Source organism: Medicago sativa, chromosome 1 (assembly GCF_051527215.1).
Source record: "Medicago sativa cultivar Bolivia chromosome 1, Bolivia_mono, whole genome shotgun sequence".
In the NCBI taxonomy this organism is placed as follows: Eukaryota; Viridiplantae; Streptophyta; class Magnoliopsida; order Fabales; family Fabaceae; genus Medicago; species Medicago sativa.
The window spans coordinates 88,805,550-88,866,497 of record NC_140749.1 but is presented as its reverse complement, the minus strand read 5'-3'; the positions used below and the strand labels follow the sequence as shown (position 1 = coordinate 88,866,497).

The 60,948-nt window shown below is 34.0% G+C and overlaps 4 protein-coding genes across 6 annotated transcripts; 3 read left to right on the top strand and 1 right to left on the bottom strand.

The window, feature by feature from the left end:
- Window positions 1–878: 878 nt before the first annotated feature.
- Window positions 879–6,740, bottom strand: LOC146958834 (uncharacterized). Its single transcript, XM_085740345.1, has 3 exons — window positions 6,250–6,740; window positions 5,943–6,159; window positions 879–2,120 (listed from the first exon to the last, which is right to left on the bottom strand). The coding sequence occupies exons 1-3, from the start codon at window positions 6,250–6,252 to the stop codon at window positions 1,060–1,062; spliced, it is 1,281 nt and encodes a 426-aa protein (XP_085596471.1). The 5' UTR covers window positions 6,253–6,740; the 3' UTR covers window positions 879–1,059.
- A 2,725-nt stretch (window positions 6,741–9,465) lies between these two features.
- On the top strand, window positions 9,466–16,194 carry LOC146958833 (uncharacterized). Its single transcript, XM_085752687.1, has 4 exons — window positions 9,466–10,039; window positions 10,124–10,725; window positions 11,268–11,329; window positions 12,576–16,194. The coding sequence occupies exons 1-4, from the start codon at window positions 9,466–9,468 to the stop codon at window positions 16,192–16,194; spliced, it is 4,857 nt and encodes a 1,618-aa protein (XP_085608813.1).
- Window positions 16,195–32,567: 16,373 nt separating this feature from the next.
- CLPR1 (CLP protease proteolytic subunit 1) lies at window positions 32,568–36,985 on the top strand. The gene is made up of 9 exons (XM_085740344.1): window positions 32,568–32,793; window positions 33,922–34,037; window positions 34,629–34,829; window positions 34,955–35,059; window positions 35,157–35,219; window positions 35,374–35,485; window positions 36,056–36,117; window positions 36,220–36,408; window positions 36,492–36,985. Exons 1-9 carry the CDS (start codon window positions 32,598–32,600, stop codon window positions 36,567–36,569), a joined length of 1,122 nt encoding a protein of 373 aa, XP_085596470.1. The 5' UTR covers window positions 32,568–32,597; the 3' UTR covers window positions 36,570–36,985.
- Window positions 36,986–39,779: 2,794 nt separating this feature from the next.
- LOC146958831 (RING/U-box superfamily protein) lies at window positions 39,780–45,206 on the top strand. Of its 3 annotated transcripts, none has more exons than XM_085740343.1 (10): window positions 39,780–40,027; window positions 40,266–40,346; window positions 40,676–40,796; window positions 40,914–41,008; window positions 42,633–42,704; window positions 43,448–43,678; window positions 43,844–43,952; window positions 44,109–44,295; window positions 44,720–44,829; window positions 44,915–45,206. In XM_085740343.1, exons 1-9 carry the CDS (start codon window positions 40,004–40,006, stop codon window positions 44,817–44,819), a joined length of 1,020 nt encoding a protein of 339 aa, XP_085596469.1. In that variant the 5' UTR covers window positions 39,780–40,003; the 3' UTR covers window positions 44,820–44,829; window positions 44,915–45,206. The 3 variants fall into 3 exon arrangements, with proteins under 3 accessions (XP_085596469.1, XP_085596468.1, XP_085596467.1); XM_085740342.1 differs by having other exon boundaries at window positions 44,910–45,206; XM_085740341.1 differs by having other exon boundaries at window positions 44,720–45,206.
- The last annotated feature ends 15,742 nt before the right edge of the window (window positions 45,207–60,948 follow it).

Genomic DNA, 60,948 nt, shown 5'->3' with positions numbered 1-60,948 from the left:
TCTTTTGTACAAAAAAATAAAAATAGGGTTAATTAAGTAAATTGTCCATATAAATATTCAAAATTTTATTTTAATCCCTACAAAATAAAATAACACTTTTTAGTTCCTGTGACATTTTCCTTAAGTTTTAGGGACCAAAAATGTTGACGGAAATTTTTTATAGGAACTAAAAATACTGATGAAATATTTTTTATAGGAACTAAAAATACTGATGAAATTTTTTTATAGGGACTAAAAATGCTACATGTGTATGCCTTGTACCGTACTCCAAATGGATTAATTCATGTGTTTACTTTAAAAATTCATGAATTTGATCATAACATTCAATTTAAAAATAAAAGAAAAAAGCCCGTTTGTTTTGGATTTTTTTCCTTAAAAAATCACTTTTTTCATTTTTAATTGTTTGTTTAGGATTTTTAGATAAAATCATTTTGATCCTATAAAAAAGGAGGTAAGGTATGTACACATTAAAAAAAAAATGTAAATGGATTTTAATGGATAGCATACAAACAAAAATAACTTCAGATTTTTTTTAAAATCTCTAAAAATTTATCTCTAGATTCTTTTAACATAAAATCTTATTTTTTTTAAAGACAAACGCACCCATAAAATAGTTTTTTTAAGGTGAAATGTGCTCGGTGTCCAAGATAGGAAAACATTATGGCTCACATAACACTTCCAAACTCAAATAGATTATTTAGGCTTCTCCAAATGGACAAAAGAAATGCAAACAGATTATGGCTCACATGAAACTTACAGATTCAAGACCTCTTTATTCTTTTACTACTAGATCAATCCCTTGAAACTCAAATAGACATCTATATGGAAAATGTGAATATCTATCAAAGCAATAAAAAGAAAACAATAATAATTAACCATAATTAACCATAAATATCCTATAAAATATGCCCGTGCATCGCACAAGTAGATGTCTAATACATATATGATATTGAAACTACGAACCACTACAAGTATTTCAAACTTTGGCATATTATTCGCAAACGAAAAGAAAATAGATTGAAACACAGCCCATAAATAGCATAGTGTGCAATATGCAAGTTACTCAACTAGAGAATAATCTACTTCATAATGCAAATTTCTAAAACACCAATCGACCATCAAGCCCCTTGTTTCTTTAGGAGCTGGAAGCGTAATGCAATTTTGCAGTTTTTTATCATCCCATGAATACACATTGCATATAGTCGATAAAAGACTGATGGCATACACACAGTTGCTCTCATATCCCAACATGTTCGGGTTGCTCAATGCATAACAGTTTCTCTTAAAACCATTTGAAATAGAAAATAATGCAATGTCGCCCAAAGTTTCCAGTTTAACATAATTCATGGTTGAGAAATCTATCTTGTACACATTCCTTATTTCCTTGGTCACTAAATCAACCACTAAAAGTTGCTCATCGCAATTAACCAACCTAAGGTACAGGGAAGATGTTACATTGGGAGTACTATTCAGTTTTAGAAATTTAATATTTGCAGAATTCAAGCTGAGGACCCCTATGTTGGCCTTGTTAGTAACAACATATATTATATTATGCAAAACCACAAAGTCAACAACCCACTCTTCTGGATTTTCCATTGTCGAATAAGTAACCCAACCACAATTTCTAGATTGATAGACATGCAAACGAAGCTTGCACAAAACCACCAAGACAAATTCCTCAAAGCATTTGAAAAATGCAAGCAAGGCACGGTTAGTTAAAGAGCAGCTAACTTCAAAGGTAGGAGTATTGATTACCTTCTTTATTCTTCCAAAAGGATTGATTAGCATAAATGAATTATTGTACTTCGTCATGATAAAATATCTGCTAGAAGATGTAACGTAGGTAGAACGGGGGAAGTGCTTCATCATCTCCAAGTGACAAACTTCTTGGTCGGATATGTTAATAAAGGAATATGATTCCTTAACATGGTACGATATTTGAAGAAGTAATGGTTTTCGGGATGCCAAGAAATCTGTACAATAAATTTTATGAAAAGCCCTCCAATTCTTGGACACTCCCGCAAATTGAAACAGGTCGTCAAAATCTAGTGTTTTGGAAATGATGTTAAGCACATCCCAAGGAATTTCACATTTCTCTTCACCCTTCTTCAGCTTTTTCCCTTTGTATCATCACAACAATGACAGTGTTAGGTGATTTCTAAACACATGCTTTTTTATTTATTTCTAAAACATAAGATATTTTATTGTTTATCCGAGTTTATCTGATAATATCATGGAAAATGAGGATATAAAGAAATATTTATCACCACAGTTTCCCCAAACAAAAATTCGAACCAGCATAAAATACAAAGAAAGAAATATTTATCACCACAGTTTCCCCAAACAAAAATCCAAACCAGCATAAAATACAAAGAAAGAAATATTTATCACCACAGTTTCCCCAAACAAAAATCCGAACCAGCATAAAATACAAATACATGTGATGATCATTTTTTTTCTTTTCATGTGACTAGTTTATTTTCCTATTTTTGTGATCATGGACCATGCCAATGCATAGCAAACAATAGATATCCATGAATTTTTATTGACCCCTACACCCAAACAAAAAAGAAAAATGGAAAGAAATATAAGACATAGGAAAAGGTCAAGCAGTAAGGAAAAAACATTGCCATGCATTTCCCCTACAGTCATGTGAGAAAAACAATTATACCAAGAATCAATAAAAGATACCAGAATTAAAATTTTAGAATAATTTTTAAACATGAATGATACTCGAATAAAAAAAGGGCAACCCGGTGCACTAGAGCTCCCACATATGCAGGGTCCGGGAAAGGGTCCCACCATTTGGTGTATTGTACGCAGCCTTACTTTGTTTTACACAAGAGGCTGTTTCCAGGACTTGAACCCGTGACCTTTCAGTCACATGACAACAACTTTACCAATTGCGCCAAGGTTACCCCTCTGAATGATACTCGAATAATAAACCTAAAAAAATTGGAATAGTAAAAATAAATGCTACAAATAAAAACAATAGAGTGGAATTACTGAAGGGTTGAAAACAAACAAATAAAACCGTTAATCCAATCAAAGACAAAAATGACCTATAAGGTGATAAAGGTTTTAATTGCATGAACAGAAAAAAATACAGCATAGATATTTATGAGATTACCCTTCATTGTATTGAGATACTGTCAAATAGCTTCCAAAGCTCTAGATCTATACCACTATCAATCCAAGAGATGTTTATCTGAGTACATTTAGTATGATTCGATTTCTAAAAAATACATTTAGTATGATTCGATTTCTAAAAAATCTATTGAAATAAGTTTTTGAACCTTGTGTTTTTTTCCAATCCCAAACAATCGTGACATTAACAAATATAGTTTTCATACAACAGTAAAATATACAACAACCAAGCCTTATCCCACTAAGTGGGGTTGGCTGCATCGATCTAAATGCCACAGTGCTTTATCATATACAATATTTCTATATCTTTTTTAATAGTTTCTCTTGTATTTTTTTCTAGGTCTTCCTCTGCCTCTAGTGATTTGACTACCCTCCATTTGATCCACTCTCCTTACTACCGGATCCACAAGTCTTCTCTCTACATGCCCAAACCACCTAAGCCTAGTTTCTACCGTAAGTGCTACACCAACTCTCTCTATAGTCTTATCTCACATCCATACTATCGTAAAATATAGTCTTGCAAAATTGAACTGCTACAATTACAATCAACAACAAATTTTCTGAATGCAAGGGTGAATAAAGGCCCAGATAGTGTGTACAGTTAACACCAAAATAAGTTAAGATGATGACAAGGGTTTAGGACAGACATCAACCCCAATTACATCACCATAGATGTTCAGGAAGAATTAGCATCCACCCTTTCTAATGCTCAGGTAAAACAACAGACAGACAGACACCATAGTTTCAAAATAAGTCCACCAAGGACAAAAGATATGGAACCATGTCACCTCTCTAAACCTTAATACATTCCTTTTAGATTTTTTGTTTATTTCCTTCGAAAAAATATTCATGCAAATTATTAAGTAAACATGTATACTATGAAGAAGGAAAACACGTGTGAGGTGAGAACAAGTGGACAAAGTTAAATATTGGTGTGGATGCTAGGACCACAAGTTATGTTTATTCTAGAAAGAGATTGCAAGTGGCACGGGAGATAGATAAACGGCATAAGAGGGAAGTATGCTAAGTTGGAAAAAAAAAAGGGAAAATAAAGAATCCAAACAGAATGGGTATGGAGTGATTAAGGTTAAGGAAACGAGAGTAGTGAGGTAGGGAGTGACAAATTTTTTGGTATGTGGTGCTATAAATGTGGTTGGTCATTCCATGGTACTTTTTCATGGTAATTTCTTATTTTACAACAACAACAATCAAGCCTCATCCCACTAAGTGGGTAGGCTACATGGATCAAATTATGTCATAATGTTATATCATAAACCATATTTGGAACCAACTCAATAACCTCTAAATCTTTCCTAAATAGTTTCTCTTATAGTTTTTCTAGGTCTTCCTCTACCTCCTCTCTGAGCTGACTCTCCTTTGTCTGATCTACTTTTCATACTATTGCATCATCAACAAGTCTTCTCTTTACATGCAAAACCACCTAAGCCTATTTGCTACCATCTTTCTTACTATAGGTGCTACCCCAACGGCCCAACTCTCTCTCTAATGCATGAACCCCTAACCATGATAATTTCATCTTTTAGTTGATGTTTTTTTAATTGTAAAGCTCTGGAATATTGTATGGCTGCACAACAATTGTTACCCGTGAACATCAATTTCCCGCAAACATAAGGACCCCTAACTTCTATTTGAATACTCTAAAGACAAAGATATAGACTCCATCAGGTCATTACATAAAAAAAAAAAAAAAATCTATTATCAATAAAGTTCGTATACAACAATGCAGAGTGTGACAACTTAATCCATCAATAAATTGTGTAAAACATCATCAAATTAGTCACTAAATTAGGACTCCATTTGTCTGAATCCAACAAAGATTATATAACTATGATGGACGACAACAAACCAAAAGTCATGGCATTACAAAGTATAGCAGAAACAAGGCAGATATATTGATTCAGTATGGTCACTATATATAACTATGATGGACGACGACAAACCAAAAGTCATGGCATTACAACGTATAGCAGAAACCATAGTAGTTAATAGTGGATAGCGGCGCGTAGCGGCCGACCCCAAAAATGCTATAGCGGGATAGCGCATAGCGCTATGACCGCTATTTCATAAAAACAAAAACAACAAAAATAAGGAAACAGAGAGAGCAAAATAGAGTTTTATATGAACAAAACAGAGGATTGTTTGTACAAACTACAAACAGAAACAGAGAGAGCAGAATGGAGTTTGGAATCCATAATAACAAAGAAAACTAGAACAAAAAAGTAACAGGACAACAGAGTTTTGAGATTGTTAAACAAAAAAATAACATAATAACAGAGCAAACGCGACAAAGTAAAGGAAGATTTACAGCAGAAGTGAAGAAGCGTTACAGAACAGCAGAAAAGCAGAGGAAAATTTACAGAAATACCCTTGTTTTTTTTTAAACCAAGGACAATTTTGTATTTTCTCTTAAAATGAAATTGCAGTTCTAAACCGCTACGAAGCGTTGCTCCCCTATCTCACACCGCAACGCTATGGCTTGTTGCGTAGCACTCCGGCACCGCACCGCGCGGGCGCTATAGCGGTGCTATTGGCCGTTATTGACTACTATGGCAAAAACAAGGCAGATATATTGATTCAGTATGATATATGAAGAATACAAGTTAAAGAAAAGATGCAAAGATGAATGTTCCCACTTTCGAGCAATGGGAGCTCCTTGAATATAGTTTGATTAAATTTCTTCTTAATTATTCATTTATTTTATATAAGTATCATATATCATATATAGCAAATAAATAAATAAAAAAATATTGAATTGCAATGGAAAAACAACGAACCGGTTGGCATGGAGGTGTTGAATCCCAAAATTAAATCCGCATGCCCTTTAAGCAGCTCTTTCACTGTTGCTACGGTACCTCTTATATCAATTCTTCCAGCCCTCAAATATTTTAGGAGTTTTAAAAACTGATCATACTTTATCCTGTTATATTCAAATGCAACTTTTAATACCTTAAGATGCGCCGGTGCATCATCGCTGTATTGGGGGATCTCCATCTTCATTGAGAAAAAATGATTATTCAGTATAGCTACTAATTGCAAAATCAAAACAATAAAACCAAAAAATAAATGATTCGAGGTGCATACCATTGGATTGGTTTTGAAGGCTGATTTGGGTAATTGAGCGGCGGCGGCAGGGATTAAGAGTGTCTCTGAACCCTAATTCTGAAGCGGCAGGGATTGTCGTGTTTTTTTTGTTGTTATAATTATTTTTTAAAGATTGTTGTTGTAGATAGATAGATCTTCTGGACCCCAGACGCTGCCACTAATGAGTTGGCCCAATAATAATCTGCCGCACGTCCGGTCCAATCGACACAAAAAAACCGCCCTACGTTAGAACCGGTAAACCGGAAAACCGGCGGTTTAGCCGGTGCACAGGTCTGACCGTGTTTCCTTGATTTCTTTAAAATAAAAAAAACAGAACCGCGTGCTTATGCTACGTTGGTGACAGAGAACTGCTCGTTTAGGCTGCAAACACTATGGTTGGGTGGCAAAAGTAGCAAGGAGAACTATATCTTAGAAAAAGAAGAAGAGAAGAGAATAAGGGATGGGATACGGCGGCGAGCATTTGAGGGAATAGGAAGCTGTAAAGATTAGGGTTTTATTTCTAGAAGATTGCTTTTCTGACCTTAAAAATGTCATTTTAACACAAGTAAATTACCTTACAGCTCCCAACGGTAGTTAACTACAATTATGCAAACCGCAGGCAGTTAACTGCCGCTGGCACTTGCCGTTGAGTTCTGCGTTTTAACAGGTGCAGAAGCATCACTTTTCCATTTTCCAGAAACATAAACACTATAAACACAACTTCCAAATTTCTCCAAACTTCTACTTCACAAATTTGCGGCCAATTTCTTCAATTAATTCACAAGTAAGTTCTTTCCTTCCTATTTATATGCAATGTAGTTTTTTTTATGTACTTTTTGACTATAATGATGGTGATGTATAATTATGACATGTTCCGTACATTTTCTTATTTCTATGACATTTAAATATTGTGTTTTCTCCGACATACCTTTTATATTATTTCTTGCGTTTTAATTTTATCTTGTTTCTGTTAAGTATTGGATGAATTTGTTTAGGTATCAATTGGTTATGATGAAAATTTTAGATGAATTTGTTTAGGTATCAAAAGGTTTTGGTTAGGAGAGACGCTGGAAAATGAGTTCCTGGAAAATGATTCAGACACGTAGTGTCAGTTAACAACCGCTGGATGTAGCGGCAGTTAACAGTCGCCGGTTAGACCAACGGTTGTTAACTGCCGCTGGGGGCATTTAGGCATTTTACTTGTGTCAATGTGAACTTATCAATGTCAGAAAAACAATTTTCTTATTTCTAAATGAATGTTGGGCCTAGACTACAGTTGTTGTAATGTTGGACCTAGACAAAATGACTTTAACAATTATCAGTTGAACATTATACCATACCATGTACCCCAGCAATCAATCCTTCACCCCTACAAAATATAAAAAATGTCAACTTTACCCTTTTTCTTTTCTCACTTCACCCCCACAATCAGATGAGTTTTCCGTTAGCTGATATAAACGGAAAAGGTTGAGGAAAGCTTTTTAGAAACTACAGATACCATTAATTTAAGACAAGCATCTTCACAAAGTTTATTGATTCCAAGATTTCCCGTTAAAATTCCATGAATTCCCATCAATCGTAATTGTACGGGTGTACAAACATCTTTAAGTAAAGAAATTGATTTTTGACGGAATATTCCCGAAAAACAAAATACTCGTCAAAATTGCATAATTTCATGATTCGTGTGCGGGTTAGAGATTATTCCCGTCAAAATTACATATGATTCCACGATTTCAATTTCTTGAAGTAAATAGTAAATAAACATCATCACATAAATGATAATAAATGATAGCAATTTTTAGAGATGAGATGGTAGGAATTTCCATAGTACTCATTAATTTCTCATGAATGCCCAAACATCTTTCGATCTGTTCATCCAATGAAAATTGATTTCTTTAAAAGTGAAACTTGGACAATGTTAATGGGTGTAATATCAATGGAGGTTTAGGTAAACCGAAATGGTTCATGTTTCTTCCTCTGTGGATCTCCAGTTAAGCCACACAACTGTGGGTTAAATTCCCAAAACTTGTCTCAAATTTTCCGTTTGTCAAATTTAGCAACCCAAACAACATAATGAGTTTTGTGTTAAAGGAGAAGTTGAAGGTTTTAAAAAGTAAAATTAAAGATTAGAATAAGGAGGAGTATGGGGTATGGAGGAGAGGGTGGAGAGGTTAGTAGAGGAGATTAAAGGGCTTGATGAAAGAGGTGAGGAGGGTAGTTTGGTAGAGGAGGATGTAGTGCTTCGGAAATCCAAATTTGAAGAGCTTTGGAGGCTTTTAAAGGCAAAGGATGCGATGATTGTTCAAAGATCGAGATCGAAATGGGTAAAAGAGGGAGATGCTAACTCTAGGTATTTCCACAATTGCCTTAAAGTTAGAACTTGTAAAAATTCGATTAAAGCCTTGAAAGAGAATGATGGATGGGTGGTGTCTCCTATGGACATTCGTAGAAAAATAGTCAATTATTTTACGAATCATGTGGCGAATGAGAGATGGGAAAGACCAAGGTTGGATGGGATTAATTTCGACCAAATATCCGGAAGGGAAAAGGAGTTTCTTGTGGCACCTTTTTCTATGGAGGAGATTGAGGCGGTGGTTAGAGAGAGTGATGGTAGTAAAAGTTTCGAGCCGGATGGGTTCAATTTTGCTTTTGTTAAAGAGTTTTGGTATTTGATTAAGAATGAGGTGAGGATAATGTTTGACCAATTCCATGCAAATGAGGTGTTACCTAAAGGAATGTTGGCTTACTTTGTGACTTTAATTCCGAAGGTGTCCTCGCCGTTGGAGTTGAAGGACTTTAGACCAATTTCCTTGTTAGGGAGTCTTTATAAGCTTCTAGCTAAGGTGTTAGCAAGGAGATTGGCGGGTGTTATGAATTCGATTATATCTCCTTCTCAATCGGCGTTTCTTAAAGGGAGGAGTTTGGTGGATGAGGTGTTGGTTGTGAACGAGTTGGTAGATTATGCTAAGAGAGCGAAAAAGGAATGTTTAATTTTTAAGGTGGACTTTGAAAAAGCATATGGTACGGTGGATTGGGGATTTTTGGAGTACATGTTAAATAGGGTGGGTATGTGTGGTAAGTGGGTTGCTTGGATGAAAGCTTGTGTTTGTGAATGGGAGCCCAATGGAAGAGATTAGTATTCAACGAGGGCTCAAGCAAGGTGATCCATTAGCTCCTTTTTTGTTCCTTTTGGTGGCGGAGGGGTTTAGTGGATTGATGAAGACGGCGAGGGAGGCAAATTTATTTGAGGGATTCAAAATTGGTGATAATGGATTGGAAATTTCTCATTTACAATATGCCGATGATACTCTTTGTATTGGGAAGGCAACGGTGGATAATCTTTGGACAATGAAGTCAATTCTTCGTGGCTTTGAAATGGCATCGGGGCTTAAGATTAATTTCTTACAGAGTTCCTTGATTGGGGTAAATGTCCCGGATGTTTTTATGGAGATGACATGTAATTTTTTGAATTGCACCAAAGGGTGTATCCCATTTAATTATTTGGGTTTGCCGATTGGAGCCAATGGGAGGAGTGTGTCTACTTGGGAACCTTTGGTGGATACTTTGAATAGAAAGTTGAACTCGTGGGCTCATAAGTATATTAGCTTTGGAGGTCTAATTATCCTTTTGAATTCGGTTCTTAATTCTATTCCTATTTTCTTCTTGTCTTTTCTTAAGTTGCCGGTAATTGTGTGGAGGAAGTTGGTTAGAATTCAAAGAGAATTTCTTTGGGGAGGGGTGGGAGGTGGGAAGAAGATTAGTTGGGTTAAGTGGGATACGGTTTGTAAAAGTAAAAGGAAGGGTGGTTTGGGGGTGAAGGATATTCGGATAATGAATGTGAGCCTACTAGCTAAATGACGTTGGAGGTTGTTAGATGTGGAGAGCACCTTGTGGAATGAGGTGATTGGGGAGAAGTATGGGCCTTGTGTTGGAAGGATGTTGGGAGGGGATATTTTCTCGTGGCTGAGGTATTCATCGTTGTGGTGGAAAGACTTGGTGAAGCTAGATGTCATTGGGGAACAACGGTGGTTGGATGAGGTGGTGATGCGCAAGGTGGGAAATGGTTTGAATACAAGCTTTTGGGAAGATAAGTGGCGGGGGGATAGGTGTTTTAAGCTTAAATATCCTAGACTCTATTCGATTTCAAATCAAAAAGAGGCGATGGTGGGGGAGGTGGGAGTAGTTGTGGAAGAGAGTAGAGAGTGGAGGTTTAGTTTGAGGAGACATCTTTTTGTGTGGGAAGAGGAATTACTTGTGAGTCTCATGGAGGATTTGGAAGGCATGAGGTGGTCAAATCAAGAGGATGTTTGGAGGTGGAGTTTAGAAGAGTCAGGAGTCTTTACGGTTAAATCGGTGTATGACTTCTTGTTGGGGTCGTTTGGTCCGGTTGCCTTGTGGAATGCGGCGGAGGAAAGGGTGTTTGATAACTTGTGGAAAAGTCCGGCTCCATCGAAAGTTGTGGCGTTTGCTTGGAAGGTGTTGCTCAACCGAGTGCCAACTAAATCTAATCTTTGCATTGAGAAATGTTCTTGGCCAAGACGCTTCTACTTTATGTATTTTATGTAATGACGGTGAGGAAACAACGAACCACCTTTTTTTACATTGTCATGTGGTAAGTAGGGTGTGGTGTAGGTTGATGCTTTGGTTGGATTGGCATTTTTTGATTCCTCCTAACTTATTTGTTCATTGGGAGTGTTGGAGTGGGAGGGGTGGTAATAAGAATCATTTGAGGGGCTTGTGGTTAATTTGGCAAGTAGTTATATGGGTTGTGTGGAAAGCAAGGAATGACAAGATTTTTAAGGGGGTTAATAAAGAGGTGGAAGAGATTGTGGAGGATATTAAGGTGTTATCTTGGCGGTGGGTGTTGGATAGAATGAAGATTCCGGTGTGTCTCTTTTACCAGTGGAGTTGGAATCCCATCTTTTGCCTTGACATGGTACACGTGTAGTTTGAGCAGCTAGAGCTGGTCGGTTTTGCTGGCAGTTTTTTGGTGGCTTTTTGGCATGTTTTTTTGGCAGGTGCAGAGGTGTGGATTTGCGGCTGTTTTAGGTTCCTTTTCGATGGGTAGCAGTTCTGGCTGGTGCTGATCAATGTTGTCTTGGCTGGAAATTGGTGTGGCCATGTGTTTTTCGTTTCTGTTAATTTGTTTTGCTAGCTGCTCCTGCAGCTTCTTTTTCTGGTGGCCTATGCGTGTTGGGGTTGGATGGCGGGGTGTGGGTTTGTAGCAGGTGCTATAGGCAGCCTCTTTGGTAGGTTGGTTGCTTTAGGTGTTGACGCTGGGGTATGCAAATGGTTTGTCACTTGTATATGCACGCGTCATCACTCTTTTGGTGTGTTCTGTTTTAAGGGGTGGTTTTTAAGAGGTTTTTGTTCGAGTCGGTGTTTATGTGGCAACCGATTTTCCCTTGTATGTTTTTTTCCACCCGAGCTTATTAGTGCTTCTTGCACGAGCTTGTTGGTTAATAATATTTGGCCGTTTTCAAAAAAAAAAAACTCAAGCTTTCTGGAGAATTATTCAATTATAGGGGTGAATTCAAATGATCGAAAGGGTAAAATTGACATTTTTTATGGTTTGTCGGGGTGAAAGACTTTGACATTTTTTATGGTTTGTCGGGGTGAAAGACTAATGGTAAGGGTACAAGGTATAATTTCCTTATCAGTTTTAACAATTATTTTATGAAATAAGCTTTTAACATTTTAAATAATCATCACGTCAAAACAAATATATTTGAAATTATCATATATTAGGGTCAAAGATAAAGAAATAATCATATATTAGAATTAAAAAATATAAGATGACTATAATAAACTCGATAAGAAAGTTAAAAAAAAAAAAAAAATTAAGTGTGTGGGATAGGATTGGGGAATTCTTTTAATGAATATTATATTATATTTTGTGTATTATAGCATATATAAAATTAAAAAAAATCATATTTAACTATCATCGGTTGGACCTCTAAACCCTGAACCCATGAGTATGCTGGTTCTATGTCCAATCCAGTTATGATTACCTTGATTTTTTTAGATAATATTATTTAAATCTTTTATTTTAAAATTAGTTAAATTCTTTAAAAATAGAAACAATTCCATTTTTTTTGACAAACGAAAATGAGATATATTACCACAAAGTAAAGATTCTACTTTTCAGCATAACATGTGCAAAGAAAAGCAGAACAAAGTACATCAAAATGTCCTGAATATATACAAAAAAAAACAGTCAACCAAAGAAACAATTCCATTATAATAAGTACATTATAAATAAAAGGAGGAACTCAACCTGATCTCAGAAAATGTTTAAATTTTTCCAATTGGATTAATGAGTGTAGGTTGATGGAGGTCACTACTACTGGTACTAAATTTACTTGGAGGGGACCTAAGTGGAACGGGCGTGACAGAGTTTTCAAAAAATTAGACCGTGTACTCTGTAATATTGAATGGAGAATAAAATATCATGAGGGATTTACAAAGGTTCTTCCAAGAGTTCAATCTGATCATCATCCTTTGTTGATTGTTTTGGATGGTCTTCCTAACAATGGTGGCAATCGTCCTTTTAGATTTGAAGCTGCCTGGTTATCCCACAATAATTTTCATAATTTCTTAATCGAAAAATGGGAAAGAGGTAATGATTTTCTCCACCTTCTGCATGATTTTACACCTCAGCTAAAGGTATGGAATCAAGAGGTCTTTGGGAATATTTTCAAACGTAAAAGGGAATTGCTTGCTCGTTTGAATGGTATTCAAAACAGCCCCAATTATGGTTATAGCAACTTTCTTGAATCTCTGGAGAAGGATCTACAAAATCAACTTGCTACCACTCTATATCAGGAAGAGTGTCTTTGGTTTCAGAAATCTCGTAGTCAATGGATTGAGGATGGGGATCGGAACACAAAGTACTACCATTCCAAAACCATTATTAGACGTAGGAGGAATAAAATTATGACATTACGTGATAATGATGGAGTTTGGATAGAGGACTGTGATAATCTAAAATCCTTGGTTCGTAATTTCTATGTGGATCTTTTCAAAGAGGATAAATTTGACCGCGAAAATGTCATCTCTAGGAACACTTATCCTTCTATCGCGGAAGATCACCACAATATTTTGAGCGCTAGTATTAAAATAAATGAATGTAAGAAAGCTCTTTTTGATATGGGTCCTCATAAGGCGCCAGGAGAGGATGGTTATCCTGCCATCTTTTTCCAACAATGTTGGGACACAATTGCGGAGTCTATGTTTCGTTTTATCAATCAGGTGTGGTCTAACCCTTCTCTTATTTCTTATATTAACAATACTCTGCTTGTTATGATACCTAAAATTGACAAACCTGAATTTGTTTCTCAATTTAGACCCATAGCTTTATGTAATGTTATCTATAAAGTTATTTCCAAAGTTGTTGTTAATAGAATTAAACCTTTACTTGATGGGATAATTTCTCCGTATCAATCGAGTTTTATTCCTGGAAGAAGTATCCATCATAATATCATTGTAGCACAAGAGATGGTCCACTCTATGTCTAGAATGAAAGGTAATAAGATGTTTATGTCAATTAAAATTGATTTGGAAAAAGCGTATGACCGTCTAAACTGGAATTTTGTGGAAAAATGTTTAGAAGAGTGCAATTTCCCTCATAAGATCATTCAATTAATTCATCATTGTATTTCTTCACCTTCATACAAAATTTTGTGGAACGGAGAGAAAACCGACACCATCATTCCAACTAGAGGGATTAGGCAAGGTGACCCCCTATCCCCTTACCTTTTTGTCATATGCATGGAAAAACTTTCTCATATCATTGCAGATCAGGTGGATGCAAAATATTGGAAACCTATGAGAGCAGGCAGGTATGGTCCTCAAATATCTCATCTTCTTTTTGCTGATGATCTTCTTCTTTTTGCAGAGGCTTCTGTTGAGCAAGCTCATTGTGTTTTGCATTGTTTGGATATGTTTTGCCAAGCATCAGGACAACGGATAAATAACCAGAAGACTCAAGTGTTTTTTTCAAAAAATGTTGACAATCAGCTTAGAGAGGATATCTTACATCATACAGGGTTTTCTCAAGTTAACAATCTAGGCAGGTATCTTGGAGCTAACATAGCTCCAGGACGCACTTCAAGAGAACACTTTAGTCATATTGTCAACAAGATCCAAAATAAACTTAGTGGTTGGAAACAACATTGTTTAAGCTTAGCTGGTAGAATTACCCTCAGTAACTCTGTCCTTAGTTCCATACCTTACTATCATATGCAGTATGCCAAGCTTCCTAAAACCCTTTGTGTGGAGATGGAAAAAATTCAACGGGGTTTTATTTGGGGAGACACTGAGCAGGGTCGTAAACCTCATTTAGTTGGATGGGATGTTATTTGTTTGTCTAAAATCAATGGAGGTCTAGGCCTCAAACGTCCCCACCTTATGAATGAAGCCTTTTTAATGAAGATGCTTTGGAATCTCAATACAAAGCCTGATGATCTTTGGTGCAAAGTGCTCCTTAGTAAGTATGGCAGGAATAATGAGTTAAGTTCGTCCATTAAATCCCAACCTTATGACTCTCCTTTATGGAAAGCTCTTGCTGGCACTTGGGGGGAGTTTCAAAGAAATATAGTGTGGAAAATTGGGAATGGTCTTCATACCAATTTCTGGCTGGATAAATGGGGATCCAACAACATTTCTCTCATCACAGTAGCAACTCAATCTTATATTGATACCACTCTTAATGTTAAGGATGTGACTAATGAATCTGGAAATTGGGATAACGAGTTCTTGTTTCAAAATCTTCCTGAAAACATTGCGACTAAAGTGATTGCGCTACCCGCGCCTATTGAGGCTGATGGTCCTGACACCATTGGGTGGAGAGGAACTAGTACGCATCAATTCACAGTTAAGAGTGCTTACAATTTGCTTGTTCAGGACCAATCTACTGTTGATGGTGATTGGAAAATGCTTTGGGGATGGAGGGGACCGCATCGTATTCAAACTTTCATGTGGTTAGTTGCTCATGGCCGTATTCTTACAAACTACCGTCGTAGTAGGTGGGGTACGGGTGTTTCGGCTACATGTCCATGTTGTGGAAATGCTGACGAAACTGTTCTTCATGTGCTTCGTGATTGCAGGCCGGCGTATCAGGTATGGATTAGACTTGTGCCTTCTGATTGGATAACTAATTTCTTTTCCTTTGTTGATTGCAGGGATTGGGTTTTCAAAAACCTTAGCAAAAGATCGATTGGAGTTTCTGAGTTTAGGTGGCAGACAACTTTCATGACTACATGCTGGCATCTGTGGACTTGGAGAAACAAAGCTATTTTTGAAGAAGGATTTCAAAGACCAGATAACCCAACTTATGTCATCCAAAATTTCATTAAGGCCATTGAAGAAGTTGCTCAAGATCGTGTGCAGAAAAATCCTCATCATAAGGAAATTGTGTATATTGGCTGGAAAAGACCATTGGATGGTTGGGTGAAACTTAATTGTGATGGAGCATGCAAAGGTAATGGTGAGCTTGCAGGTTGTGGCGGGCTCCTCCGACAATCTGATGGCACGTGGATCAAGGGTTTTAGCCGCAAAATTGGAGCTTGTGATGCTTTGCATGCTGAGATGTGGGGTCTTTATCTGGGGCTGGATATGGCTTGGAGAGAGGGTATATCTCACTTGATTGTTGAGAGTGACTCAAAGGTGCTTATTGATATGGTTACTAACAATTGTAAGATCAATGGAACAATTCCTTCTTTGGTTCAGCGTATTCAAAAGATCCTTCAGAGAGAATGGCATACTCAAGTTATTCACACTTGGCGTGAAGGCAACAGATGTGCTGATTGGCTAGCCAATTTTAGCTTATCTTTGAATTCTTGGAATCTGGTAGCTTTGGAGTCTCCTCCTAATGAGCTTCAAAACCTCATGTTTGATGATATTTCTGGAGCGTGCATGCCTAGAAATATGCGATTAGCTCCTTAGTTTTTTGTTTTCTTCTTTTGGGCCTTTGGCCCTCTTTTGTACCAAAAAAAAAAAAAAAAAGAAAAAAAAAGTACATTATAAATTAAATTTTAGTTTGATTATCGTAAATTTCAAAAACAAATTATAAACATTTGCAATAAATTGGGAGGGGGACAAATTATAAACATTTGCAATAAATTGGGAGGGGGATTGTTGTGGGTTCACGTCTAACGCTCTTTATATATACATATGTGTATGTGTGAGTTTTTTGCCAAATTTACAGATTGCAGTAAAATAAACCTACAATTTTTATCTTTATCTTTATACTTTTTTTTTTAATAAATCTTTATCTTTATACTTATCTTCATATAATACAAAAACTTGCATCTAAAGTTTTTTTTTTGGTCATGTAACCTAGTGGCTAGAATTCACCTTATAAGGTGAATAAATGGGGTGTCCTGGATTCGAACGCCGACCCCTACATATAATAATGCATTGTCCTACCAAGTGAGTTAATTCTCACGGACCTTGCATCTAAAGTTATGGTATAAGTGGCATCACAATTTCACTTTAGTATTTATTACTTCTCCAACACTTTTCATTTGTAATATGCATTAAAGCCTAATTCAACTCGTAAAAAATGTTTACACATATAATCCATTTGGCTAGACAATATCCATGTAATCTAGCATTAATCATAGGGAATAAAAAGAAAAAAATATCCATTGAAATAATACATATAATACTCTTTTTCTATTGACATATAATACTAATTAACTACCTCCATTGCCTTAAATTATATATTTGCCTTAAACAACAAACAAATCAAAAGGAAAAGGCTCAACATAACGTGACACTCACCCTCCAAATTCCGTAAACACCTAAACCACCCAAAAAGCACAAACAAGAGCTAGTGACGACGAACAACAAGCATCCACCTCCTCACTTAAAACACCAACCACCACCACACATCATCACCCCCACCACACATCACCACCCCCACCACAATTGAATAACCTCCACCACCACTGCATCACCATCGCGCATCACCACCACGGTCACTGCATCACTACGCCGCCAAAACATCCTCACTAAGAAACAAGCAACAACACAAACATAAATCTAGAGGAAGACGAAATCCAACAACAAAACACGGGCAGCGACGCCGATTTGAAGCGGAACCACAACCCAGATCATAAAAAGGTAGTCGCCTGTGACGAGGAGAATGTGTTCGTCGCCGTAGTAAAAGAGACCCAATGGTGGAGCAAAAACGGCGGATCTGAACATCACTTCCCGGATCCCGAAACCCTTGACCTCCTCACACCACATCACCACCACCACACAACCTAAAATGCCACCCAAAAGCTCACCCCAAAGCACCACCACCCATATTAAAAACAACAACTCTTCCAAGTGGACAAAGGCCACCGGAAACACCAACACAACACCCACAAACACTATTTCTTCTCCTGCCATAGCCTATATTGTTCTAACATTCCAGCAAAACACCACCGTAGTCCCCTCCTTCACCACGGACGCAAGTGCCAGGACAGTCCAGACAAACGCGAGAGAACTCGATCTAAAACAAGATCCAGCACAACAAACCATCCAGAACCACCCAAAACCACCCAACCAGATCGAATCTGATGCCAAACGCAACCCACTAAGTCCCTGCAAACGGCGGCGAACCAGAAAAGGAACGGCGGTGGTCGGAGGACGAGGGTTGAAACAAAGTGGATCTACAACCAATGGAGGGAAAGAACACAAACAAGGTCCGCCGGAATGGAACGGTGGTGCGGAGGAAGGAGAACCTCGTCGCACCACCAACCTCGCCATCTACATCTTGGATGAAAGGGTTTGGATTTGGTAGGATAGAGGTGGCGCGTGCGTGTGATGCTAGAGAGAAGACAGAGAGAAAGGGTTGTTTATTTTAGAGAGAGAAAAACAACAAAAACAACAACGACATGATTCTAATTCTAGAAATACTTCCAAAAGATTTTTTGACAAGAGAAATACTTTCAAATCTGTTATTTTATTCTTGGTTTATTTGTATTTAATGTATTTAATGCATTCTTTTATACATAGCAATGAAATGTTAAAATATAGGCACACATAGGACAGTGGCCGCAACAAGTTTTTCCTATCTCTTCTTGCTTTATAATTTTCATTATTGGTTTTCCCTACCAATTTTATCATTCCATTCTTATCATTGGCAAGTGAATGAGTGATCATCTTGGTTTTGAATAGACGGAGAAAAGGTGAAGAAATGGGAAAGGAGTGGGGGTATCAAATGCGTATTTTTTCATCGGCTAGTTTAATTTTGTGATAGGGAATTGGGGACATTATGATGGCGCTCAAGAAGTTAGGGGGTCTAAGTTTTCACCGGGAAGTGGTGGTGGTCGTGCTTTGTCAACGTAGAGACGATAAATCTTTCTAATTCTTTCTTCTCTCTTTCAGGAAAGGTATAAACTGCTATTCTCACAATATGTAAATCTTTTTGTTTAGGTTACGTTTTTTACATGTGTATATTTGTTTTATTATGTCGGTGGTAGCAGACACACCATTCTTGATGAGGTCATGGGTATTGGGATCATATGGGGCAGTGAAGATTTTATTGTGTCAGCCTTCATAATGTAGCCAATGTAATTTTCATTTGGTGAATTGCAATGCTAATTCATGTAAATAAAAGACATGAATATTAAAGTTCTCAAAAGCTTTTACTATTTGCTAAACTAATTTCACATAAAAAAATATCAAAAAAATTGACCTTTTTCTTTAAATTTTTTGGTGCTTTTGTTTAGATTGCACTAAAGTTGGTTCCAAATAACAAGCATAAGGTGGATTAGAAAAATGTAAAAATTGAGAGAGAGAGAGAGAGAGAGAGAGAGAGAGAGAGAGAGATATAGAGAGAGAGAGTGTGTGTGTGTGTGAAAATGGATAAGATAAAGGGGTCAAAGAAAGCGGGTAGGTCGTCGGTAGCCTATGATTGTGTAAAAATGGATAAGATAAAGGGGACAAAGAAAGTAATCTTGAACAGAGAGAATGAAAAAAGAGAGTTCCCGTAATTGGAACTCGAGAGGGAGAGGGGTGTTTTCCCCGCACGATTATGGAACACATTGTTGGTGCGGCAAAATGTGACTCATCCATGTTTTGATCAGTTTTACTTTTTTAATTGAGAATTTTTCTTTTAATAGTTCCTTTATTCTTTATGGGTGTTGATTCTGTTATGATGTTTGCTTTCTTCATGCATGGGTTGTTTAATCTAAATGTTTCTTCAATTTGCATTGTTCTCAATTCATCGAAAAATATAACATCCAATTAATGGTTTCTTTATTTAAACCTCATATTGTTTTTTTCAAACTTCGCTTTCTCTTTTATTGTTTTAGTAGCAGTGAGTGTATGACACAAATAGTCATTTTCTCTATGCTTTTTGTGAAGAACCTTAAGAAGATGAAGGAGTTGAATGGCAATGCTAAAGAATGCGAATAACATTTTGCCTACCAAATATCTTATGACACAAAAAGTTGTACAAAACATTAAAAGTTTGTTATGTCTTGAGGACAAGTAACGATGTAAAGAAAAGGTTATCAACAAAGAAGAAGGGAGAAGCCCGTGTCGCATGAAGAAGGGAGAGAAGCTCCAGTCGCGTTATATATAAGGCTACATTATCACTAGATCAAAGTGTATTACGAAACATATAAATTAAAACCTTTTTGACTTTCTCCTTTTCCTGTAGAGCAGTGCATTATTTTGTTTTCCCTAAAGTACAATTATTACATGCATCTCAATTTGTTTGGCGACCTAACCTTTTATTTACTACATGTTTACAAACATTGAAGTAATATCTCTTCTATCTTGTGTGCTTCCAAGTCCAGATCAAATTTCTTGAGATGTTACCTGCCAAGTCATAAATGACTTGCATACACTCACATTGTGAGTATGGTCATTTTGTTTACAATTTGCTTTAGTATGTTGAACGGTTTGGACCCATGATACACAAACCTCCATTGCATGGCCACTTAACGCTTCTAATATATGTAAACGCCAACACAATGAAAAAAATCGAATAAACCGGTACGATAGTAATAAAAATTATATTTGTGTTTACGTACTTTTTATTAATTTATACAAAGAATCATTGTAAAATATATAGATACTTTAGCGCAGTAGAAAAAGCGGACAGACGGGCCCGTCTGGACGCTAGTATTGTTAAAGTTTTCTATTTTATCAACCTATTATATTCTTTATTCTTCCATTGTTTGTTTCTATTTTATGCTTATCTTTTCTTATATGTTCCAAACAAAACAAAATGTTTACGAGTTACACATTTTAATGCAGTGGAAAAAGCGGAAAGACGGGTTTATGAGTTAGCGCAATATAAACAAAAATGGTCTTACAAAAAAATTTATTGATGAGATTAACGGAAAAACATAATGTTTATGAGTTACACAGTTTAGTTACACCCACTTTCATGTTCATTGAGATTTTTCAAATAAAATAAAATACATGAATGTGAAAATAATATCTAATACCAGAAATTGCTGAAAGAAAATCAAGAAAATTGGTGACAAATTGCTTAAATTAAAAGAGCAAATTAGCAAGTAGTTATGTGCTTAAATTAAAAGAGCAAATTAGCAAGTAGTTATCTAAGTATTTCTCACAAATTGAAACATGTGATACCGGTACTTAGAAAACTTTTTAGTCCAATGAGATAAATGTTTTTGAGTAGGGCTGGAAATGAGTCGAGCTGAGTCGAACCCATCTGAGCTCGACTCGACTCGATAAGAATTGACTCGGCTCGAAACTCGACTCGAGTTCGATACGAACCATTTTTTTGACTCGAGTTCGGCTCGTTTAAAGTTCACGAACAACTCGGTTCGGCTCGTTAGGTTCAACTCGTTTGCTCGAGTAACATAATTCAAAAGTTTTTTTTTTGTCAAAATAAAGTATATCTTGACCTTTAAATTTATATTTTAAATAAGGGAAATGTTAACGAGTGCCCCCGGGGCACTCTTTAAGGACCATAAGTAGGAAGTATTTATGAAAATATATGTAATTATTGCATTGGAAATCGAAATATTTGACATTTTTAAAAGATAATTGCTTACTTTAGTATGCTTAAAGAGTGTCCCGGGGACACTAGTTAACAAAGACCCTTTAAATAAACAAAATAATAATATTAAACTGTTTGGCCTCTCCACCCAGGAAAAGAGCATGCGCACCTTATGCTGTTGTGCTGACCATAGTAATGTGCTTCTATTTATAACTACCCGTCCTCACTAGTGTGTGTAAACTTACCGATGTGGGACAAAATATAGTATATATGTGTCGTTAAAAGCCTAATCTTGCACTAGTTTATCATTAGTTTTTTTTCTCTCTCTCTTTTCTTATTTATTTTAAGGATCTCTTTTCTTACAATTAGTATACATATGATTTTAGTATAAGAGGAAGCTTGTAATAAATTAAATATATATGTGTATATATTATCGAGTCAGCTCATGAACCAATCGAGTCGAACTATATACAGATCAAGTTCGACTCATTTATTTAACGAACTTAATTTTCAGCTCAAGTTCAGCTCATTTGGTTCATGAACCAAGTTCAACGAGTTAATTGTCGAATTGAGTTCCGAACGATTATCGATTTGGTTCGGTTCATTGCCAGCCCTATTCTTGAGAGAGGGGTATTGAGTCTTTCTAAAGTGTATTGGTGGATGTAATTCTTTTCTTACCTTTTTTTCTTAAATCAAAGTTTTTTTTTTCTTTCCATTTTGTTTAGATGGTATTATGTTTGTTGCATCTAGCATTCTTTTATATGAGTTTAGATGGTATTATTCTTTCAACTTCGGTAGACATCGATAAAAAAGATGAAGATCATAAAGACTATATGTGTTGATTTTTTGTTCTCTTATATTAATCAACATGAGGAAAGATTCTTCTACGAGAGATAGATAGATAGAGAGAGAGAGAGAGACGGAGAGAGACCAATTTACAGTTAATTTTAATCTCCTTTTTCTTCTGTAGACTCATAATTGATTCTCTCCATTCTTATGTTAATTATATCTAAGATTTTGATGTCAAAAGAATGTGATTTGAAAAGTAAATTTTTTACAATGGCATTGAGATAATGCATTCATTATGCCATTTTTAACTGATGAAGTGCATATTATCAAAACAAAAATCAAATGAAGTGAATCATTTATGTAACTTTTAACTAATTAAGTGCATCGATTATTTGAGTTACAAGATCATCATAACCTTCTTTTTTGATTGTCTTGCTTGGATAAATTAACCAATCTTGATTTATGTATTGATGAATTGTAGGTTTCTTGAGTCAAAGAGGAAAGTAAGAGTATTAATCAAGCTTTGTAAAGGAGGCGCATTATAGTTGAAATTACCAAGAGAATGTATAAAGAACATGAAAACGAAGCACATGGTGGTATGAAAATGCCAAGTTGTGATGGGATGAATCTCTATTATATATATTTGCACTATTTTTTTTAAAAAGTACACTTGGCATCCTATTAGTGAAAAAGTTCATTTAATGATTTTTCTCATGTACACACAAAGGTATGATGGAGTTTATAATAGGAAAAAAAACAAACAAAATTGAAATCCAAGTATGGTAACCGAAAATGTTGTGCAAAGAGTCAGAATTTGAAATTGTTGTTTAATGCACCAATGTTTTCTTTTATGTACACAATAAATATGAAAAAGTTTATAATAGAAACAAAAATCATAATTTGATGAATTATCCTAAAATGTTATCTCTATTTTATAAGAGTATTTAATTTACCAACGATGATTAAGGCTTATTTTTTTTACAATACATGACATTGATGATGCTTATTATTTTTCAATATACGCAATATCAATAATGTCCGGGATGGATCATTCAAAGCATATAACAATCAGCCGATTTGTTAAAAAAAAAACGATTAGCTTTATCGACCGGTCAAGCATTTCAATTGCAACATTTAACCATAAGTTTTGGTACTTATTTTTAAACCAAATACTAATAATCTATATTATAAACATTTGCTTTTTTTTTTTTTTTGAAAAGTACACTTGGAACTCCTTCTTGCTTCATCTCATTAATTGCTTGATCAAAGAATTCAAATTACCATATATTTACTCACATGCTATTTATGTCATTTGCATCACTCACACAAATTTAATTTATTTCAATTAATTTATTAAAAAGCAAAATGGAAATTATAAACATTTTAATTTTAATAGCCTATCATCAATATGTTTTGTATTATCAACCAATAAAAATTGACCATGATTCATGATTTAAATTATCAACCAATCATGATTCATGATTAAAATTGCCAACCAATCAAATTTGAGCATACATGTCATCCTTTTAACTTTTACTTAGGTTTTTCCCCCCTCTATATAGTCAATATGTCTGTCATCATTTTCATCTTCATCGTAGCACACATCCTTTCTCTTTATCTTCATTGTGACACACACCTTCTCTCTCTCTCTCTCTCTCTCTCTCTCTCTCTCTCTCTCTCTCTCTCTCTCTCTCTCTCTCTCTCTCTCTCATATGTTTATAATTTTATTTGTTTTCATTTCCTTTATTTTTTTTCTTTTTATCACAACAATTCTTTTTAAATATGAAGAGACAGCTCTCTAAATTTTAGTAACGCCTTCCATAGTTTATGCAGCATGAAAGGAATGATATGGTACATAATATGTTTATACACATTTTTAGTTTTTTTTGTTACACATTAAAATTAAATAAAAATATATTTGGTCAAAAAATAGTGTGCGTAAGTAGATGTCAAATATATGGTTATCAATAAAATAAAATTGTCAAAAAAAAAAAAGTTATCAATAAAATAAAATCATTTGGTTTGAATTATTACGATTTTGTTTCTAAGATCAAATCCACCAATTGATGAATATTAATGTACAATTTTTTTTCCGTTACAATATGCACGAATCAAGCACTTGATTATTTTGGTTACTTTATGTCTTTGGCTATAAATATCCGTTTTGACTCTCACACTTTTCACACAACTCTCTATTCACAATTCATATTATTGAAAGTCTTCTATGAACCTCTATTTTCTCTCTTTGTTACAATGTCAATTTTTTACACATTTCTCTTATTAATGTACATGACCCATGTATTGTAACAACTTATTTGATTTCTTTGATATAGGTAAGAGAATCACGAGTTTTGGTAATTCATATTATTGAAAGTCTTTTTTGAGTATATTTTTCTTTTTTTAACAAATACAATGTAGTTTTTCTTCTTCGGTATAAAGTTGTGTTGTTGAATATTTTATAACTTTTTTGTGTGTTTTGACTTTTTAACTTGCAGAAATTATTCATGAATAGACGATATTCATGAAGATTGAATTATGGAAAGGAAAAAAAAAAGTATAGTTGAGATCCAAAGGGAACAAAAGACAAACGTGATTCTTTATTCTTTTAATTGGAACTTTTTATTTGGCATGAAAGAGATAATTATGATAGTAGCTATACTACCATTTCAGTTGGAAGATAGATGTCAATTATAATTATAATAGGTGATGACGTTATAAATTGAATCAATATTTTATATTTTTAGCAAATTGTCTTAAGGATGTATCTAGCAAGGGCAGGAACAAGACGATAGAAGACAATACTACTATTGTAATTGATCACACATTAATATGACAATTGATTTTGCACTTAAGTTCATCATCAAAATAAAACCTATTTACTACGTTAACTACCTTGCCTTAACTATATTAAAGTAAATAATTGTAATTACTGTTTATTAGGGTATTAAATTATTTTGATATTGATTGATTTACATTTATTAATGTATATCTTTTCATTAATGTGCACTATTTTTTTTAGAGAAGGAAATTTGTATTAATGATGTAATTGTATTATTATCTTTTTTTTAAGCAAAGAAAAATATATTAAATAAAAGCAAGTATATAAAAGCTGAGAGTATATCTGCAACTAAATTAAATTGATTTTTTTCTAAAAAATTCTTGAAAAAAAAAATCAAAGTACATCATGTCTTTTAGTAGGATTTGGATTCTCTACATTGAAAATTCTCTCAAATCTTCTTCAGTGTAATCTCAACAATTAAACATGAGAGAGAAGTTGAGAATTAAATTATAAAAAATGGTTTTTGTATTTTAATCGTGTAGATTGGAAAATGGATAAAAATTGAGAAAATTTTCAATGGAGATAATTCAATTCCCTTTTAGTAGCATAGTGCACATAAAAGTCTTTTATAATACAAAAAAATAATAATACATTTATGGTTAATTTTATAAAGAAAAATATAAATGGAATAACACCTTAATTATCATTGCGCAGTAATGATTTTTGAGGTTTAACATTTAATGTCGTTATTTAAATAAAATCAAAAACCACAATGAATTTCTTTCTACCAAAACCATAAAAGACATAAGTTATATTGGTCACCTCACTTATATGTTGCCCAAAATATACTTTTGAATTTAATGTTGAACTTTAACTCATACTTGACACGTGAACATCCTTCCCTTCAGTGTGAGACTCTTTATGCCTGTGCTATAAAGATATAAACAAATAAGATCAGACATAGACACAACATGCTAAAAAAGGTGGGTTAGTTGTGTTTTCATGCAAGAAGATTTTCATTCCTTTCTTTCATGAGAAGAGGGAAATAAACTTAGAAAATATAACAAAATGACAAATGAATTTACACCTAAGAAAAATGATAAAGGAAAAAAAAAGTGTGTGATATGTTCTTAAGAGTATAGGAAATAGCGTGAGTTGCTGGTAATTTTATGAGTTTGTCGAATAAGCTGGAGATTTATGAGTAATTATTTTAACAAAAAAGTCAGACTCATTTAGAAAATGCGACATCATTTTGAAATATCTAATGAGCATGTATTTCGTCAAATCAACATCATATATATGCCTCTTTCCATTTTCACATTCACCAAAGACAAGATGTGAAAGAATTTGAACTAATGGAGGTTAAATAGAAAAAAATAGCATAAAAATGAATGACACTGAAAGACTTGATTTTAAGATCAATGAATTAAACAAATGATATACAGTCTCACTAAGAAGTCATAATGTTGGGGCTTCAGGGGGAGCCTCGATCATCATATTAGGCTAAGAGCAATCACACAAGTGAGATTAATACCACATTTCACCTAAAATGTCTTATAAACATGTATTTATGAATTCAGCACAACACAACTACATTTTGCCATTGTCAGATCCCACTACATATAGGTAATTATTTTATCAAAAAATTAGATCTAATTAAAAAAACCTCACATTATTTTTAATGTCTAATAAGCATATATTGTCGACTCAGCATAACACGTCTGCAATTTTCCACTCTCATTTGCCACCAAAGACAAAAATTGAATGAATTTGAAATAATAGAGGTTGAATAAAAAAATTCACATGAAAGAGGAAGACATCAAAAAACTTAATTTAAAAAAAAATAAACAAATGACATCCAAAAATAAAAAATAAAATACTGTTCATCGTAATGTTGAGACTTTCGAGGGATGCTACATTGAATTTGATCATTACATTAGACTAAGAAAACCCACTTAAGTGAGTTTGACACTATATCTTCATCCTAAACCTTAAGACATTAGGTATATAGATCACATCACTTATGTGTCGCTCAACATACACTCTTACCTCCCATATGAAACTTTAACTCAGACTTGACACATTAACTTCTATCCCTCAAGTATGAGACTATCCACTGCAGGGATCTACCACTAGGAACCTCTTCTGCTTCCTCACAGTCCAATCGGGATATGATGCCATCGTTGAACCTTATGGGGTAGTCAACACTGGTGTGCATTTATCCATTGAACAAAGATCAACCACACAAATGAAAATGATACTAGACTATGCTTGGTGCAGGTGTTCATACTAATGAATAAACATTTAACTTACAAAAAATTTAGGCTCGATTAAAAAAAAACAACATTTAAAAGTGTCTAATAAACACATATTTTGTTAACTCAACAAATCACATAAGAGTTTATCCATTATTAAATCCATCAAAAACCAAAAGTGAAGAGATTTAAATTACTAGAGATTAATTAAAAAAATATGGCATGAAAGTGAACAACATCTTAAACCTTAACTTTAATATAAAACTTAAACATCTACTCTTATATTGGTCATCTTTTTTTTTTTTTTTTTAGCATAAAGAGGTAGCAGGATGACTGCTAACCTCTAAACTTCATTAAGAAAAGAGAAAAAAATACAAAGAGACTTGATGCATCAACTATGAAACTTTTTTGGTCATCTCACTTATATGTTTGTCAACATCTACTCTTGAATCAACTATGGAACTTTAAGTCAAAATTGACACATTAACATATTTCCCTTATGTGTGAGACTTGATGCATTTTTGATTTGGTGACATAGGCACAACATGGTAAAAAAGATGGATTGATGGTGGTTTATGTTCCCATATTTAATGAAAAGAGAGAAAGGAAATTAGAGAAGGAAAGAATATGAAAAAGCAATTTGAACATGAGAGAAATGATAAGGAAAAAAAAGTTTGTATTTTGTCTGTGGAGGTATTAGGAATAGAGTGAGTTATTGGTAATTTTATGGGTTAGTTGAAGAAATTGGAGATTTATGAGTAGTATTTTACCAAAAAAAATAGATTCAATTAAAAAAGTCCCACATCATTTTAAAATGTCTCTTTGTCAACTCAACATAAAACATTTGTGTTTTTCATTGTCAGATTCCACCAAAGACTAAAAGTGAAGGTGCAATAACAACCAACAACAACCAAGTCTTATCCCCACCAAGTGGAATTGGCTATAGAGATTCAATATTTTAATTTTTTTTTTTTATGTTTGTTGTAGATGCTAACACAACCCTTTTTTTTTTTATTTGGGATTGGGACCAAGGCTACCATAAACAAGATTAAAGTTCAAAAGTGGATGTATTTGAAAGAACATAGGTTGAATAAAAGCAATTGCATGAAAGTGAGCGTCATTCAAAATCTTTTCTTTAATATAAAAAATTATGCAAAGAACATCCGAAAACTAAGATAACAATTTATCATAATGTATGGAGCTCCGAGGGGACCTGTAATGACTTAGATCATCACATTTGGCTAAGAGAAACCCCATAAGTGATATTGACACCACATTTTCATCCAAAACCTTAAGAAATTAGGTATATTTGTCATTTAACTTATTTGTTGCTCAATATATACTCTTGCATCCAATGTAGAAATTTTACTTGCAAATGACACATTACCATCCCTCCCTTAAGTGTGAGATTCTTTGTGTCTATGATATGGTGAGATAGCAAAATAAGATAAGAGGACCAGCATGGTAAAAAAATGTGAGTTGGTGGCTATTTCATAGACGGATGTCTTTGTTCCTTTCTTTAATGTGGAGATAGAAAGTAAATTAGAAAAAGAAAGAAGAAAAAGGAATTTGAACAAGAGAGGAATGATAAGAAGTAAAACTAAGGAGAGTGTGTTTTATCTATGACAATATAATTAATAGAATCAATTGTTGGTAATTTTATGAATTTATTTAAGGAATTGGAAATTACTGGGTAATTATGCTACCAAAATAATAGATTCATTAAAAATGTCGCATCAATTTAAAATGTCTATTAAATATGTATTTTGTCAACGTAGAATAACATGTCTACATTTTTCCATTGTCAAATCATACCAAAGACCAAAAGTGAAGGAATTTAAAATAATAGAGGTTGAATAAAAAATTGCTTGAAAGCGAATGACATCCTAAAACTAAAATTTAAATAAAAATTAAACAAATGACACCCAAAAACTAACAAAACAAATCATTATAATGTTGCGATTTCGATTGGAACCTACATTGGGTTGTATCATCATATTAGTCAAAGAGCAACAACACAAGTGAGATCGACATCACTTCTTCACCCAAAGTCCTAAAGCATTAGGTATATGTATAATCTCCCTCATATGTTTTTCAACATCTACTCTTGCATCCAATGTCAAATTTTAACTCATAATTGACAGATTAACATATCTCCATTAAGAGACTCTCCGTGTCTGTGACAGACCACCAAGAAGCACTCCATCCGCCGTCTACAATGTTGAACCGGGATATGATACCACCTCTGGGCTTTATAGGGGAGTCAACATTGATGTGATTCGACACATTACAGAAAGGGAAACCACACAAGTGAGAACGATACCACATCTTCATCGAAAAATTGAAGACTAAAATATGAGTTTCATTAATTTATTTGTTGTTCAACCTCCACTTTTTTATTCAATATTGAACTTTAACCGACACTTGATACATCAGAGCATTTTCTCCCTCAAATATGACGAAATTATATCCCGTGCTTGACACGGGTGTCCATTTGGGGTGTTTGACACTTGATAATGCATCATTATTGTTTTGAACCGTTTGACAGAACGATGCGCGATATAATGTCTTATGATGGTGTCGATAATACAGACAAACCATTTGGGGGACTTTATGTGGTTTTGGGCGTTGATTTCAGTCAAATTTTTCCAGTGATAAGAAAAGGATGCAGAAAATACATACTTGCTTCATCCATCAACTCATCAAAGTTGTGGAGTCACTGTAAGGTTCTCACACTTACAACAAATATGTGTTTACGTGCTTCAACCGTTCGTGTCGAGCAAGATGAGATAAGAAAGTTTGTCGATTGGATGCTTTCAATTGGAGATGGAATAGGATCCACCAACGAGAGTGGATAAATTAAGGTACCCATTCCTGATGAGTTGCTGATAAAAGATTCCTCGGATTTGTTGCGTTCTCTGGTTGATTTTGTATATCCGGATTTTTTCGCAAAACATGAAGATCTCGGATTTTTTTCCAAACGCGAGGGATACTTGCTCCCACGCTGGATGCAGTTGATCACGTAAACAAATTCCTTCTATCATTGGTTCCAGGAGACAAAAAGGAATATACCAGTTCTGATTAGGTTTGCAAATCATACGAGAATAGTGAGGTACAAAGCGAATGGTTTACCACCAAATTCTTAAACAATATCAAGTTTTCTGGTATTCCAAACCACAAGTTGAGATTTAAAGTTGAATGTCGAGTTATGTTGCTGAAGAACATTGACCAAGAAACTGAATTGTGCAATGTGACTAGGTTAATTGTAGACAATCTTGGGAAGAACTTTGTCGGTGTAACTGTTATTACCAAAAAAATGCTGGTGAAAAAGTAATTATTCCAATACTGAACTTAGTTCCGGGTGATCCAGAACTGCCTTTCAAATTTACTACGAGACAGTTCCCGCTGGCTGTGTGTTTTGCAATGACAATAAATAAAAGTCAGGGTTAGTCGGTGTCTCATGTTGAAATCTATCTTTCCAAACCGGTTTTTACTCATGGACATTTGTATGTCGCTGTGTCGAGGGTCACTTCCAAAAAGGGATTGAAAATGCTTATACTGGATGAAGAAAATTGCGTGTGTATTGAGACCACTAATGTTGTGTACCGTGATGATTTTTGGATTGTTTAACTGGTCGTTCCTGATGACGCAGGTGGGTATGAGTTTTTTTTCTCTCTTTTAAACTTCGTTGTAATATATATTTTTTATTTGGATATGAATTGGTTGTTTCTACTTGCAACCATTCTAATAGTTGCGTAAAGAAAGAGTAATGGATTGGTCATGTAGATAAACTACAATTCTGGAACTAACAATTAAGATCACACTTCTTATTTCATTGTATAAAATCCAATGACATTTATTGTTGTGCAAAGAACAGGCCGAGTGATCAATTTTTATACAATTTGCTGTATATCCGTCTTTTTTTTTTCTTTGTTCTTTGGAGCGCCTATGTCTATGTGCATGCACAGGACAATTTTGTAGTTCTTTTTCAAGCCTTTTCTGTTGTGTTTTTATAATATGCTTAGTTAAAAAATGTGATAGATAGTTGGTGTCTTTGTCGTTGTTTGTTATACTTATTTGTTTCACGATTGAATAATTACAAATTCGTGTTGGATGTTAAGATGAATCAAATGTATGCACGATATTAACTTTGTATATATAAGGGTATCCACTATAGAAATCATGGAATTTGAAAGAAACTATACATAAGGGCATCTGGTAGAGACGATTGGTTGGGTTGGGACAATTAATTGTATATGCAGCAGTAGGCCTCGAGACTCCAACACCCTCAGTTATATGCAGAACATAAAAAATAAAAAAAAGACTCACGTCTCCGTAATAAATTTTAGCCATCTTAGCCATCCATGTAAAATATTCCGGCATTAAATACTAATGTTTCAACGTTACATCCGTTAAATCATTCCTGTTTAACGATACGAAAATCCAAATAACTATATACATGTTGATATTTGCATATATATGCAATCGAAAATCCGATAACAATGCGTTCTATTTATATATTGTGTATAAAATAATGAATTTGCTATTTAATTAGATTTTATAAAAAAAAAATATAGTCGTAATTCTAGCCCGTGCTTGGCACGGGTTTCCAAGCTAGTACATGTAATTTCAAGCATTATGAGTTATGACACAATATGGAATAATTTCAAAGTATAATGAACATTTTTTGACAATATATTTTCATTTATGTAGCTACTACATATTTTAAGGGTGTATATAATTTGTGTAATATCTAAATCGTTAATAAACTTTAATCAAACTATACAAAAGAAATTAGCCAAATATATAGTTAAATTAGCGCAACAAAACAAAAAAGAGCGGATAGTCAAATAAGTTATGTTTGTGTATGACTTACTATATATTAATGGGTCATGTTAACTTGTGCCCTTAAGGCACATGTTAAGCAACCTAAATAGAGCAATTTTGCATTGGAAAACACAATATAACAACTTTTAAGAAGTTGAATGCACGTCTTTTGATATGTGTATTTCTATAATAAGTATCTTAACATGTGCTTGAGGACACAAGTTAACATTAGCCTATATTAATTTATGGGAAATGTTAAGTTGTGCCCTTGGGGCATAAGTTAAGAGGATAAATGTAGAAGGTTTTTCTTGAAACTTGTGCATTCATTGTCTTAAAAGTTGCAAAAGTTATACTTTCAAAATAAAATTTATTTTTAATTTCCATTTTAAGCTCCTTAACTTGTGCCCTAAGGGCACAAGTTAACATGACCCTTAATTTATACTCCCTCCGGTCACTATTATAAGCAAAACTCCACTTTTTAGATACATTTAATAATTAATGTATCTAGTCTATAATAAAGACTAGATACATTAATTATTCAATGTATCTAAAAAATAGAGTTTTGCTTATAATAGTGAGCGGAGGGAGTACGTTATAACAGTAGAAAAAGGGGACAGAGACGCTAGTATTGATTAAAGAGTGTTTTAATTTAGTTTGATTTAATTGAGTGTAAGAAGATAATAACTGGTGGACACATCACACCCTAGCCAGTTTGGTTGCAATGTCTTCTTCGCTCTCACCATCACTCTCTTCACCATTCATCCACGATTCTTCAACTACTCGCCATGGAACTAAGCTTCTTCCTTTTCCTCACGCCACTGCCACACGCAAACCGCGATGCTTCAAGTCCTTTTCTTTTAACTGCTCCCTCGACCGCATCCCCAAGCAGTTCAGACAGGAAAATCTCAAAGATGGATGTCAGTTTTCACTCTCTCTCTTTTCTATTCCATTTTCTCTAATTCTAATTTACTCTATTGGATTATGTCTCGATTCGTATAGTGATTTCTGAGATAAATTAAATGAAAAAAAAATGCAACTTTTAATCCGGGTCTGAATTATTTTAGGGATTTTGTTTATGTGTGTTGCAAAACGAATTTGATTATGATGTTGTTATTAGTGCTTAATTTTATCATAATTTTCGTTGTTGCCTCCATCAATTTTATTGTGGAATTGATTTTTTGTTTATGGATTTATTAATTCAGTAGAATCCTATAGTTTACTGTTAAGTTTCAAAAGTAAAAATTCGACTAGTATCCCCTTAAAACCAGTAGCAGATTTTACTGAATTATGTAGATAAGATTATCGTCTCCTCATGGAAATCAGTAGTACAGAAGATAAGATTAATTCCTCCTCTGGGCATCCTTGTACCTTAGATGAGTGGCGGGTGGAGCTTGTCCTGTGTTGGGGTCGATAGTGATGTATGTCGTATGAGAGGGATTGTGCTAGGTCTTGCAGCGTCGTGGGGTGTGTGTGTGTGGTGGGGGGTTGTCTGGCTTCTGTCTTCCTCCCCTTGTGAGTGCTTTGGTTGTCGGTGCAGTTTTTGGAACTTCGCTTGGCCCGTCTTTGTTTCCTATTTAGTTTATGTTGATGTTATTTTCTTGATGTTATTTTGTTGTAGCTTTGGCCTTTTGTTTTTAGTTTCGTAAAAAAGAAGTTGGTGAATTATCAGCATAAGTTGCAGAAAGGGAAAATAACGAAACATCATGAATTTTGCTTGTAAACACAATATAGGGCAGAGTTATGTGAAGTTTAGGCTAAACTAATCACACTTTCAGTGTTTCTAAGATCTTCAACGCGAACAAGGGGCATTAAACGTTAAAGTTTACTTAAGAAGAATTGGGAATGGGAATTGGGTAAATGTTATTATGTAAGGCTTGAAATTGGTGCACTGCAATTAATTTAGATGAGAAAATTAGGAAGGTAGAGGAAAACTAACCCAAATGATAAATATATTCAAACAAGTCATTTTTAAAGTTCAATTGAATAGTTTGAAACTTGGGTCCCTAGCCCTAATCTTGACGTTTTATCTTATGTATCATATGCAGTGATGGACAATTACAAGAATGCACCGCAGTTTCTATATGGTCTTAATCCCTCGCAAATGGACATGTTCATAAATGCAGACAATCCTGTGCATCAGATGTCTGAGAGAGTTACAGAGGTTCTCATCATTTATATCCGGCTTAATTGCATGTTTGGTCCCTTATGTTTATTTTAGGTTTCAAGTTGGTCCTTTATGTTTTAAAAGTTTCAAGTTGGTCCCTTATGTTTTAAAAGTTACAAGTTGGTTTAAAACGTTACTCACATTTGAATAAGTTAGTCCCTTCCGTCACTAGACCTTATAAAGATTTGGGTTAACAATGTGGGTGATGGAATTTAACTTATTTAGAAAATCAGTTTTAAAACATTTTTTTTAATTTTTTTTGTTTTATTAAACTCAATATCATGGCACGGAAGGGACTAACTTATTCCAACGTGAATGACGTTTTGGATTAACTTGAAAACTTTAAAACGTAAGGGACCAACTTGAAACTTTTAAAACATAAGGGACCAACTTGAAACCTAAAATAAACATAAGGGATCAAGCATGCAATTAAGGCTTTATATCCTTACAATATTTTGTTAAGTCACTAATATATTTTAGAAATTTGTCTAATTATTGATTGTGGAGTCAATGTTGCTAAGCACCCAAATTTTATCACCGCGTATTTAACTGTTCAGAAGTGTTCTTATAGTGTTAGTGATTTGACAGGAAAGCATTTCATCTGCCAAAAGTTATTTGGCTCATAGTGGGATGAGTAGTGTATCTAGCATGGATACTAATGCATCTTCAAGACACAGCATGAGTGTTAGTATGTACAGAGGAGGTAGGGGAACAGGAAGGCCTAGAAATGCTCCACCGGATTTGCCTTCTTTGCTCTTGGATTCTCGGATATGTTATCTTGGTATGCCGGTAAGTATCCTGATATGTTTTGTTTTTATCTCAATCTTGGTCCTTGATTATTTCATCTTTTTACTGCCTATGTATGTAAATATATTTTGTCGTTATCTTGATTTTCCCTTTTATGATTCGTACAGATTGTACCAGCCGTGACAGAACTTATTCTGGCTCAACTTATGTGGTTGGATTATGATAACCCTGCCAAACCTGTTTATTTATATATTAATTCGTCTGGGACTCAGGTAAGTGTTAAAGTCATTGTTCTAAAATTTCTCCTTGTAATGTATAATATGTGGTTATTTATATAAATGGTCTTTCTTTCCTCTGTTTCCGGATTAGAATGAGAAGAATGAGACCGTGGGATCAGAAACTGATGCTTATTCCATCGCTGATATGATTTCTGTAAGTTATCATGAATCACACACTCGTTTTACCCACATCGCAATGTTGTGTTTTGGTTTATCACTTTGAACTCACTGTAACTTGTACTCTTACTAATATTTTTCCCCCTTTCAACCTACTCTTCCTAATATTTTTTCCCCCTTTCAACCTATAGTATATCAAATCTGATGTCTACACTGTGAATTTGGCCATGGCGTTTGGCCAAGCAGCAATGATTCTGTCTGTTGGAAAAAAGGGTTACCGTGCTGTACTGCCACATTCATCCAGTAAGTATCCTATCTGGGTAAACTTTTGAAAAATATTGCTTGATTGCTCTTGAATCTGAATACTGAATGATTTGTGGATCTGGGATGTATTACATGAATGATTTGTACAATAGCTATGTACAAGGCTGAAGGAATCAAGCCCAAATGTTTAGGGATTAGTCTTAGAATCAGCTAAGGAAGCTATCAAATCAAATCACTTTCTCTACTAATTTGAACAATATTATAACAGTTTCTTACAATTATTTATCGTGTCTTTTTGGAACTACCATCCAATGATTCCTTCTAGGTTTTATAAATATGATTCATGAATATTTTTGGAGAAAGGACTAAAGTGTTCATTTCTGCATTGAGTGTTAATGTATAGGCTCCAAAGTGTTCATTTCAGTGTTGCGTTTGAATTAGGGAATAGGGATATTTCTTCCGTTTCGGTCAGTTTTTTGTTTTTTATAAAGTAGCAAGATAAATTATTGTATACATATTTTTATCTTTACATCGTCAGTGGAATGTAAGGATGCATGATTTTAATCATCGTTTTTTCTTACTGCGAGTTATAAATTTTTTCTATTTCAGCAAAAGTATTTCTCCCAAAAGTCCACAGATCAAGTGGTTCTGTTGCAGATATGTGGATTAAGGTATGCGAACTGTGTACATGTTTGCTGTCTTCTCTCACTGTACTGTCTCTATTATTGTTTTGGACATTCTATTTATTGATTATATTCGGGAAATGCATACAGGCAAAAGAGCTGGAGGCAAATTCTGAGTATTACATTGAGCTGTTGGCAAAAGGAACAGGGAAGTCAAAGGAAGAAATTGCTAAAGACGTCCAGAGGACTAGATATTTCCAACCACAGGATGCCATAGAATACGGACTCGCTGACAAAATAATGTATTCAATGGATGGGGAAAGTGCATATGAGAAGCGGGTAAGAAATATCATCGATATAAATCTTTATTTTCCATAATTATTTCATGCATTATATGTATTTATGATTACTTTCTTGATCAGAATTATGATGAAATACGTGCTCAAAGAGCACTGCGGAGAGGTGGTGGGAACCCTCAAGCGGCTCCTTCAGGACTTTAGGTAATTTCACACAAAAACATTAAGTCACTTGTTCTGTTATGTATCCAATGCCTTTAAAGGTTGGTGGTTTTGGTTCAAGTCGACGCCTAATATAGGAAGGTCAAGCAGAGATCTTCACATATCAAGGCCAAATGGAAATATCACCATTCACCAGTTAATGTTTAGAGTCTGTATCTGTACATTGGCTCTGGGGGTTATCTGTTATGTACTTGTATTACTTGAATTACCTGTGCTTTGTTTCAACTAGAGAAAATGACTAGGCCTTGAGGATTATTTTCTGAAGTTGTAAATATCGAACCGTTATCAATGTGATGATGAATGAACTTCATGGTTGCATTAGAAGATTCTATACACCTTTGTTTCATTATTCTTATTACATATTGGGTGGAAGCCTAATGCACTCCTTGTTCCCCGTATTAGAAGATTATATCCGCCTTATTCTTATTTCAAATGTTTATGCTGGGAATAGTAATATCTTTTTTGTTTCATTACATGAATTTCACCAAAAAGTGGTAATTTTTGTCATAAAAAATTAAACCTATTTCATTTTTTTTTTGTTAATTATAGCAGGACCAAAGAATTGTTTCATCTATAAATCGAACTTGGGTTCTTTTGAACGATTCGTCGTTTGGTGAATCTCATTAATAAAGTGCAAAATTTAAAAATATACAGTTCTTTTTAAAACTATACTTCAATTAAGCTAGTCATTTGGCTGCCAACCAGCCTGGTAAGACTAACAATTTAGTTATCCAGCTACTAGAGGAGGCCAACAAATCATGCTACCTTTGGCATGATATTATTTTCTGAGAGCAACAAACAAAGGTGTAATGTATTCGATCGTTGGAATCAAGCCAAGAACTTGCGATATCTAATGGTGTTGGGTTATAACTTTTGACATGGTGTAAGCCTGCTCAAGGTACTAATATAAACAAGTTTTCAAAGTTGCTTTTCTGACATTAAATACTTTCTAACAACACATGGCAATTCCTGAATTGCCCCCAGCGGTAGTTAACTACCGTTGAGCAAACTGACAGTAATTAACTACCGCTGAGTCTCAATGGTAGTTAACTGCTGCTGCGTATGTATTACATACTCAAGTCAGAACCAAGATCCAGCCACTATTTAATCTCTCTCTCTCTCTCTCTCTCTCTCTATATATATATATATATCTACTAAAACCACTCAGTATCATCCAAATTTTTTGCTCCTAAATCACAAGCAAGTAATCTCTTAGGCTATTATCACACTTTTTAGTTGATGTATATGTTTAAAGCGTAATACAAAAGAGAATGCATGATTCAACATTTTTGTTTTAAATATAAAACGTTGGTCTCAAGTTCAATTACCTCTTGGTATAATTCAACATTTTTTAATAAAATTTTCACTCAAACATCAATTTGGTCCAATTCGGTACGTGTCATACTGGTTCACCGGTTTGATAATCAACCGATTATAATGCTCTAAGCTGGACCGAGAGTAATACCGGTCGGAGACACTGCCGTACGAATACATCAAGTACAACATAGATGTGACAATCTTTGTGGGTTATCAAAACGTAGGTATGGGCGAATGCCTCTGAAATGCAACATGAAAAATCTTGGGAACTATATCAGATGTTTGAAGCGCCGTCATGACAACTACAAAGACATAATGTTAGGGGATGAAAAGAACACTTGAATGGCTTCATGCATTGGAACACAACAATGTTATATTGGAAGTGGATTGCAAACTAGTCATTGATGATATAAAAAAGGGTTAATTATGTTTCTAGTCCCTATAAAATAGCGACCTTGTAAGTTTAGTCCCTACTTAATTTTAATAGCATTTTTAGTCCCTAATTTTGTTTTTCTGCACTGAGTATTAGTCCCTACTCAATTCAAATTTGTTTAATTTATGCTTAAACTCTTAAATTTTTGAACAATTTTTTGCAGACATGTTTAGAACATTACTAAAAGTTCGTCCGCAAAAAATTATCGCAAAATTTGATTTCTACATCCAGATTTTATTACTTTTTATCTTTAACTTTTGTCGTTTTAAAAAATTCATATTTAATTCATTTCATGTCAGAAAATTCTAAATTTTAGTAAACGAACCTTTCATAGTGTTCTAATCTTGTCTCAAAAAAATCGTTCAAAAATTTAAGAGTTTAAGGATAATTAATCAAACTTTGTTTTAGCAGGGACTAAAATTATAAGTAAATTTTTTTTTTATAGGGACTAAAAATGCTATTAAAATTAAGTAGGGACTAAACTTACAAAGTCGCTATTTTATAGGGACTAAAAACATAATTAACCCTATAAAAAAAAGACAAACATAATGTTTCTGAGTATGGTGTAATCTTGCCGGATTGCAAAACTCCCATCTCACATGACAATAGTTACATAGTTGTGTTTACCAGACGCTAAGAAAACGGTAACACTAATGCTCTTTCTTGGGAAGCATTATCTTTGCCATTCAAAAAATAGAAGTAAGAAAACACTTGTTAAGGAACCAAATACGATAAAGCTATATTGGAACTCGCCTATTCAACTTCTTAAAAGTGTAACAAATAATTTTATTCTATGCATTTTTTGTGTGACTTTTTTAATAAGTGTCCCAGAGACATTAATTAACATAACATTAAAACCAAAAGAATTAAAATAAAAGATAAAATTACACTCGTCGTGCCTTAACTTAATTTTAGGTAATGATCTCATCTTTTAACTTTTTGACATGTTATTTTTGTCTTTTTTATCAATTTGCATATGGATTTTCAAAATTTAATTATACGATTTTATTTTGATATGAATTCTTAATGTTCAACCCTATGGTGGTGCTTCACTCATGTTTTCATATTTTTTTTGAATAAATGTTTGAAAATCCATATGAAAGCATACCAAAAGACCAAAAATGATGCAAAAAAGAAAGAAAGATAAACATCGAAATCATTATTTGATTGAAGTTAAGAGACAATGAATGTAATAAGTATCTGAGTAGTGGTGAATTTTCAGCCGTGTGTTTTACACGACAAATGTTGTCGTGCATAACAACATTTTCCTTTTACTAAATAAAAATAGAAAAACTATATGGAGTACCGAGACCTATCTTTTAAACCCGGCATGTAGGTAGGTTCGGGGTTCAAACCCCGACAAAAAAAACCGGCCTATTTTTTTTTTTTTTTTTTTTTTTTGAGTTTGATGAATTAATTAAAAAAACGGATCTCAGCTCGGTAAGAAACGTAGAAGAGAAGAGAGGGGGTTTGGTTTGGTATTCGCAGTGAGCTGATCCTATTCGATTTTCAACAATTTCACTTAATCTCTGCGCAATTATGATGATTATTTCATGATTTAATCTAATCTATTCTCTCTTTCCAATTATTTTTTCTCAAAAGTTTTGTATCCATATATCATATCAGATTTAATTGGATCATATCCCTCAATCAATCAATCAATGCAATGGTGGTCTGCAAATGTCGCAAGGTATCTCTTCTTTTCTCTTTTCAAAACCCTAATTTCAATCTCTGTTTGCTTCAAATATCATATAGATCGGATAATTTGTTGTTATCATCAATTCAGATCAATCAACATTTCCTGATTCTGACGATCTATTCAATTTTGTGTCAATTTCATTTCTTCGTTATTTTTTGGACTTGTTTGGTTTGAATTACAAAGTTAGAAGAACTTATGGAATGTGGTTTTGGGTTTTCTATTAATTTAGGCTACTAAGCTATATTGCTTCGTTCACAAAGTTCCTGTCTGTGGAGAATGTATCTGCTTCCCAGAGCACCAAATCTGCGTGGTAAGCTATCAATCTTCATTTCATATTATACATTCATCATTTTTGTTTCTTTTAGGCTCTATTTCTGTGTTTTGTAATTGTCGGTTTTCACTCATAATTACTAAAACTCTGCTTAATTTTCAAATATTTATATACAAAACGACAATCTTACACGAATCTTTGAAAACAATAAATTAATTGAGAATAAGATGGTATCTGTCTGAAGCATCAAATGAACCGTTATTTCAATTTCAAACAATAATCAAGTTTGTGTTTTTCTCCAAATATGGTTGTACCGAGCTGTGGTGTTTATGGGTTTAAGCTTTCATTTGTTTTGTCGTCTTTCACAGATACGGACATATTCAGAATGGGTTATTGATGGGGAGTATGATTGGCCGCCTAAATGCTGCCAATGCCAAGCCGTTCTAGAAGAGGGGGGTGGATCTGAAACTACTCGACTCGGTTGCTTGCGTATGTGCTTTTGCTTTTGTATTCCTTTGAAATAAAACCTTTATAACTTGAACTCGTTATTACATATTAAAAAGGGCGCAGCAATTGATTCCATATTATAAATTTAAATTTGTACAGATGTTATCCACACAAATTGCTTGGTCTCTCATATCAAGAGCTTTCCTCCACATACTGCCCCAGCAGGATATGTGTGTCCTTCATGTTCAACTTCGGTAAGATACACCTTCAAATGTTTTCAGTCTTTCTAGCAAATAAATTTTTAGCTCAAAGTAGAGTACCTGTGTACATGCTTTTAATGTAGATAGTGGTTATGTTATGTGGTTTTATTCAGTTATGTTCAAACTTCAAAATATCGTTCATAGGCGTTCTAGGTTCCTTGAACAAAGTGTACAAACAGGGAAAGAAAACCAAAATGTTATGTTATTTTCCCTTATTTTTTGTTCTTTCTTTTTCATAATTATTGAGAATAGATAGAAACACCATAAAGAAGATTGCTAGTCTCTCATTTAAAACCTCAAGCTAATGCATAAAGAATATATAGGAATTACTCAACTGAAAGTTAGCCCCTTGATTATCTAAAACCTCAAGCTAATGGTTTGTCCTAGCGAATATTGTCATGATTTGTTGTACTTATGTAGGAATTACTCTGAACTGAAAGTCAGTCTCTTGATTATCTATGTCGTAAAATCAGAAGTCTTGTGGTGTCCAGGTTCCTCGAACTATTGTATAGTGTTGCCCAATTTCCGCCACAGTGTTACCCCATTGCGGATTTTTTGCCAGCCTCCATAGGCCGCAACACCTATTATAACCGCCATGTATCTACCATAGGCAACAACATCATGTTTAGAAAGTGGATTTTTGGCTGGCCACCATATCTACTATGCCATCCACAGTTGATAACACTGACGGTACAAGCTAGGAAAAAAAAACGTCACACTATATTCCCAAGTTCTCAACCCCACTCTCTTCATTTTATTCATCATTTTTTAAACAAAACTTAATTATTGAGATGTAGATAGAAACTCCTATAAGGATATTGCTATTCTGATAGGATCCCACACAACCCAGGGGTGCCTGAAAGTTCTCAAGGTTTACTCTCATAGGCCGAAAGGTCCAAAAGCTTTCTGAGGCATTAGGAGGGAGTTGTAGGCGGGAGTCTGAATTAGTAATGGCGAGAGAAAAACTAACTCCAGTAGTTATAAGGAATAGGGGATAATGGAGAGGGGTATGCTGGTTATAATTCTGTGTGTTGGAGACGAGAGTTAACTCTGGCTTGGAAGGGTTTCGCCCCTTTTTTCTTGTAACCCTCTTTCATAGTGATTCAGTAAACAGTAATACACATTCACAATTTTGGATAAACTTTGTTCTATCATATTCACGAGTGCCTTGTTACTTTAAAAGCATTATATTTAATGACATGCCTTAGGGGGCTTACATGAAAAGTCTAATAGAAGCACAGTATGTATTTGAAAGGATATGACCTGTTCGAACTGCTATTGTAATTACGCTTTTAATACATTATACATATGACCTGTCAAACTAATATTGTAATCATGCTTTTAATGCCTTGTTGCTTTAAAAACATTATTTAATGCCTTGTCTTAGATAACATACATGAATAGTAGTTTAGTCAAATAAAAGCACAATATGTTTTTGAAAATTTAAACTCAGTTGGCTACATATATTATACAGATGACCTGTTGAACTAATATTGTAATTATGCTTAAATCTTTTAGAGTTTTTTTTTCATGTATTGGTATTTGGTATGGAAACAATTTATTTTTTATTTTTTATTTTTATTTTTTATGTCTCATGTGGGTGAAACAACTCGTGCAGATATGGCCTCCCAAAAGCGTGAAAGATTCGGGATCTCGTCTTCATTCCAAGTTGAAGGAAGCTATCTTGCAGGTAACTTATGAGACTGGTACTATTTGGCGGGGTCTCCTTTTTTTACTATTTTTTTTTCTTTCCAGATTATAATAGTGTATATTTCTTGATATACAAAAACCAGAAGAAACTTATCATACACTGGTGTTTCACATATTTAATTTTTCAGAAAAATATTTCAGTCCCACTATTATGGAATATAGGTTTGAAACGATTGGGACTTCAATGATTTTTAATGGAAGAATGTTTATACTTGTAGAATTCCATAATGTCTCTGGTCTTTGTCACTTGTTAGTCTTATTGATTCTTTGCGAAATAATATAATATGGGATGTCAACATTCTTCACTGTCAGGACTTACTGAACCTATTACATGAATTTATGTTACTTGCAAATGCATGTACTATTAGTATCATAGATTCATATTCATCAACACTAGTCCTCTTTCCCACACCTATCGCACTTTTAGTTCAGCAACTTAACGATTTCTGCGGATATTCAGTGTTTATGAATGTATCCATCTGGAAAACTCATTTTTGGCATCACACCTGATATATTTATTAAATGGCGAGTGCTCAATATTTGTGATGCACCACGGATCTATTATTATAGTGGGAGATTGTTCTGGATCTGTTGCCTTTTTTATTACAGAAATGTACATCTGATTTCTTTTGTGTTACTTTCCTATGCACCACAATATTTTTCCTCTTCTTTTTTCTTTTCATTATATAATTTTTTCACAAGTTTTTACCTACTTTTGTGTAGACTGGCATGGAAAAGAATATCTTTGGAAATCATCCAGTTTCGTTGTCAGTGACAGAATCACGTAGTCCTCCGCCTGCTTTTTCTTCTGATCCATTGATTAGTAGGGAAAATCTTGGAAAGTCAGTGTCAGCAGATGGATCAGAACTTTCTAAACTTTCAGTTACAGATATTGTGGAGATAGATGGTGCTAATTCAGGAGGAAATTTCATGAAAAGCTCAAGTCCAGTTGGTGTAAGAGAATATCTTTAAGTGCGCTTATTCTGTGTTTGTATCTATCTTCCATTATAATGAGTAGACCTAAATTTTTTTCTTGTTTTATTCCAATGTGAATTGTAACTCTGTTGTGCGTTTGGTATTTTATCTTACATAATTTTGTTTTTATTGCAAATAATTTAGCCTGGTGCTACCACAAGGAAGGGATCAATCCATGTTGACCGACAAAACTCTGAAATCTCATACTATGCTGATGATGAAGATGCAAATCGCAAAAAATATACAAAAAGAGGTGATATTAGCGTTTTTGATTGAATTTTGAATATTTTAATTTGCTTGTTTAATATTTGACATGTCATCTGCTGTTCATGCTGGCTTTCTTTGGTCTTTTGTGCAGAACTTGTCTGGTTCAATTTATTAATTCGAATTTTCCTCTTTGAAAGTGTAGGTCCATTCCACCACAAGTTTCTTAGAGCATTGCTTCCTTTCTGGTCCAGTGCTTTGCCTACTCTTCCAGTGACTGCACCTGCAAGGAAAGATGGATCAAATGTGGCCGAAACCTCAGAAGTTCGTACACGACATCAAAAGTCATCAAGGATGGACCCCAGAAAAATTCTTCTATTGATTGCAATCATGTAGAGCTCTTTCCTCTTCCTGTATAATACACATAATGATAAATAGGAGAAAAGATGAAAAATCACGAATCTAAAATTTGTGCAATTAAAATTATGTTTGAGTGACTTGTAAGCCCTCATGAGGAATAATGTTAAGGGTGAAGTGGGGAACTACTGGTTAAGTGAGCTGCCATTTTATTGCCTGTGTAGTATATTCCCATATGGTTAAAGGAGCTTGTAGGTTGTATTGATGCAAATTGACACTTATAAGTTACATCATATTCACTTCTTGCTCTCAGAAAAAAGAAAAGAAAGGAAAAAGAGTTCTATGATAACTCAAACATTGATGCTTTAGTTTCACTATCCTGTATATAGAACTGTCTGTTCCAATTATGTAGTCTACTGCTAGTTTTTAACTGATGAAGTTGTTATTATCCATTTGCAGGGCATGCATGGCAACTATGGGTATACTGTATTACAGACTAGTACAACGGGGTCCTGGGGATGAGCTTCTTAATAATGATGAATTGCATGGAGTGCCCTAATTCTCACAAGGTATTTGGCGGCTCCATTTTTGATATTGCTTGTTACTGGTACTTCAACTGCTTGCTTATCTGTTTGGTTTCTTTATTTAGAATAGAGTCGCTGTTTTGGGCAAACATACAAGTAGCTGGTTGATAACTTGTTATTTGAATACCTATGTCAGTGACGTGATACATGCCATCCATATTTGCTCTTTGCCCTCAGTTTTGGTGTCCATTTGAAATGTAATTGCAGATTCAGATCTATATGTTGTTCACTTATTTGGATTATGTTGTAATTATCTGGAATATTACAAACCTTGGAGCTCAATTTGTCTCGACGGTTTCAAATATAATTTGCAATTGCATGTTATTAGTCAGCTCCACATTTACTACCTGTGGCTGTTTCATGTTTCATACAGAATAAGTTCATAGAAGTTATAGTTTTTTTTCTTCTTTCCTTTTTCAAATGTTAGTATATTAATTGTTATGTAGTATTTTTACCCTCACTAGGGTTTAAACCCCTGTCCTGCAACTCCTTTAACTCTTACCTCAGATAAGTTGAGCGACCTAAACCCCTCTATGAGGTAAGCACCATCTTTGGTACAGGTGTATTAAAGGACATTAGACTTGATGTTGACATCCTTAACTCTCTGGTTTAGGATATGACTTATCTTGAGCGACCTCATATTTTTGACAAAAACAACTCTGTTTAATCCTTGTCGAATTTGTCGGATCCATTTACAGAGGCAAGCTCATTCCGCGATTATTTTCTTTTTAATCAATCATCAATTTAGTCTTTAAACCTCTATTCAATTTAGTCCTTCAACTAGAGAAATATAAATTATAATTTTTTTTACTAAAAAAAGCGACGAAATAAAAAATATATTAAGTAGTCTCTAAAAGATTGGAGAGCTTCTGTCAAAAAAAAAAAAAAAGATTGGAGAGCTAGGAGACAAGCCTTATAAACGTATGTAGAAGCAACACAGATTATATAGTGTAATTTTAGCAAAATGTAAAGTATTTCTATTATATAGGTGAAAGTTGGAGATTATATCATACCACAAGTTACACAATTAAATAAGGTTTATACTACAAAATGACGGAGAAATAAAAACACATGTAAATCATCGAATTCAAGCTGAATGGTTGAAATGACAGAGCCTCAAATGCCTTATGTGATGCGAAGATCTCTCAAGTTGAAGGATTTGTTTTTTATTAGGCAGCTATAAGAGCAACAATGTTGTATGAAACAGAGTGTTCGGCGGTGAACATTATAGCATAATTTGATTCATGTAGCTAACCTCATTTAGTTGGATAAGACTTGGTTGTTGTTTTTGTAGTTTCTAAAAGATTTAAAATCCGTCAATCTAGTCTCTAAACTCTTAATATCAAGAAATAAATTAACCAAAAAAAACTCTATATTTAGAAACTATTTATTATACTTATGTAATTTAGAGAGTAACTTAAAAAGAGAATGGTTATTTATTAACTAAATTGATGATTTATTCCTTTTTTTTAGTTTTTGGTCCCTGCAAAATTTTTTGTTTTTTAAAATAGTCCCTGAAGGGACTATTTTCAAAATCAAAATATTTTGCAGGGACCTTTTTAAAAAACAAAATATTTTGCAGGGATCAAAAACTACAAAATAGGTTCAGCCATCATGTGCCACGTATGCAAATAATCACAAAAGTAGGGTCAGGGACTATTTTCAAAAGGGAAATGTTAACTTGTGCCCTTAAGGCACAAGTTTAGAAACCAATTGTAGAAACTAATTCTTGGAAATTATGCATTCAATGCTTTGAAAGTTTAAAAATTTATTTTTTCAATACAAAACTTATGTTTTATTTCTTTTTTTAGACCCTTAATTTGTGCCCTTAGGGCACAAGTTAACATGACCCTTTTCAAAAACAAAATATTTTGTAGGGACCAAAAACAACAAAAAAAATTTACAGGGACTAAAATCAAAACGAGCATATTTGCAGGGACTAAAAATATTTTAGCCTTCTTTCATTTACATGCAGAAGTCAAATTTGAGACATTGCTTAATAGAACCAAGCTCCTCCCCACTTTGACCAACAGTTGTAAGTAAGTAGTTGTCATTTTTTCTTTGGATCTTAGCTTTCAAAACCCAAACCCAATCATATAATCATTTGATGTATGAACACCGTTCATTTGGGTGATAAAAATACTAATAATGAATGATTTAGGCTGTTGTTACATCACTATTATAACAGTCATATAAAAAGAGCATCATAATTCTCAAATAACAGGCTAAGAAAGTATAACAATTTGTCTCCAATAAGATAAGAATAAAATGTAAACTGGAATGATGCGCATGCAAAAGAGTCGAAAGAAATTTTCAGTGTTTCTTTTCTCCTAAAAGTCAAATGTTATCGTAAATGAATATGGCCAATTATCCAACCTTACTACCTCTTCAGAGGTCAGATTAATAAAATATATGCTTGTTTATTTGACCATCGGTATCATGTTTTGGTTTCATACATAGAAACTTCTTTAATTAGCTTAACATCTGAAAAATTGTGTACTCAAAGTTCAAACAAATACATATATACTAACTTGTACTTAAACCTGTACTAATTTAAATGCCTTTAAAAATTGCTAGAAGTTGGCAAGTCAAATTATAATAATCAATTAGTTTACATTTCTTGAAGTGAAATTAAAAGAAATTAAGAAAGAAAAGAGATCATCAAATTCAACCCAATATTAAAATGGACATTCGGTTTGAACTTCCCTTTTTGACTTTGTGTGGATTTAATTGTATAGTTCAAGGCAAATGTTAACTTGTGCCCTAAGGGCACATGTTAAGGAACTCATTAAAGAAATATACGCATCAAAAGTCGTGTAGTCAACTTCTAGAAAGTTAAAATATCATGTTTTCCAATGCAAAGTTTCTTTTTTTGGATTCCTTAACATGTGCCCTAAGGGCACAAGTTAACATGACCCATAGTTCAAATCATCCAATACTGTAAGAGTTAAATGGTTGACAAATAAAATGTCAATCCTTTTAAAACAACCAAAAAGAGTTTCAAGTTAATGAAGTCAGACATATATCAAAAGAGAAATGATATTTGTACAACCATTTTTTAACAACTTTTTGACAACTTTCTCTCTCATACCCACATCATGTTTTTATTCTCTCCCTTCCTTTTTCTCTCTATTGTTTTTGACCAATCAAATAAAAAAAAAACAAAGTTGTCAATAAAGTTGTTCCAAAGAATTGTACAAATATCACTGCTCATATCAAAATTAATATAACAACTTGAAAAGAAAGAAGCAGCAATATAGTATAATAATTGCAACCCATTTGGGTTGATCCATTAACATTGAATTGAATTTGGAGTGTGTTTTTCTTAAAATATTACGTTCGATTCTTACGGGCTAAGTCCATAGAGTTATGCTTTGGATCTGACTTTAAACGAGACCACATATTTGACCACTCTGATTAGTCAATTCTTAAACCGGATGTTGAATTTTAAAATAATAATAATAATTGCTTCCTTCACTGACTTGCATTGCCTTCGGTTAGGAGGTTTTTCTTGTTCCAGTTGATCGACCAACCACCCTCAACAACCCAACAGAAGAAGACAAGAAAAGAACATAGCATAACTGGTGTTAGTTCCTTCTTTCTTCTAGTAGCTCTAACTAATCAGAAGAAGGCAATTTGTACTTGACTAGTTCCTTCTTCCTTTTAGTAGCTCTAAATAAATTAGGTTCGAGATTTTTAAAGGGGAGGAAAAGGAAGGGGAGCCAAATTCCTCCTAACACCATTTTTTTGTCTCCCTCTAATTAAATTGAAGTTTTTTTTTGGAGGAGAGAAGGTGTGATGTTTACATTTTTATTATACTCGCACGATTATCCTCAATTTTAGTTTAGAATTCTAAATTATTATACTCGCATAATTATTCTCAATTTTATTTTAGAATTCTAAAATTGTCCTTACTAAAAGTTTTAAGATTAAGTTTTTTGGATACTCGTCTGTTGTGTGCCTTCCTCCATCTCCTTTTTCGTTGCTTTCATATTTCATCATAAGTTCTCAATCAAAATTATTAGGTTTCTTTCTTAAAAAAAAAAAAAATCATTAGGTTTCTATTCATTATCGTGTTGCTAAAGAAAAAGTTTCTATTCATTATCGTAACTTAGGGTGTGTTTGTTTCAAGTTTACCAAATTTATTCCTAGTAATAACATTCCTTGGAACTTTAAGATGGGAATTTTATTCCAAGGTTTATAGAAAAAAGATGTTTGTTTAACATTATAATATTCCTGGGAACCATAAAAATAGGAATTATAATAGGAAATTACATATGAAATTATTCCCATCTAGAGCCGTCAATGTCATGGGGCCTTGAAGTTTTGGCCCCAGCCCACATAGTAAGGGGGCTTGAAAATTCACAAAACAAAAAGGCCCACATTGATGCAAGCCCACAAATAAAAAAATCAAAAAGCCCCCAAGCCCCAAAATTTCTATAAACATTTTTTTTAAACTTTTTTATTTAAAAAAAAGTTACCCCAAAAAAAATTATTTTTTACCGAAAAAATTTTTTACCGTAAGATTTTTTTTTTTACCCCAGAAAAAAAATTTACCGGAATTTTTTGACCCCAAAAAAAAGTTTACCGTAAAAAAATTTTTTACCCCAGAAAAAAATTTACCGGATTTTTTTTACCCCAAAAAAAAAGTTTTGTACCTTAAAAAAAATATTTACCCCAGAGAAAAAATTTACCGGAATTTTTTACCCCAAAAAAAAAATTACCGTAAATTTTTTTTTTTACCCCAGAAATAAAATTTACCGGAATTTTTTTACCCAAAAAAAATTAATGTGGGCTTTTTTTAGGCCCACAAATAAGTTGATTTTATAGTGGGCTTGGCCCCGAATAATTTTGTTCAATTAGGGGCTTTAATTTAGTGGGCTTGGTGGGGGCTTTTTCAAGTGGGCTTTGAAATTTGGGGCTCAATTGACAGCTCTATTCCCATCTTCATGGGAACTTTATTCCCACCCTTTTCTTTGGGAAAAATTTTCTATTCCCAGGAATGTTTTATACCCAGGAATAAAATTTAGTAAACGTGTAACAAACATAGGCATACATATTTCTATCTTTTTATTCCCAGGAATCTACGAATATAACTTGAAACAAACGCACCCTTAGTAATACATCTTCCATAATTTTTTTTTGCTGTAATATTTTTTTAATAAGCCTTTTTCTTTGTTGCCGTAATTAACTTTCCATAACTGAAGTTTCGTTCATATAACAAAATTTATAAAGGTTTAAAAACCAGTCTTCAATTGAAACAGGTGGTGATGTGCAGGGGCGGAGTCAGGAATTAAAGTTTGGGGGACCAAATCCAATAATTTAATAAAATAAAATAAAATTCCAGTGCTCAATATATACACACAATTTAAATTTTTTGAAGTAAAACAAATGAGTGAAATTGTTTTATCCTTAACCATCTTTCAACTTAAATCTTTGAGTTAAATTTAGTGGAAAAACAATATTGTACATAGACTTCAACTTAATAAACAGTGCAAGGAAATATATTAAGTCAAAAAGGAAAAACTTCAAAAATGCTAAGAAGTAGGTCTAATCTCTTGTCTAGACAAATATGTATATTACTAGTATGGACACCCGTGCCAAGCACGGGCTAGAATTTCGTCGTAATTAAAATATTGGATGAAGATGTATTATTCTCATTTATGTGGTTGCTCTATGTCTAATGAGTAGATTAACACCAGTGCCGGCTCTTTCCATAAGGTCCAATGATGATATTATAACTCGGTTTGACTTTGCGAATGAAGCATGGGTGAATCCCAGTGACAAATGTCGGTTGCGGAGAGTCTTATACTTAAGTGAGATATGTTGATGTGTTGACTGTGAGCTAAAGTTTCACATTGGATGTGAGAGTAGATGTTGAGCAGCATATAAGTGATATGATCCATATACCTAATTTTTTAAGGTTTAGGTTAAGATGTGGTGTCAAACTCACTTGTGTGGATTCTCTTTGTATGTTGAGATGATCAAACTCAATATAGGATTATGCGAAAATCACAATATTGTTATCAACCGGTTTTTTAGTTTTTGGATGTCATTTGTTTATTTTCATATTAAAGTTTAGTTTTTATATGGCATTCTCTTCCATATTTTTTTTTTATTCAACGTCTATTATTTCAATTTATTCACTTTTGGACTTTTGTGGCAGGTGAAAATGGTAAATTGTCGATGTGTTATGTTGAGTTGACAAAAATATATATTTATTAGACAATTTAAAATCATGTAACATTTTCCTTAAAAAAAATCATGTGACGTTTGTTTAATTGAATCTAATTTTTTGGTAAAATAATTACCCAAAAATCTCGGACTCCTTCGACCAACCCATAAAATAACCAGCAACTCACACTATTCTCTATACTCTCACAAAAAAAAAATGCACAATACTTATTTTCTTTCGCCTATCTTCCCTTGTGTTTTAATTCCTTTTTTGATTTTTTTTTTGCTTTTAATTTTCTTTATTTCTTCTCATGGAAGAAAGAAACATAAACCCCTCTCCATGAAACCGCCGCCAACCAAATTTTTTGAACATTTTGTGATTTCAATTGACCATATTTAAATACGTCATGTAATTACGAAGGTGGATAGTTGAATGATAATTTATCAAGTGTGTATTAGAGTTCTGTATTGGATGGAATAATAGATTTTGAACATCATATAAGTGAGATGACTCCTGATGCCTAAAGGTTTTGGACGAAGATATGATATCAATCTCACTTGTGAGGTTTCTCTTAATCTAAGATGGTGATCAAACTCTATGCATAATCCCCTAGAAGTCCCAAAATCATGATGAACTGTTTTGTTAGTTTTTATATGTCATTTGTTTAACTTTTTTATCTTAAATTTTAGTTATTGAATTTCATTCACGTTCATTGTTTTTTTATTCAACATTCCTTATTTCAAATTCTTTGACTTTGGTCTTTTTTGAATTCTTATAATGAAAAAAGATAAATGTATTATTTTGAGTTTACAAAAATATATACTTATTAGAAATTTTAAAATGATGTGACATTTTTTAATCGAGTCTATTTTTTTCGTAAAGTAATTACCCCAAAATCTCCTAATCCTTCAACATACCTACAAAATTGCAAGCAACTCAATCCATTTGCTATACTTTAAAGGTTAAAGCACACACCCTTGCTTGTTTTCCTTACCATCTATCTCATGTAAAAAATTCCTTTTTCATGTTAGGTCTCAGTTTGTCCTTATAATTTGGATATGTCACCATATTACACATGCAAAAAGTCTCACATTTAAGAGAGATGTTAATGTGTCATATGTGAGTTAAAGTTTCACACTGAATTCAATGGTAGACGGTGAGGAAAATATAAGTGAGATAACTTATGTACATAATGTCTTAAGATTTTAGATGAAGATGTGGTGTGAATCTTACTTTTGTGGTTGATCTTAGCCTAAACTGATTATATAAAAAAAAAAATGCTCCCTCAGAAGACACAATATTATGATGAACTATTTAGTTAGTTTTGGATATCATTTATTAAATTTTTTCATCTTAAAATTTATAGTTTAGGGATGTCATTTGCTTTGATGCTGTTTTTTTATTCAATATCAATTATTTCAAACTATTTTACTTTTAGTCTTAGGTGGGATCTAAGAATTGAAAAATGTAGAATTGTTATGCTGAGTTGAAAAAAATACATGCTCATAAGCTCATTAGATATTTTAAGTCAATATGTGGTGTCAATCTCCATTGTGTGATTGTTCTTTACATAATATGAGGATCAAACACAATATAGGCTCCCTATGTCGTCCCAACATTAAGATGAACTATTTTTCTGGTGTTTAGATGTCATTTGTTTATTTATTTTTGGGTTAATTAAGTAAATGGTCCCTATAAATATTCAGAATTTTGTTTTTAGTCCCTACAAAATAAAATCACACTTTTTAGTCCCTATAAAATTTTCCATCAACATTTTTAGTCCCTATAAAATTTTCCAACAGCATTTTTAGTCTCTATAAAATTTTTCCATCAGATTTTTAATCCCTAAAATGCTTAAGAAAATGTCACAGGGACTAAAAAGTGTGATTTTATTTTGTAGGGACTAAAAACAAAACTGTTAATATTTATAGGGACTAAAAACTTAATTAACCCTTTATTTTTTAACTTAAATATAGTTTTTCGATGTCATTCGCTCTCATGCCATTTTTTATTCAACCTTTATCATTTAAAATTACTCTACATTTGGTCTTTAGTGGGATGTTACAATGGAAAAATGCAGATGTGTTATGTTATTTGACAAAGTACATGCTTATTAGACATTTGAAAATGACGTGACACTTTTTTAATTAAGTCTAATTTTTTGGTAAAATAATTACCCAATAATCTTCAACCCCTTCAACAAACCCATATAATTACCGGCAACTCAGTTTATTCCCAATAATTTTTCGGATAAAGCATGCTACATATATTTTTTCCCCTAATCATTTTTATCATGTTCAAATTCTTTTTTCGTATTCTATTTTTTCTTTTTAATTTCTTTTCTCTATTATCATGAAATAAATAAACATAAATTTGCCTCCATGAAATCACTATCAAACTACCTTTTTGAACATGATGTGCCTACGATTGACCTTATTTGACTATGTCACATATTTACGGATGTGGATAGTCACACACTTGATTAACATATGTTAATGTATCAAGTGTGAGTTGACATTCTACATTGGATAAAATAGTAGATTTTGAACAACATATAAGTGAGATGACACATATACTTAATGACTTAAGATTTTTTGTGAAGATGTGGTGTGGCAATCTCACTTATATGGTTGCTTTTGACCTAATATGGTGTTCTAACTCAATGTAGGCTCATCTGAAAGTCTGAACATTATCCCAAAATTATGATAAACTACTTTGTTAGGTATTGGATGACATTTGTTAATTTTTTATCTTAAATTTTAGTTATTGGTCGTTATTCACTTTCATGCTCTATTATTTCAAATTCATTCACTTTTGATCTTTGGTTGGATTTGAAAATGAAAAATTGCATGTGTTTTGCTAATTTGACAAAATAAAGGGTTGTTGTATTTATTATTAAAACAATGTGACATTTTTTATTTAGTTTAATTTTTTGGTAAAATATATACTAAAAAATTCCGAACTCCTTCAACAAACTCGTAAATCACCAGAAATTCACTCTATTCTATACACTCTCATAGACAAAGCACAAACATTTTTTTTTTCTTATCATCTCTGTAACATCCCAGACTGCTTACAGGATTGCCGACTAACCCCACAAACCAACACGAGTCTTTTCAGCATGCTTTGTCCTCACTCACATGCTTACCGGGAAACTTCCCGGTAGGTCACCCATCCTAGTACTACTCCAAGCCAAGCACGCTTAACTGTGGAGTTCCTATGGATTGAGCTCCCGAAAAGAAGATGCATCTTGTTGATATGGGTAGTACCTAACAATTCTTATAAGCCTTCCTTCAACCATGTAGTCCCATACCTACACGGCCTCCGGATCCCTCTCATTCCGATGTGTTTCGGTTCCTACTATTGTCGTGGGGGTCCCTTGCGGCTTAAACCGTTCCCCTTAGGTCGGGAACCTTTCGTATCCACCTAGCGGGATATCGAAAGCCACGACGTGGGTGTTACATGCCCACCAGCTTCCGCCTGGTTCGTCCCCGAACCACACCGTACTGGGAGAGGTCTGCTCTGATACCAAGTGTAACATCCCAGACTGCTTACAGGATTGCCGACTAACCCCACAAACCAACACGAGTCTTTTCAGCATGCTTTGTCCTCACTCACATGCTTACCGGGAAACTTCCCGGTAGGTCACCCATCCTAGTACTACTCCAAGCCAAGCACGCTTAACTGTGGAGTTCCTATGGATTGAGCTCCCGAAAAGAAGATGCATCTTGTTGATATGGGTAGTACCTAACAATTCTTATAAGCCTTCCTTCAACCATGTAGTCCCATACCTACACGGCCTCCGGATCCCTCTCATTCCGATGTGTTTCGGTTCCTACTATTGTCGTGGGGGTCCCTTGCGGCTTAAACCGTTCCCCTTAGGTCGGGAACCTTTCGTATCCACCTAGCGGGATATCGAAAGCCACGACGTGGGTGTTACAATCTCTCTCATGTTTGAATTGCTTTTTTGTCTTCTATCTTTTTCTAATTTACTTTCTCTCTTCTCATGAATGAAAAGAATAAAAACATTCATCCATTAAATCACCACCAACCCACTTTTATAGCATGTTATGTTTTCTCTAATCTTATTTGGTTATGTTACCAGATTACAAATGTACAAAGTCTCACACGTAAAGGAGATATGTTAATATGTCATATATGAGTTAAAACTTCATATTGGATGCAAGAGTATGTGGTGAGAAACATATAAATGAGATGACTTATATAGCTAGTGCGTTAAAGATTAGGACAGAGATGTGGTGTCAATTTCATATTTGTGGTTACTCTTATCCTAATGTGATTATCCATGAGAAGACTTTTGGTATTTGCTAGAAATTAACCATGGAAAAATATTGCTGTGTTACTTTAGCTGATAAATTACATATTTATTTAACATTTTAAATGATGTGATATTTTTTTTAATTAAGTAAAAAAGAAATGGTAAAAAGAAATGTCATATTAAACATTCCCTTAATTAAGGGATGTGATCGTAAAAAGAAGTGGTATACTTATTCAGTCATTTAAATTGAAAATAAATCATATTTACATTGTCATACCCCAATTTTTGACCTAACATCCTACATTCATACATTGTCTGACCCTGAATAGTCTTTGACTTTTCAAAAGAAATTTCAGCAGAAAGGTATCTTAAAATACCTCATGTTTGGTTCCGAGTCGGGCCCTCTTCGCTCTTTATATTTTTATAATTTTAGTTTTCTTTATTTTTTTATTATTTGTTATTTACTCTTTAATTTCCATCTTTTATTTAATTTTATAATTTTAGTTTTTATTTCCAATTTTTATTTTAGCTTTTAATTAGTCATTTTTCATATTTTATTTTAGTCACTTTTATTTTATTGTCCAAGTAAAAAACACCAAAGTGTCAATGAGTCCAAAATTAAGTGTCCAGGGGTCCAAAATATTTTTCCTCCAAGCCATGCCATAATCAGTGCAGAGTCAAAACTTTCTTCCCATTTTTCATCAGGAACGCGTTTCATCATCAATACCTCTTCTCACTTTTTTAATTTATTAGTCATTTTTTTTAAAACTTTTAGTTTTTATTTTTATCTTTCATTTTTATTCAGTCTTGATTTTTATATTTTTTTTATTTTTCATTTTACCATTTTGTTTTTATTTTTTTCGTTTAATTACTTCTGTAGGTTTTTATTAACTTTTTTTAATGAGTCCAAAAATTGTCAAAAAATATAGTGTCAAGGTCCAATTTTTTTTTCTTTCTCAAGTATGCCACCAATCATGCCATTTTTACATGTCAACTCTCCCATTTGAAAAATCATTCAAATCACATTCCAAAACCATCAATCTCATTCAAATCCCCATCAAAGTGCATTAAACCAATTTTCCATTTTTCATCAACCTTAGAACCTATAAATAGAGCTCTCATCCTTCACAATTTCACACACCAAAAAGTTCTCTTGAGTTGTCAAAGAACTTTTCTCTCTTTTCCCTCATTTAGCTTGTGTTGACGAGCTATTCTTTTCTTCTCCCTCTTCTTTCTGTCCCTTCGGAATAAGTCCCTTCGGAAAAGTCCCTTCGGAATTTTGTCCCTTCGGTAATTTTGTCCCTTCGGTTGTCCTTTCCTTTTATTTTCTTTTATTTTCTTGCATTTTATTTCTTTTTAGCATTTTATTTTATTTCTATTTAGCATTTTAATTATTGTCATTTATTTTCCAGCAATTAGAATGTATTTAGGTCAAATGTAAATATAAATGAGAAAAGTGTGTGTGTGTGTGTGTGTCTTTTATTTCTTTACTGCTTTATATATATCAAAAAAATACAAAAAAAATAGATTAGGGATTTTGTGGTGATCCAACGTCACTACAAAAATCCACGCGCTTTTAAATTTATTGCTCCGTTAGCTTAATTTTCATTAATTATTCAAAAATAACAAAAACATGCAAATAACCAAAAATTCAAAAATATTTTCATAATAAACCTTGATTTTCAATCAAGTGATCGTTCTTTTTATTTTCTTTCTTAATCAAATATCAAATCAACTTTAATCATACTTTGAGTCTATATTTCTTTCAATATAAAAAATACAAACCAATTCTCATTTGCCACTTGGCTTTTCATTTTAAAACCTTTTCAAAAATTAAATAAAAAAACACACAACAAATCAAAAGTCATTTTCTTAACCCCGAACTACGAGGTTTTGATCCCTCACGGGTACGTAGGCAGAGGACACTCGTCCTTCCAAATCAATAAAATGTAGATAAACTAGGTCTCCTTTCTTTTATCATTTCAAAATTCATTTTTAAAATAAGCAAGTTTATAGCACATCATTTAGATAAAACCAAGAGGTTCCCGTAGAGTACTACGGATATTTAGGGTGCTAATACCTTCCCTAAATATAACCAACCCCCGGACCCCCCAATTTAAATAAATTTTTTCAAAGTCGTGAAATAAAAAGTGAGTCAAAAGCTAATCAAATAGCCTTGATCTCCAAAAAATGACGCGACAGAAATGGCGACTTCACTGGGGAAGCCCCTAAGAGGGTTGAGCCTAACTTGGTCTTATTTAATTTTTGTGCTATAACTTGCTTGAAAAATCCAAAAAATAAAAGATGGAAATACTTGTATATATGTTCTCTCTTCTTCTTCCTTCTTTCTTAACGTGAGTGGTGAGATAAGTCCTACACCCGGACTTGAGAGAAATTTAAGATAGGACGGTGGTATAATCATAGTGCCTTGCCAAGAGTGAATTTTGGTTTGTGACACATGTGATAACCCCACTCAACTGAGGGATCTTGGAAGTATACTATGTTGGCATGAGTATTCGTGTCTGGCATGTTATTTTCAAGTGACTGTCGAAAGTTGAGGACCTTTAGTTACCTTTAAACCCCTCTTGGCCTTTTAGGACGTAGTACGGTGGCTAATCATGAGTAATCTTGGTTTAGTTGACACGCGATACTACACTCAGACGAGACTTTCTTACGAACATTGTTGGATCGGAAGTATTTCCGTAACCCGATAGTGTTCGGAAGTGGTTGATAACTCTGGGAATTTGGTAGAACCCGTGATACAGGTACATTTGAAAACCATAGTCCTTACCAAATGGCGTGTTACCTTGACTCCAACATATGGACTTAAACCTCACCATGTTTTCACCGTTCTTGTTGCATAATCATGCATACATGCATACATTCATAAACTTTTTCTCATTAAATACCGAAGGACTTCGATAAGTTTTTATAAACATAAGAAGTATGAACCTTGTAAAAGGCACATCGAGAAATACATTTTCAAAAGTCTTATCCAGACCTTAGCTTTTGTTGAGGTCACTTTCCTTGACTTTTCTTTTGCTCTTAAGGAAACTGTTTGTAACACTTCAAATTATCAAATGAAGCAATGTTCCTTATGTTGTTTACAATTACTTTGACAAATCCTTCGATAAAATAAAAATTGTCCATTTTTGCATAAGCATATCATGCATCATTTTGCATTCATAAGTTTCAAATCCGAGTCTCACAAGTCGTTGTTTTCACAATAAAAGGTCAATCCATTTCAAAAGTGGTCGGACTGTCCTTGTCCAAAGCCAACTCGCACCTACAACACTCGTGCAAACAAAAAGAGAGAACATATCAGTTTGAACAAGAGATCACAACACTCCAGGCTGAGTCAGAGAGACTGAGCACCCTGGTGGTTTCACTGGTAGCTTTGCAGAATCAGCCGTAGTTCAAGCAAAGGCCCGAACGCCAACATCAACAGCAGCCTCAACAATAGAGCGCCTCCCATCTTGGTCATGAAGAACCTTGTCCAAACTAGAGCGCCTCCTCGGGTGCCTAACGAGTTGCCAGTTTGGTATCAACCTGACCTCTCATGTGCCTTCCATCAAAGAGCACCCGGTCATGACATCGAGCACTGTTTCTCTTTGAAGATTGAACTTCAGAAGCTGATTAAAGCTAATATCTTGCTTTTCGAAGATTGAATTCGGACGTCAAAATTAATCCACTGCCGGACTATATTAGCCGCAATTGGGTCGCTTTTGATGTTCCTTCTACTACTTATTTGTTCAAATAATGTGTTAGTTTGTTGTTTGCTACTTTTCAAAAAATCTTTTCGTCCCGCCCAAGACGAAAGTGAACTTGTGTAGGGCTTTTTGCTTCATGTGTTTTCCATCATTAATAAAAAGTCATTTTTATCCCAGCTTTGCTTTTTATTTTTGCTTTTTTCTGGGAAAATGGTAACACAAAAAACCAAAAAATAAATTTCATTCTCAAATATCTGCATAATCATAACTTACTTGTCAACATCAATAATCAAATCATGCATTAATAAACCCGTTGAACACTTTAACCTTGTACTCTCTTCCAACTTTGAGTTCCTTGTATCCGAAGCTGAAGAAGTGAACAAAGAGACTCCTGATGAAATCTCTCGCATACTGGGGCATCTTAGCCGTCAAAGCGGCAAACAAAAATATCAAGGAGATTGTCCAGAAGATGGCTTTCATTTACAAAGACTAGCACAAGGTGCTACCATCTGCACCTCATGAGCATTGTACTTCAGTACACATTTCAACAGGGGCAACCCCCTCTTTCCTTAACATACAACATGGAGGCCATGCTTCCCGTAGGAGGTCGAAGTCCCGTCAATAGGAGTTCTGCTAAAGTCAAAGCTTGATCTAATTTAAACGTATGACGACCTTGTGCTAATATATCAAAAGAGGTTTGAAACAAACTTCCAACAAGAAGGTTCGTCCCCGTGAATTTCAAAAAAGGAGACTTTGTGCTCAAAAAGGTACTATCATTTCAACCAGACTCCAGGGGCAAGTGGACGCCTAACTATGAAGGCTCGTGCAATGACTCTTACAACTATGGATGGTGACAAACACACACGTTCTATGAATGCTGGTGCACTCAAGAAATACTCTGTCAAAAAATAAAAGCTCGATAAGTCTCAAATCAGAAAAGGCAGCTTAGGCAAAAATGAGCGTCTCGGTGGACTGAAAACCCGAAAGGGCAGTCCAGGCAAAAATTAGAGACAAAAAATGATGATTATCCTGATAGGTTGAAACCCGAAAAGGGCGATCTATGCAAAAGTTAAGGATCATGACAAATTAACTGCATCCGGTCAGGCACAATCCACTTGGGGCATCTTGACTATCAAAAGACCTCCGATTCGAAGCATCTGCAAATCAAAGACTCGGAACTAGGGGCATTCAAAGTTGTTAGGGAGTATAACAGTTATTGTGTTCAATGTACCTTCCCATCATATTTACCATTTTCCAAAATTTTCAAAGATCCGTGGAGCCATGCCATTGGTAAGCTACCACTCAATTCATCAAATTTGAGCATGTGCCCATTTATTTGGAACTCTCTTTTATTGTATTTGCAAAATTTCTTCTATTTTTGATGGCAATACTTGAAGCGAAAATTTTCAAAATACAAAAACCTTTTTTACATCTTTCGAAAAGTATGAACAACAAACACACTCTCTTTGAACTTGTGAGTAGTCGAAGCGTACATCAGCATCCGCCTCGAAAATGGCTACATTCCGGAAGAGAAGCATGGCTAAACACAATGGAGGGGACCTCTGCTTCGAGCAAGATGCTTTCACAGTCAAAAAAAAAGATACAAAAAAAATAATACAAAAAAAAATCAATGCTCGCTAAGTTGAAAACCTGAAAAGGCGGCTTAGGCAATAGAGAGCGTCCCGGTGGACTGAAAACCCGAAAGGGCGGTCCAGGCAACAATTAGGGGCACAAAAAAGGAATATACTCCAGGTGGACTGAAAACCCGAAAGGGCGGTCCAGGCAAAAGTTAGGGATTTTAAAAAAAAAATACAAAAATGACTGTCGAAGCATGACAAGGGAAAAACATTCCGCGCCGACTTACAAATGGCGTCTTCTTCGAGGCTGTTGGTTAAACAATGGGCTTTCTCCCCAAGATTCATCTGTTGCTATTCATCAGT

Excerpts from the sequence above, each read along its gene's own strand:
- LOC146958834 (XM_085740345.1), bottom strand. Across the intron at positions 2,121-5,942 it reads CAACACCTCCATGCCAACCG|GGAAAAAGCTGAAGAAGGGT; the intron begins GTTCGTTGTTTT and ends GATGATACAAAG.
- LOC146958833 (XM_085752687.1), top strand. The coding sequence starts at position 9,466 with ATGAAGACGGCGAGGGAGGCAAATTTATTTGAGGGATTCAAAATTGGT. Across the intron at positions 10,040-10,123 it reads GTGGGATACGGTTTGTAAAA|ATGTGGAGAGCACCTTGTGG; the intron begins GTAAAAGGAAGG and ends GGAGGTTGTTAG. Across the intron at positions 10,726-11,267 it reads TTGTGGCGTTTGCTTGGAAG|GTGCAGAGGTGTGGATTTGC; the intron begins GTGTTGCTCAAC and ends TTTTTTTGGCAG.
- CLPR1 (XM_085740344.1), top strand. The coding sequence starts at position 32,598 with ATGTCTTCTTCGCTCTCACCATCACTCTCTTCACCATTCATCCACGAT. Across the intron at positions 35,220-35,373 it reads CCATCGCTGATATGATTTCT|TATATCAAATCTGATGTCTA; the intron begins GTAAGTTATCAT and ends TTCAACCTATAG. Across the intron at positions 36,409-36,491 it reads AAAGTGCATATGAGAAGCGG|AATTATGATGAAATACGTGC; the intron begins GTAAGAAATATC and ends TTTCTTGATCAG.
- LOC146958831 (XM_085740343.1), top strand. The coding sequence starts at position 40,004 with ATGGTGGTCTGCAAATGTCGCAAG. Across the intron at positions 40,347-40,675 it reads CAGAGCACCAAATCTGCGTG|ATACGGACATATTCAGAATG; the intron begins GTAAGCTATCAA and ends CGTCTTTCACAG. Across the intron at positions 40,797-40,913 it reads TACTCGACTCGGTTGCTTGC|ATGTTATCCACACAAATTGC; the intron begins GTATGTGCTTTT and ends AAATTTGTACAG.